Source organism: Dipodomys spectabilis, unplaced genomic scaffold, assembly GCF_019054845.1.
Source record: "Dipodomys spectabilis isolate Male_0828 unplaced genomic scaffold, ASM1905484v1 ptg000017l, whole genome shotgun sequence".
Lineage (NCBI taxonomy): Eukaryota > Metazoa > Chordata > Mammalia > Rodentia > Heteromyidae > Dipodomys > Dipodomys spectabilis.
This window is the reverse complement of record NW_024870694.1, coordinates 18843162-18914188: the sequence shown is the minus strand read 5'-3', so window position 1 is coordinate 18914188 and position 71027 is coordinate 18843162. Positions and strand designations below refer to the sequence as shown.

General features: G+C 40.6%; 3 protein-coding genes across 5 annotated transcripts; 1 reads left to right on the top strand and 2 right to left on the bottom strand.

The window, feature by feature from the left end:
• Positions 1-9516: 9516 nt before the first annotated feature.
• Crygs (crystallin gamma S) lies at positions 9517-12721 on the bottom strand. The gene is made up of 3 exons (XM_042667277.1): positions 12679-12721; positions 10033-10301; positions 9517-9903 (listed from the first exon to the last, which is right to left on the bottom strand). The coding sequence occupies exons 1-3, from the start codon at positions 12719-12721 to the stop codon at positions 9631-9633; spliced, it is 585 nt and encodes a 194-aa protein (XP_042523211.1). The 3' UTR covers positions 9517-9630.
• A 4806-nt stretch (positions 12722-17527) lies between these two features.
• Tbccd1 (TBCC domain containing 1) lies at positions 17528-50656 on the bottom strand. Of its 3 annotated transcripts, none has more exons than XM_042667780.1 (8): positions 50487-50656; positions 44941-45319; positions 35398-35553; positions 29803-30169; positions 25752-25938; positions 25128-25622; positions 20778-20928; positions 17528-18147 (listed from the first exon to the last, which is right to left on the bottom strand). In XM_042667780.1, exons 2-7 carry the CDS (start codon positions 45274-45276, stop codon positions 20799-20801), a joined length of 1671 nt encoding a protein of 556 aa, XP_042523714.1. In that variant the 5' UTR covers positions 45277-45319; positions 50487-50656; the 3' UTR covers positions 17528-18147; positions 20778-20798. The 3 variants fall into 3 exon arrangements, with proteins under 3 accessions (XP_042523714.1, XP_042523720.1, XP_042523727.1); XM_042667786.1 differs by lacking the exon at positions 50487-50656 and adding an exon at positions 47478-47550; XM_042667793.1 differs by lacking the exon at positions 50487-50656 and adding an exon at positions 47424-47470.
• Positions 50657-51013: 357 nt separating this feature from the next.
• Dnajb11 (DnaJ heat shock protein family (Hsp40) member B11) lies at positions 51014-67796 on the top strand. The gene is made up of 10 exons (XM_042667806.1): positions 51014-51363; positions 55336-55492; positions 58276-58373; positions 59391-59523; positions 61999-62141; positions 63106-63188; positions 63779-63836; positions 65700-65811; positions 66245-66404; positions 67348-67796. The coding sequence occupies exons 1-10, from the start codon at positions 51296-51298 to the stop codon at positions 67410-67412; spliced, it is 1077 nt and encodes a 358-aa protein (XP_042523740.1). The 5' UTR covers positions 51014-51295; the 3' UTR covers positions 67413-67796.
• The last annotated feature ends 3231 nt before the right edge of the window (positions 67797-71027 follow it).

Genomic DNA, 71027 nt, shown 5'->3' with positions numbered 1-71027 from the left:
CTCAAATAACCTATGTTCCTTGCAAACTCCTCTGCTCCCCTGATGTGATTAGCAATTTAGTCATAGGGGGAAAGCCAAACTTGTGTCCACAGAAGACTCTGGTGGACAATTTGCATTTGTTTCTGTGTGGAAGTTCACACTTCTCGGTTTCCACAGTTACAATTTCTTAATCATAATGACAATGATTCTGGAGTAACATTAACATTCCCACTGGAAATAGAAATGCCAAGTTGCTAATAGCACCCCTGGGGGATTGCACCTCACTGTACTATCTGCCTCTGATGATTTGGGTTTTTTAATCATATTTAAGTTCATTAAAATATCAATCTTTTTGTTATTGTTGTTGTTAAAACAACGGGAGCCAGATCATGCCTGTAATGCTAGCTACTCAGTCCAGACAGGAAAGTCTGTAAGATTCTTATCTCCAATTAAGTAACAAAAGGCTGATAGTGAAGCTGTGGCTCTAGGTAGAGTGCCATCCTTAGGTGACAAAACTAAAGGAAAGCACCCAAGCCAAGGGTTCAAGTCCCAATGCCCCCCCCCACCTCCCTCCACACACAACTAGGAATAAGCCTGCCCACTGGAGTACTAACTCCAGTGAACTAGTAGGCATATCTGAAGGATTTAGATTTTTCTGGCTGTCCATGGAAGGCTTCCACAATGAAGATGACTCACCTAAGCTGGAAATTTATAATCATGCTAAGAACAGAGACCTTGAGATTTTAGGAACAGCTACTGCCATGCTACTTAGAAGCAGAAGCAGATGGACCTAAAAAAAACAAAACAAAAAAAAAAAACAAGAAAGAAAAGAAAAAAAATAACCAAGCCTTACGGTTGAAGGCATAGCTTAGTTGATAGAGTACCAGCCAATGAGCAAAGTGTCAGCTACCCAGTTTGAGTTCTAGTTTTGCAACAAAGAAAGAAAAAAAAAAAGAAGCAGAGGCAGAAAAACATGGACCCAGGAAGGGGTTAGAAGATTAGGTCTCTGCCAGTCCTGATAGTGCTCACTCCTGCCATGGGGGTGAAACTCAAAGGTACTGACCAAGGCTTCTCACAGCCTAGGGAGGTGGGACTTTGTTCCACAGGCACTCAGGACCTCCAAGGGTAGAAGTATTGAAGCCAAGAAGGCAACACAATCACAGTGTGTTTTAGGAAGAGTGCTCTACTTATGGTGAGGCTGGTGATTGGTGAGGAGGCTGGGTGGCTTCATGAAGACAGAGCCAAGACTCAATCAGAGGTACAAAGCAGGGAGGCAAATTGAATGGAGGATGCCTTTGAGAAATCCTCAGAGGGTAGGACAGGGTTTTGTAATTCACTGGGTATAGGAGAGCAGAGGATGAGTACAGGATGGTAGCAAGATCTCTGAGGATAGAGCCATAGAGTCATATATATATATGGAGGAACAGAGGGAGAGCGGGAGAGGAGGAAGATTGAATCCAGAGAGGGAGGAATGTGAAGAAACTAAGAACCCTGCTACCTCAGAGAAGGGAAGAAAGGGCTGAGGAGGAAGCAGATCAAACACTGGCCCCACTGGCTCCCGGTCTTCTCTTTTCTGCTAAGTAGGAGGTGATGGTATTTGGGGAGACCAGGCCATGTGGTGGGGGTTGGAGGGGGCGTTGATGAGGAAACAGCTGCTTGAGGGAGTGGGTGAGGGAGTTGATGTGGGACACAGAGAAGGACTGCCAAGCTCAGTTTGTTTTCTCCTGCCTTGACGGCTGCCATCAGTCAGGGGACCAGATGGAGAAATGAGGTAAGATTCTCCCAGAAACTACACGCTGGGAACCAAGCAGGTACTTCTGGATACAGAATTTATTCCTCCGCCCCAGCACAGGGCTATTGGAAGCTGATGGAGTGATTTGCCCGTGGATCATGAGAAGAAGCTCTACCACCTTTCCTATTACACACAGGGCAGAGCCCTTTTATTTGCAGACTTGGGGAAAGAGTACAGGTGGAGACCCCTAACTTGAGAACCTAAATAGTGAAATTATTTTTATTGCCAGCCTGTATTCCCAGTCTTACTATCCCTCCCACGACTACTCCCTTTGGCTGGCCATACCTTGGGTTCTAAGACACAATACAGGAAGGGAGGAGGAAAATGTGAGTCCCTTACACCTGCTAGGACCCCTGGCCTTTAGGGGCTTTCCCCAAAGCTTGCCAATGTCTTTGGTTTATCATCAACCAGCAGGCTGCTGTTCACCCCACTCTTCTCTTCCTTCATCTATTTCCTGATCACAGAAAAGCAGTGTGGAGGGTTTTCTCCCTGTCCTGGAGCACTACCCTGGCCAGGGTCCACATGCTTACTGTGAGCTGGGGCAATCCATCCAGTGTATACTGAGAAACTGTGAAGGTCAGCACCACAGCCAGAACCCAGCGTTGTTCTGGTCGATGGTTCAGTGCACAGGCTAATGTGGCCCATCCAGGGACTGGGGTGGGAACAATAGAAACAGATCTTTGTTTGTGCTGTGCACTTTGCTCCCTAGAGACAAAGTGCTGGCAGGACTTGCCCCTGAAAGCTAATCAATTCCAGAACCACTCAACCGGGATGCTGAGTCCTTATGGTTGCTGACTCACAAAGGGGGCACACTAGGGCTGGGGAAAAATGAGAGCAAAATGGAAAGGAACTGAAATTGGTTAGGTGAGATCAGAGATCAAGGGGGAAACACAGGGCCTGGCAGAATAGAGGGAGATGAATTATGCTCTCTATGTAAGCACCTCCGGCCCTCACCTGCCTGGAGCTCTCCAACCTCTCTTTCTTTCTTGAGCTTTCTTCCATCTGTTCTCCAGAAAGGACCTCCTAAAGTCATTTGCAGATATCCAAGCCATTGATGATTAAAGCAGGGAGAGGCTGAAGAGACAGCTTGCCCACTGATTGCTAGTATTTCGCCACCATGGACTTCCTTTAGGCCTATTCTTGCAGGAATCCCTATTCTGAAGATTCTTTTAAAGCTGTCTTTGTTTGATACCCATTCCTTTGAGTCATTCAGTAGGCTAAAATGTTTTCCTACCTGTTATCATCAAAACTACTTGGAAGTAGATATAGTTATCTCGACTTTACACATGAGAAAACTAAGACTAAACAGAGGTATGTTGGCCTCAGCTACCATCAGAAAGTAAAAGCTGGAATTAGACCTAGACCTGTGTTGCTGAAGTGCCACTTGCTGCTAGTATTTAAAAAGTAATAGCTGGCCAGGCATAGGTGGCTCACACCTGGAATCCTAGCTACTCAGGAGATCTGAGGATCCTAGTTCAAAGCCAGTCAGGGAAGAAAAATCTCTATGAGACTCTTACCTCCAATTAACCACTCAAAAACTGGAAGTGGCATTGTGACTCAAAGGGGTAGAGTACTAGACTTGAGTGAAAGCACTCAGGGACAGTGCCCAGGCCCTGAATTCAAGCCCTATGACCAACTGGAAAAAAAAAAAGTAATAGCTCACATGTCAGAAATTGGTCTTAGATATTATACCTAAAAGAAATGAAAATGTATGTCCACATAAAACTTATGCATGAATATTTATGACAGCCTTAGCAATTTATAAGCTCAAATGTCCATCAACAGATGAATGGAAATTTCCTTCCACTGGAAGGAAATTTGGCCCTACAAAGGAATAAAGTAATGCCACATGCCACAACAGTGATGGACCTTGAAAACATTTTGAAGAGAAACTTCTTAGTGAGACGGCATTTTATATGATATGGAAAGTTCAGAACAGGCAAGTACATACAGAAAGTCAAATTTGTAGTTGTTTAAGGTTGGGGGAGGGGAAATGAGGAACTAGATAAGAGTGTGATCTTTGGAGGGTGCACAGTTGCTATTAGAGGTGATGAAAATGTTCTAAAATTGCTTGTGGTGATTGCTGCACATAAGTGTGAATGTACTAAAAATAACCCACTGAACTGAACACTTTAAATGAGTACACTGTGTGACATGTGAATTAGAGGTCCATGAAGTTATTTAAAAAGAACTATTTGACACTGTGACTGACAAGGTACTGTGAGTCTGTCTCTTGAAGACTGAAAAGAATGATATGATATGATGTAAAGAATGTGGGTTTTGAAACCAGCCACCGTGGACAAGTTACTTAGCTTTTTAAAGCTCCAACTCCTCATCTGTAAAACTGAGGTAAAGTCTTATTGCCCTAAGTTATTATTGTATATGGGAGACACCCTAGCCCCTCCCATTTTGGAATAGTTTGATTTGCTTTAAGGCACAAATGAAGAGGCAGCAGTGGATAGATTCTTTCACACTGAAGTTATATCCACAAGGGGTTCTTTTCTGTGAGTGCCAGATGCTGCCCAGCCACAAAGAGAACTTGGCTGTTAGCTGTGAGACCCCAACCAAGAAGGGCTTAGAATATAAGTCTGATTTGTTACTTCTAGAGACAACCTTACTGGCTTTGGGAATGGCTGGGAGCTTGGACCAGAGGAGAGACTTTGCAGAGAGTTTGGAAGAGAAGGCCAGAATCCTGTGACAATTAAAAACATGGCCCTTTTGGAAGGATGGTTATATAATTCTGATGTATTTTTTCCCCAAACACCTATCATTTGCCAAAAAATGAAGATGCATTTCTGAAAACAACTGGCAGACATAAATTAAAAACAAAAAACAAAAAAACAGCTAACCAAGTTAAGGAAAAATACAAGAGTTGGGTGCTGGTGGCTCATGCCTATAATCCTAGCTACTCAGGAGGCTGAGATCTGAGGATCACGGTTCAAAGCCAGCCCGGGCAGGAAAGTTCATGAGACTCTTATCTCCAATAAACCACTCAGAAAACTAGAAGTGGCACTGTGGCTCAAGTGATAGAGTTCTAGACTTGAGCTGAAGCGCTGAGGGGCAGTGCCCAGAGTTCAAGCCTCACAACCGACAAGAAAAAAAAAATCAACCAAGAACAAACTTGAACTCTTTTTTTCCCAGTCCTGGGACTTGAACTCAGGGCCTGGGCATTGTCTCTGAGCTTTTTTTGCACAAGGCATGCACTTGAGCCATGGTGCCACTTCCGTTTTTTCTGTGTATGTGGTACTGAGAAATGGAACCCAGGGCTTCATGAATGCTAGGCAAGCCCTCTACCACTAAGCCACATTCTCAATCTACAAACTTGAACTCAGAAATAATGTAACATAGGAACCGTGGCAGTAAAGTCTGGTTGATTCGTGCTGTGCTGGACCTTGCATTGGTGAATTCCCCTACTCATGAAGGTTGATTTGCAGTCCCAAATCACACCTGTCACCCAGTACCACACGATACACAAGTGTGCTGGGTTCTTGCTCCCTGACATGACAGAAATATATGTCAGCAGCAGAAAGCACAGTTATAAAGAGTTTATTTAACAAAGGGAAAATAAAGGACGCTCAGAAGAGTGAGCAGGAGGACCTGGAAACAGTTGTCCACCTCCTGGTCCTGGGCAGTTACTTTAGGTGGCCCCTTCCCACCCCCACCCTCCTCTCCCCTCCTTTCAGGCAACCTGTCAGCTCGTGATTGGTGTGTTTGAAAGAGGCCAAACCCTCTCCTGGCTGGTGGCCTGAGATTGGTGGGTTTGGATTGAGACAAGGTAGAACCCAAGGCCCTCCCCTGCATGGTGGCTACCAGCTGGGGAGTGGACAAGCTGGCCTAACTGGTTCACTGATGTTTACCTTCAGTGCTTTCATGGCAGTTCATTATCCAGAAAGCATGTTCCCAGCTGGGGTGAAACAAATCCTCTGCCTTCCTTTCAGCTCTCACACTAAACCAGTGTCCCATCCCAAGTTCTCTGCACCGTTTTACTTTTGGTTTGTTCCTCTGTATCAAATGGCCCTAAAGCATAATGTTGACAGGCTGTGTAATGTTCCTAAGCAGGAGAATGCTGCAATATTCCTTAACAGAGAAAGTGTGTGTGTGCTAGCTTCCCCTCAGGCATGAGTTATAGTGCGGTTGGCTGAGTTCCATGTTAATAAACCAACAATATATTTCAAGTGTCTTTAAACAGAAGCATGCAACAATGACTACAGCAACAACAAAGGCTGTGTGCATTGCCTGGCTGATGAAAATGCTTGACCAGGAATCTCACATCTGATTTCCTCTGTGAGCAGCAGTTCAGTGTTTGCTGTTCAGTGCTTATGGTTATCTTTGTAACTACTGAAAATAAGGAGGAACTGAGAAGCGACTACGTGCTATGTCCTTTTCACACATAATCTCATTTTAATGCCCACATCATAGGTATTATGAGGAAATGGGGGTTATTTATGTTAGATGATGTGATTCAGAACTGACATACAGAAGTAGCAGGACTTGAACTGATGGGGGCTCTCATAGTGGGGTTGGTAGAAGGAAAGGGGGAGAAACAGCTTTACTTAAGAACAGTGTGCTTCTGAGAAAGTAGGAAGGAAGAACTAGATACAGCTCTCCAGATGATGTGGCCACTGGTCAGGTGACAGCTAACACACCAGGAAAGAGATAAATTACAATGGGAACAGAAGCCAGACATCAGGATGGAGAAGAGACTGGAAGTTAGCACATCAAGAGAACAGTGAAATAGTAATTGTTCAACCTGGAAGAAAAGAGAAGGATTTGTTTTTTAAACCAGTCCTGGGGCTTGAACTTAGCACCTGGGTACTATTCCTGGGCTTTTTTTTTTTGCTCAAGGTAGCACTTTACACTTGAGTCACAGCTCTACTTCTGCCTTTTTTTTTTTTTAAGTGCATGGGCTTTCCTGCTGGGGCTGGCTTTGAACCTCGATCCTCAGATTTCAACCTCCTGAGCAGCTAGGATTAAGGTACCCAGCAAGATGAAGAATCTTTAAGTGTCTGAAGAACTTTCTTGTGGATGAAAGGCGCAGTTGGAAAGCAGATCTCAAGCTGTAGATTTACAAGTACAGAGGCATAGACTCATTGGATGTAAGGCATAGTTCTTCTACAAACCAAGACTGGAAACTGGTTCACAGGGCATATCCAACTTCAGACACATTTCATTGGCTGTGTTGCTTTTGTCTTTAAATGCAGGTAAATGTCTTTCTGTGGGGCATGTGCTCATTTCCACAGCCTGCACTGCTCCCATGTAAGTCATGTGTAACTTGCCTTGTTTTTTTTTTTTTTGTGGTAGGTTGGCCAGATTTAGCAAATGTGAATGCAGGATATAATTACATTTGAATCCCAGGCAAACAATACTTCCTAAGTGTGTTCCCTGCAAAATTTAGGAGGTGCTCACACAAAATTTAGATTTATGACTCCATAATTGGGATTTTCTCATACTGTCCCGTACTTAAACTGGCAGTTCCATTCTGGCCGCTTTCAATGAGAGCCCTTGACATCGCATTTTGAGGAAGTCTATAGGATCCATTTTGGGGAGTTTTGAAAGGGGTGCTTAGTGGGAACAGGCTAAAATGTACCTTGACTGTCTTGTCTTGAGATCCTACATTTCAGAGCAACAAAACTGTAACATTAGAGGAATTTAACTCAGAACACTAACCTAGGTGCTGAGTGTGGTTGGTAGATGGGACACCAGCTTTTTCCTCTAACAGGAGAGCTGAGAGTAATGGAGAAGGACATAAATATGTTTTCTAATATTGTTGGCTAGTAAAAAAATCGCCTGCAAGTGAAAGCTCATTGGTGTGTCAGTAGCTAAAGCAGGAAATGAACTAAGAGGCACACAACACCCAAAAATGAGCGCTGTTTTTGTCAAAAGCCAGCTTCTGTTTCTCAGAGAGTGTGGTTCATCATTCTGATGTTTGGTTTCCTGTCCCGCTGAGTTTTTCCCCCCTGCTCTAGTTGTTTTGAACAGACTGTGACAGACTTCCAAGAAACATGGCAACGATGGACAGCAGAGAAGAGACGGCTACTAATTCTGTCCTTCTTCAAGAACAGCAGAATCTGTGATGAAACACCACCTCTAAAAACATGTTAGTAGGTCACAACTAGTCTTGGCGGGGGAGGGGAGTATCATTTCTGGTCCCCAGAGAATTAGAGTGTGTTTGATGGGTTGTTGTTTTGAAGAGGAGGAAATGGTAGCTTCACAGTAGGGTGAGGTGTAGAGAGGACAGCTGCACGTTAGCTCTCTAGCGGGTGAGCAAACAGCTCCTTATGCTTTCTCCTCAGCTCATCCCGAATCCCTGCCTTACTCTTCTCAGTGTCCCTCACTGGAAGCCCACAAATTGACAAAGAGCAAGGGAAACTGAAACAAAGAATAAAAGGGTTTGGGGGAGGTATTCAGTATACCTTGGGGTCCCTATAAAGGGAGTTTAGCAGTTCTCCTTTGTCTTGCTGGAGAAAAGATCCTATAAGACATGGCCTTGTCCAACTCTTTTTTTTTTTTTGTCTGTTGTGGGACCTGAACTCTGGGCCTGGGTGCTGTCCCTCAGCTCTTCAGCTCAAGGCTAGCGCTCTACCATTTGAGCCACAGCGCCACTTCTGGCTTTTTTTTTTCTGCTTATGTGGTGCTGAGGAATCGAACCCAGGGCCTCATGCATGCAAGGCAAGCACTCTACCATTGAGCCACCTTCCCAGCCTCGCACCAACTCTTTTAAAAGCAGATGCATTCAGCATCTTCCTAGGTTTACCCAAAATACAAGTGATGCTGTTTTCTTTATCATTCACTTCTTTATTGGAAGTAAATAGAGAAAGCTTCAGGGCTTACTTTAAAGGAAGCAAATGTGTGTAAGTTCCATCTCAGTGATTATAGCACAGGAACAAATTGTTGAGCATGCCCTTTCTTCTCACAGAGAACCTGACCTTACAGTTGGGAAGTGACTGGCACAGGACTTAGCATGAGGTGACTTGTTTTCAGTTATAACCCCATACACTGATTGCTCTCACTAGGCATTGCTCTCACCAGTTTCCTCAATGGGACCTCCAGGAAGGTGTGTTCTTCTGACCTTGTAAACATGTATGCTTACGCATACACTATGCACACAGATATCCCGCTAGGAGGTGTTCAATGAATGTGCTGGGAATCAAAACAAAAGAACGGTGGTCTTGAAAGCATAGCTATCCAGAAAAAAAAGAATCCTAGCACTTCCACTCACCAGCTGGTGAATTGGGGCAAGTTTTTGATTTCTGTAAGTTTCAGTTTCATGTTAAAAGTCACTTTAGGGGCTGGGAATGTGGCTTAGTGGTAGAGTGCTTGCCTAGCATGCATGAAGCCCTGGGTTCAATTCCTCAGTACCACAGACACAGAAAAAGCCAGAAGTGGCGCTGCGGCTCAAGTGGTAGAGTTCTAGCCTTGAGCGAAAGAAGCTAAGGACAGTGCCCAGGCCCAGATTTCAAGCCCCAGGGCTGAAAAAAAATTCAGTTAGCTACTTCTCTTACATGGTGGGTTTTTAAAGGGGACAGGGTAAGGGTAGGAGATAATGAGCCCCATTATTTTGTGCTTTTTTGGGGGGAGTAATACATCATAAAAACGAGCAGAATGGGTTTCTAATCTTTTAATGCAGTTATATTTCGCTTGACACAAAGATCTAGATTGGTAATTTGGTGAGTGCACTGGTGTATGACTATCTCCAGTAGTGGGTCCTACCTTGCTGGTTCCTAAAAAGCATTCAAGGCGACACATGATAAGTCAGCAGTGGGATGCATGCCAATTGTTTTATTTATGATGCCTACTTGAACCACAAGGCCAGCCAGCCTGGAGCCCTCAGGAAGAAATCTACAGCTCCATTCATGTCATTACTCAATAATGCGGCGGAAGGACTGGACAGCCGGGGAGGCTGCACCCCAGTCGATGGGCTTCCGGTACTCCTTCTTGTCCAGGAGGTACTGTCGGCCACGGTAGTTGGGTAGCTCGTAGAAAATCCAGACACCCTCCAGCACCTTAGAGGAGTGGATCTCACGCATGTGAAACTGCTCCATGACAGAAGGGCAGTCTTCCGTAGTTTCAAACATCTGGCCATTAAAATCCCCTTTCTCAAAAATCTGAATCTTATACTGGCCTCCGCTAGACTGAAAAACAAACACAACACACAGAAAGAAATAAACAGCCACCCTTATGGAAGTCACTGGTCCAGCACTCAGATAATAGCATGAACTGACCTAAGAAAGCAAGACAAGGGAAGTGGTCCCCAGACTTACCAGGTGAATAGCTCTACAGGAGCCCAGGCGGTCATTGAGGCCCATCCAGCGCTGGTATTCAGGGTACTCGCCCTGAGGTAAGATGTACAAGTGCCCTGCAAAGTTGGGCCTTTCGTACACAGCCCAGGTACCTCCTTCTACTCTAATGGAGTTGCAGCGACTTAGGTACGAGTGGAAATCGGAACAGTCGCAATCACAGTCATAGCGGCGGCCTTGAAAATTTTTATCTTCATAAAAAGTAATCTGAAGCACAGAGTAAAATAGAAGAACTTAGGTGTTTTGAGTGGCTTTATTTAGAGATAAAAGAGCTCATTGCCCGCTTCAGAAATTCATGTTCTCTTCAGTTTTGAAGACAAAAATACATAGTTCGACCTCACCTCAGAGCACTTGGTTTCTGGCAGACAACTTTAGTTGGTTACAATAGAAATGGTACTTTGTGAAGGTTTAAAATGTAAGCAAAACAAGAGGGCCAGTAGTTTCAGACACAAGCTCATAGTTTTCTCCTTTAATTCATAGAACTTTCTATGCTTACATTATCTTATAAACTATCCATTTATGTCTGTTCCTTCCACTCGACTCCTAACCGAATTTCTTCCAAGGTTAAGCCAGTTTAAGCTATGGCTCCTCTGTGCCTGTTTGATGAAGATGAGTAAGTTCCATATGCAAGACACTGTAGAACATGTACAGAGAGAAATAAAACTAGCTTCAGATATTTTTAGACAGACATACAGCATACACACATCAAAACATATTATGGTCAGGTGCCAGTGGCTCATGGCCATCATCTTAACTACCTGGGAGATTAAGATTTGAGGATTAGTGTTCAAAACTAGCCCTGGAGGAAAAAAAGCCAAAAAAGCAGAAAAAAAGCCAAGAGTTAAGGTGTGGCTCAAGTGGTAGAGCACTATCCTTGAGTGAAAAAGCGAACTATGAGCACAAGGCCCTGAGTTTGAGCCCAAGTGCTGGCGCACGCGCGCGCGCGCGCGCGCACACACACACACACACACACACACACACACACACACACACACACACACTGTTCTCCATTAATTTATAAACAGGGTCACTGTAAAACAAAATGGCACAGCAGATTGTTCTTTGCTTAAAATTCTTATGTGTCTACTGTAATACCTGAGGTAGGCCTCTGGTAGCACTGAAAAAAGTACAGAGCCTAAGCTGCAGTTTCCTATTTACCGAACAAAATGACCAGTAAACTGGAATCCCTGCCTACAAAAGCTTTTCAGGTTGAGATAGGAAAGAGTTTTGAGCAACTCCTAGTGATCCAAGCAATAGTTTCTGAAAACTACTGTGAGAAATGGACTACAGTTTTCCTTTGGGCTCAATAACTTCATAATCCCTTAGGTGAACCAGCTGAAACCACAGGTGTCTTGCTTGATGTGGCTAATTTCCTGGTGCTATGCCGCCACCTGGTGGCTCATTTTCTGTACTGACTTAAAAGGGCAAAAGCCCAAGAGCCGGGAAAGAACCCGGGCAGGTAGTCTTGTCTTAAGCTGAGGAGTAAAGGGTAGGCAGGTGTTTTCCAGAGATAGCCCAAAAGAATGAAAGAGGAAAAGAACAAGGCCCATTATATAAACAAGAGGTAGTTCATTCACTGCATGTGTCAAAGGAAAAAGCCACACACTGGGATTAGAATCCCCTAATGGGAGCTATGAGTTGGTGGGTTGATGCTTGGTAACAGATGGTTGTTAGGAACTGAGTGAGAGATTCAACCAAAAATAACTCCAGTGAGAAAAGGCAAATGGATTGGGAAGAGTGCTTGCTTCGCATGTATGAAACCCTGGGTTCAATTCCTGAGTACCACATAAACAGAAAAAGCCAGAAGTGGCACTGTGGCTTAAGTGATTGAGTGCTAGCCTTAAGCAAAAGAAGCTCAGGGACAGTAGTGCTCAGGCCTTGAGTTCAAGCCCCAGAACTGAAAAAAACAAAAACAACACACACACACACACACACACATACACACACACATACACAAATCAGTCAAAAGAAATATAGGATGTGATCACTAATTAGATGAAGAGAATCTTTTGTTAAAGAGAAGAAAATGATTCACAAAGGCACATCTCACTTTCTCACTTTTTCTTTTACCCTGGGTGGCTCTTCCTAGTTAATACTATTAACTGTTTTCTTTCTCTTAGTCTCCCATTCCCTCCCCAGTTCACTCAATTCTATTTCCTGTTCCCTAAAAGCTTTCCTTTTTCATTTCCCATCTACTAAGAAAATTAGCTATTTCATCTCCTCTTTGAATTTGTTTTTGCTTCTTTTTCAATTTTAGTATAGCAGTTAGATATACAGTACATGTTTGTGGCTGAAGGAAACAAAATTCCAGCATCACTTACCAGCTTTGTGATCATTTTCAAGACCAGTTAGTCATGTTTTGAGGTTTTGAGGGTTGAACACTTACTTAAGCTTAATCCTATTTGTGATTTTCTTCTTAGCAGTCCCCCGCCCCTCCATCCCCGAGCTGAGGACTGAACTCAGGGCCTTGCGTTCCTTCCACTGAGCTAAATCTGCAACCCCAATATTTGGATTTTTCTTGGTGGTACTGGGGTGAAATCAGGTTCTCCTTTTCACTTTTTAGTGTTTTTCTTGAGGGTTTTGTGTTTTGCCAAGGCTACAATCTCCTACCTTTGCCACTGGAGTGGCTGATATTACAGGCATGCATCACCATGCTTGGCTAGTTTTATATGTGATCCAACCGGCAAGTAGTTTTTTCTACAGCTATTAACAGATGAAGTGACTTACCTAGGTCACTAGCTAGTTACAATCTAGTGCAGCAAAGTAATAGACACACAAAGCTCCTGCTTGGTAATGTTGCTTATTTTTTGTTTATAGTCTTCCTACCTACAAAGCTGTTTTACATGGCAGCATTTACTCTTTCAGATTCTGAAAAGACTGTTCCAGAGCCGTGAGGCTTTTCTGTGACCTGTAAGGAGATCTTTAGGAAAATCAAGTAACATTTCTAAGAATAGTAATGTTCTAAATGCCATAATTTGTCCATTCAATTTGCCTCTGGGTTTTGACAAGAAGGAGGGGGAGGAGGAGGAGGAAGAGGAAGAGGAGGAGCAGGAGGAAGAGGAGGAGGAGGAGGAAGAGGAGGAAGGGAAGGAAAGGAAAGGGAAAGGAGAGGAGGAAGTAAGAAAGGAAGGGAAAGAAAAAAAGAAAAGTGTTTGCAGCCAGGTGGTGGTGGCTCACACCTGTAATCCTAGTTACTCTGGAGACAAAGATCTGAAGATCACAATTCAAAGCCAGCCCAGTCTCAAAAATCCTTACTCTCCAATTAACCACCAGAAAACTGGAAGCAGAGCTGTGGCTCAAGCTGTGATAGAGTGCTAGCCTTGAGCAAAAGCGCTCAGGGACCGCGCCCAGGCCTTGAGTTTAAGCCCACAAGCCACAAGGATTTGCAAGAGATATGTTATGGGAAACACAGTTATTATGTATTTTGCTTTACTATTTCTCATACTTAACAACCTTCTACACATTTGCCTGACTTCTACTAGTATCTGAGAAGAGATTCACATGGTGATTACCATGCTGTTTATCTTCCCAGCAGACCAGCCAAGGTTGAAACAAGTATTTATTGTTTTGCTATGGAGTAAATACTGAGCTCCAGGTGCAAGCTTCTCTTTCAATGAGAGCACTTTAAATCTCAACCAGAGACTGTTACTCTGGTACTCGATTTCTATTTGTAAAATAAACATGAAATCTACCCGCTCTATTGCAATTTGGGGAGATTCTGACCCTTGGGAGAAAAGAATATTTTTAAAAAAGGGTTAAAAAAATGTGTAGGGTTTCCTTGAAATCACTACACAATTCCTATTGTTTTCATGTTTGTAAAAAAAAAAATAGTTCCACAATCTAATATAGCAGGAAAAAAATGCCTTGTGAATCTCAGAGGGAAGAATGACATTTAATAAAATCCATTTCTTTTGCCAAGCCCATAATTCCTGAGTACATTGCTTCCAGACAATGGGAAAAGAAGAAACAATGTTAAAGAATAAGAATTTATCATCTCTTTTGGTTTGGCAAAGAAGCTATTTTATCTAATAAATGCACCCAGCTATGAGCTAGAGCACAGCATAACTACTCTGGAAATCTTTGACGCAGGCATACATGTGTGTGTGTGCCTGTGTGTGTGCCTGTGTGTGTGTGTGCGTGTGTATCTACATGAGGCTGTTATGGAACAGCCTTCCCTCAGGGAACATGGAACTCCCTTTAAGGACTTTAAATTGTTAGTGGGATTTGCACAAATGTTAGGGCACTAAAAGACACTGCCTTCCTCCCTCCCCAAACTTCCGGACTAATTCCGTAATTGGCGCTTAACAGGCACCTCCTAACCAATAATGCACTTGCAAGTACACAATGTTGCTTACATAGTTCTCTTGCCAAAGATGTTTAGTGTGAATCTAAACATGAGGAAATAATCAAATCTAGATGTGGGGCTTTCTATAAGACATCTGGCCTGATTTGGGGGAAAAAAAAAACAAACATAAATTGCTCAAAATAGAGAAGCCCTTCCTTCCCACAGCCCTTCCCACATGAATTTCCAACTCAGGAAATGGAAGTCAAATATTTTAGAGGTGATTTTGAGAAAGCCTAATAAGAATCACTGCCAGAATGAAGGAGGTGGAGGATTCAGTTTGCGTGACTCACCCCTCCTTTACTTTGGCCTTTTGGAACATCAATGGCTGAAGCTAAATTTCCCAAAACACAATTTTAATTGATTACTAAAAGCTCTCTATGTGATTATCATCAGCACATTCTACTCCTATAAAGATTCATTCAGTATTCACTGCTGGCAAAAATCATCATGATATTTATGTATTATTTACCTGTATGACATGGCATATGGTAGGAAATAGTAAGCATTTCGTAACCTTCTCTTCCAATCCTTGCCCTCTTGCCACTTTCGTACTCACCTCTAGGCAAGAAGCAAAAGCTTTTCTCCATACTCCTTTCAATGTCTCAGTAGGTAAAAAGTGGGCAGGCTAAAATTCAGTATGACTACTGACTTACCTTGGTTCCAGTTTTAGACATTTTTAGTGCATGGGTTGATATCCCCAGTGCTGAAGGAAATCCAGGAATAGCTAGAGTTAGAAGCACACAGACATTTATACTGGGCTGGTTTCAAATCAAACATTTGCTTGGTCATGAGAATAGGATCCAAAAATTGAGTCAGTCATTTAGAGTCTATTGACGGTTTCTAGAAAAACAATTGGGATTACAAAATAAAGGAGAGCTTCAGTAGCCTCTTTAATGCTTACCAAGCCCTGCTGTATTATAGACTTTGCTGAGTCAAGACACCAAAACCAGGTCAAAGTTTTAAAAATTAAAAACGAAAATTCTCTCTTCCTTGTGCCATTTTTGTTTTCAGCAAGCAACTTCTTTGAAATCCCTTAATGTCTTTCTTTTCTTCTTTTTTTTTTTTGTTAGTATCTTTAACAAGGTTGTAGAAGGTAAGTCCAAAGACTAATTTCTGGACAAAAGTGACATTGCTGGTAACAAATTATAGACAACCAAAGGCAATGGATGGTCTTGCGTTTGGAGGGAAATGTAACTACAAAAATCATTCTTGGAACAATTTAAAATTTTTAATATGGATAGTATTATAGAGGCTATTGTACAAATGTTTAACTTTTTTTTTTTTTTTTTGCCAGTCCTAGGATTTGAACTCTGGGCTTGGGTGCTGTCCTTTATCTCCTTTTACTCCAGGCTAGTGCTCTACTACTTGAGCCATAGTTCCACTTCTGGCTTTTTTTGTAATTAACTAGTCTCACAGATTTTCCTGCTCAGCTAGGATTAAAAGTACTGGCCACTGGCATCTCGCTAATGTTTAACTTTAAATTTAATCATCACGGTATGACTATGTAAGCGAATGTCTTTGTTTAGTGGGAAAACACATTTATGTATTTAGAATAACTAATATGTTTGCAATCTATTTTCCAACTATTCAGTAAAAAAAAAAAAAGTACTATATAAAAAGTAATAAAGTAGATGGAGAAAAATGTTTCCAACTGGTGAGTGAACACAAAGGGCATGCATGGATTCTCTTCAAGTTTGAATTATTTTTAAAACGTAAGTTGTAGCTGGGTGCCGGTGGCTCATGCCTATAATCCTAGTTACTCAGGAGACTGAGATCTGAGGATCTCAGTTCAAAGCCAGCCCAGGCAGGAAAGTCCATAATTTATTTCCAATAAACCACCAGAAAACTAGAAGTGGCGCTGTGTCTCAAGTGGTAGAGTGCTCGCCTTGAGCTGAAGAGCTGAGGGACAGTGCCCAAGCCCAGAGTTCAGACCCCACAACTGACAAAAAAAAATAAGAAAAAAAAAAGAGTTGTAATCCACAAGAACCATGCCACAGTACACAAGGAACTGACAGCTACAATGAGACTCAAAAAATGGCCCCATTTCTCTCTGCCCACAATATTACATTGGGACCTCTTCAGACAGCATTTTTTGGCCCTTAATATACCTCTTATTTTAGAAATGACAAAATACTTTATGGAAACTCAAAGACACAATAAATCATTGCCTCGGGCTGGGAAGGTGGCTCAGTGGTAGAGCGCTTGCCTTGCATGCATGAGGCCCTCGGTTCGATTCCTCAGCACCACATAAGCAGAAAAAGCCGAAAGTGGGGCTGAGGCTCAAGAGGTAGAGCGCTAGTCTACAGCTGAAGAGCTGAGGGGCAGGGCCCAGGCCCAGAGTTCAGGCTCCACAACTGACAAAAACAAAAAAAAATCATCACCTCCTTTAATTTTCTAGGTCAAGTATATTCTTCTTTAAAGTCCAACTTCCTCATCTTTCTGCTAACAAAGCTATCCAACAAATATTTTTATAATGAGACTCCAAAGGATGTATTATGGTCAGTTTAGAAAATGGCCACCATGCCTCAATATGGTTACTGAGAAGTAAATATTGTTAAATGCTTAGAATTCTGAATTTTAAAGAAAGTATCTGATTAATACTGTTAAGTCCATTAACAATATCTAAAACACATTTCTCTTACTCCAGGTTTTTTTGTTTTTGTTTGGTTTTTTGTTGGTCATGGGCCTGAACTCTTGGGCCTGGGCATTGTCCCTCAGCTCTTCAGCTCAAGGCTTGTGCTCTACCACTTGAGCCACAGTGCCATTTCCAGCTTTTTCTAGTTATGTGGTGCTGAGGAATTGAACCCAGGGCCTCATGCATGCAAGGCAAGCACTCTACCACTGAGATACCTTCCCAGCCCCTCAAGTGGTTTTTTAATTGATAATTTTAATGGGTAATTTTCTGCTTGCTTGAATTTTATCTTAAAAGTAAAAACTATGGAAGTTCAATGAGGATTAGCAAATATTCAGAAGATTTTTTTCCTTCAGAAATATATAAGCAGCCTTTCAAAAAGGCCAGATTCATATAAAAAATTTGAAATTATTTTCCTTTATCTTGAAGAATAGGGTTCTCCCAACCAAATGTCAACTTTACTTTGATATAATTTCACAGAATGATATTGGAAATCTTTTTTTATTAATTAAAAGTAAAGCTTTATCTTTTTAGTAAAAGGAGAAAATACTTTTTAGAGTTTATTGGAAATCTTAGGCAAACAAAAAATAAACATTTTTACATAATTTCACTAAGTTTCACACTTTACAATCTAAAATATCTTTGTATAAAAACTATCTCTGCTTCATTTATACATTAACAAACTATACTTTCCTTTCAATTACTTTTAAAAAGGAGTAGTAATTTCCTCTTAAATAGTTACAAAGAACTACAGAACTGTTTTTAACTCCAGAAAGGATGAAATCTTTTCACCATACAAATTAAAATATGAAATAAAATCTCTATCTTATCACTTAAATATTAACGTAGACATAGTAGGACTGCCTTCATCAACTTTTCCTTTTGGCATCACCGTTTTCTGATGTTCATTAAACAATATGTTTATATCAAAGTCAGAAGCTTAGGTAAATTTTAACCTCAGCAGTGACAAATGAGCATTGGATAGAAATGAAGTAAAGGTCTTAAATAAAAAGAAGAGCCCAAAGTCTTTTAGCAGCAAGAGTATCCAGGACCATTTTTGAAGAGGCAGCACTATCCTCTGCTTAGTCTCATGTTCAGAGTCCTGGAGATAACAAATGAAAAGCTAATATTAACAACAATTTTCTTTTTTTTTTTGGGTCCGGTCGTGGAGCCTGAACTCTGGGCCTGGGCGCTGTCCCTCAGCTCTTCAGCTCAAGGCTAGCGCTCTACCACTTGAGCCACAGCGCCACTTCCGGCTTTTTTCTTTTTGCTTATGTGGTGCTAAGGAATCAAACCCAGGGCCTCAGGAATGCGAGGCAAGCGCTCTACCACTGAACCACCTTCCCAGCCCGTCTGTGAGACTTTTAACTCACATTAACGAGCAAAAAACCAGAAGCATGTGGTAGAGTGCCAGACTTGAGCTGAATTAAAGCTCTAGTACAAAACAAAATCAAATGCTGAAAACTTATTCATAATAGCTGAAAAGTCGAAACAACCTTTATGCTGCCATAAAAAGGAACAAAGTACTGATTAATGTGACATGGACGAAGCTTGGAAACATTATGTCACAGGAAACTGGATTGGTGCCATTTATAGGCAGTGTCCAGAATATGCCAAAGTAGATTAATGGTAGTGAGGGTCTGGGGTAAGAGGAGACGCAGGGATGTGGAGAGACTGCCAATTACAATGGGCTTAATTTTTATTTGTGAGGACAATATTCCAGATTTGAAAATGATGATGGTTGCACAAAGCTGAGAGAGTACATTAAAAGTCACTGAATTCTTCAGTTTAGCAAGATGAGTTTTATGTTGTATGAACTGTACCTCACTAAAAATAAAGAGTAAGTTTTCCTGGATGCCCATCTTGTCTCATTCTTCAAAGACATACATTGTTCACATTTTTTAAAAAAATGTCTTTTCAGAAATTTTCCAGGCTAATAATTAGCTTGTTTGTAGAAATCCTACCCATGCCCACTTTTTTCAAACATACAACATTTAAATTTTTCCCAAGTTCTAGATCAATTCACTTTTGTATGTTTAGACTAACTTCATTCTTTTAAAGATAAATTCCATGACATGGATGAATAAGTTCATTGGCATCAAGCCCTTTTCTAAGCAGCATTTGAGATGTTTCCAGCCCATCGTTATTTCAAGCATGCTGCAGTGAGCAGCTTTTTAATGTAGATTTTTACAGGTTACAAATATTCAATTAGGAATAAATTTAGAGCAGTAGACGAGGACCATAATTAGTAACTTTTTGTTTTGGTTTTGGTTTTTTGGTGGTGGAGGTACTGGGATCTGAACTCAAGGTCGTATGCTTGCTAGGTAAGTGCTCTACCACTTGGGCCACTCCACTAGCCCACATACTACATTCTTGAAAAATGTTAGGGATTTTAAGTGTTCTCATCATAAAAATGGTAACTCTGTGAGATAATTATGTATTAATTATATATAATATATAAACTATATTAATTAGCTTTAGTCATTCCACAATGTGTATATATTTTTAAAAATTATATACAACCTGATAAATGAATTAACAGGACAAAAAATTAAATAGGTTTTTTGTTGTTGTTGTTCATTGTGAGGCTTGAACTCTGGGCCTCGGCACTGTCCCTGAACTTTTCAGCTCAAGTGCTCTCCTTCTTGAGCCACATGCCACTTCCGGTTTTCTGGTGGTTAACTGGAGATAGGAGTCTCATGGACTTTCCTGCCTGGGCTGGCTTTGAACCACAATCCTCAGCTCTCAGCTTCCCAATTAACTAGGATTACAGGCGTGAGCCACTGGCATCTGGCTTAAATAGGTTTTAAGATATGTGAGTTTATCTGCAAGTAATTTCAAGCAATAAAATTGCTAAGCAGTGTTTGTATTTTTAATTTTGATGTTGTCAAACCGCCCCCCAAAATGTCAAGAATTAAAAGGTTCTGGACTTGGGAGCATCTGGGCCTTTCAGATTAGGATGCTCAACTGGTAAAATTTATGTAAAATCTGAAACACTTCTTGTTTCAAGTATTTTAGTCAAGAGTTACTCCTCCCATAAGTTACGTTTCTTTATTTTTAAGTGAACATCCTTTCTCTATAATATTTTTCTATGAACTGCCTATTTGTGTCCTTTATTTTTCCATTGTTGGTCTTTTAAAATGCTTTACTGAGTTTCACAAAAAAGTAACACTATAAACATTTTTATTTTAAAATGCTACATATTTGGATTAAATAATTTCCTATAAATTTGTCTAAATTCATGTTCTCTTATAGGATAAATCTGTGACTGTGTTCTAGGGTTCAGTTGTCAGCTCTTCATTTGGATTAGTTTTGATATAGTTCTCACATGTGTGATTAACCACGATTGGCTAGTTTTATCAATTGGGTTGGAGGAGGATGGGACAAAGGAAAAGTATCTCAAAGAGAGAATAAAACTCAAAACTATGAGTAGAGACAAGTGGGATTGGTAGACAGCTGCGCCAAGCAAAGAACAAAAAAGCTAAAACTTGACTCTTATATTTGCTCAAAATTCTGTAGGCGCCCCTTGAATATTTTGGTTGGCTTCTGGTGGTAAACATGGATAAATATGCTGATGTGAATGGTGGAAAATTTTTTGAAGAGGTTCACCATGCTATGTGCTTAGTGGGGGGGGGGGGGGGGGGGGGCGGGGGGAGGGGGAGGGTATGCTTGGAAGATTTTACTCCAAAGAGTTTCTTTTAAAAGATCAAGTACTGTATTGTAAACGCCTACCTGAGATATGATGTCTGAGTTCTATCCTGCTGCTTGCTTGGAGCCTGCTGTAGGGGGTACAAGGCTGTCCAACTGTTGGCGATGTCCTGTATTAACCAACCATTCATAAAACTTGTTCTCCACAAGTATCTGGAACTGCTTCCTTTGCTCCCTAAAGTCGCAATTAAAAGTAAAAATATGAGAATCCTAATCCTAATAGAACAATACTCATAAAGACTTTTTAAAGGGGGGATTAGATAACTATGTCCTTTGTAAATACATACTATCAATTATTTATTGAGGATGGAATGCATATTGGGTACTATGCTGACAGAGGGCATACGTATAAAGAGACAGGGCAAGTCAAGCTACATGACTCTAGAGGGCACCATTTACATATTTAGTCTATGCCCCTGTGGACTGCAGAAAGATAGATAAGAAGGAAAATAAATTCATAGTCTTAAGTAGTTACTTATTGGAAAAAAAAAAAAGAGAGAGAGAGAAGGAACAGAGTACTAGGAATACTCTCTTAAGAAAAAGAAAGGCCTAAGATGATACCTGTACACAGGTCTGCCTAGAGCCATTAAGAAGAAGAAACAGAAATGATAAAGGCCCTAATAACATGTTTATTAGATTCAAGACAATAAAGAGAAGAACAGTGCCTGATAGCCAGCAGCCACCTTCTATCAGTTAGGTTCTTGCCTGCTGTGGTGTTGAACACCAACAATTCCACAGAGCACCAGCGTTAGACAGGCCACATTGCAATAATGACACACCAAAGCAAAGAGAACACTCTACAATTACCTTAATCTAGAAGAAAAATAAATATGGCTTAAGCCACAAAAATGACCAAACATCACCCTTTCCTTTTCTGATTGCTGCTTTACAATTATAACTTTAGTTCCACTTCATCTCCCCCTCCCTGCCTTACAAATAAAAAATATTAAGCTACCAATCATAAAATTGTTCTCAGTCTCAAATCGCATCTAATCCACAACAAAGCCATGCTTATTTGAATTCTCCCCCAAATCATAGAACATGAGCCAGAAGCCAATGGCAAGCTATTCTAAACCACTTTTGTGAAATAAAGCACAGTTCTCTTTCTCCTTTTCCTTTTATCAGATGGTATAGTACCAAAATGGCTTTGAATTCTTCTGCATTCACCTCTCAAGTGCTGGGATTACGGATGAGTCACCTCACGAGGTCCTCACTCTATATGTTACAACTAAGATCAAGAGAGGAAACATGACACATTCCAAGTGTTACATAGTTGGTGACATGGTAATACAAAGAATAACACCTTAAAATCTAATCCACCTAAGAGATCTAATAAAAATACGCATTTCATTCATTATGAAATAGCTGCTCATCAGAAAATAGAGTATTTTTAAATGGCTGCTATTTTCTAAGATAATGACAACCAGAAAGAAAAAAAATACAAAAAAGGAGCCCAATTTTTAAAGAGTTTTTGTAAGCTGTATTAGAAACTGAATAAAGAAAGTATAAAGAGGAGCTGGGAAGGTGGCTCAGTGGTAGAGTGCTTACCTTGCATGCATGAGGCCCTGGGTTCGATTCCTCAGTACCACATAAGAAAAAAGAAAAAAGCTGGAAGTGGTACTGTGACTCAAGTGGTAGAGCGCTAGCCTTGAGCTGAAGAGCTGAGGGACAGCGCCCAGGCCCAGAGTTCAGGCCCCATGACAGGACACCCCCCCCCCAAAAAAAAGTATAAAGAAATGTATATAGATTCCCAAAACAATTTTGAACTCTTAAACTAGATCATCTTTAAATTGGCAAGATTTAAATGCCACCACACTACCATCTTTTAGCACTGAATTTGCTAATGAATAAAATTTGTACACCTACACAATTGTACAAACATCATTCTATTTATTTATTTTCTACAGAACTGGTATTTGAACTGAGGCTTGCTAGGCATGGGCTGTACCACATGAGCTACAATCCGTCCTCCAACATTATTTATTCTGAGAAGCTTCTAATTGTTAAGTTGTAGTTTCTGTGGATGAAATTGATTCAAAGGGGCTGGGAAGGTGGCTCAGTGGTAGAACGCCTGCCTTGCATGCGTGAGGCCCTGGGTTCGATTCCTCAGCACCACATAAGCAAAAAGAAAAAAAGCTGGAAGTGGTGCTGTGGCTCAAGTGGTAGAGTGCTAGCCTTGAGCTGAAGAGCTGAGGGACAGCGCCCAGGCCCAGAGTTCAGGCTCCATGACCGGACCCAGAAAAAAAATTGATTCAAAAAAATTTTCTGACAGGTACTGTTGCACATGCATATAAACCTAGCACTCAGGAAGTAGAGAAAAGGATCACAAGTTCAAACCCAGGATGGGCTATACAACAAGACACTGTCTCAAGCATCCAAAAATAACAACAACAAAATTTCTAAGTGGGCTTCAATTTTTAGGATTTATTTTTGTCTTGTTCACAAACTTTCGCACTGAGCTCTGCCTCTTACCAAAGTAAAAGCATCTCTATCTTTCTTCTTTACACTCTAGTCCAGTTCACTGAAAGTCCAGACATAACATTTACTTTTCTTTCCCAAATCTCTTCAGTCTTCATGTGCCAACCACATTGCTTTATACATTTTCACGCTGCCACAGCACCTAAAAGTGGTTTGCGTCTTGTAGACATTCTATAAATATTACTGAATAAATGAAATGAATGTCTCTACCATTTTAAACATCTTTTCATGACTTTTCTTACTTAATTCTATTTATGTCTAACTTTCACTGCCTAGTTTTCAAGATGTGACACAACCTGGCTCAATGTCCCCGTTAAGTTTAAATTGCCAGGGGCTGGGAAGATGGCTCAGTGGTAGAGTGCACTTGCCTTGCATGCCTGAGGCCCTGGGTTCGATTCCCAGCACCACATAAGCAAAAAGAAAAAAGCCGGAAGTGGCACTGTGGCTCAAGTGGTAGAGCGCTACCCTTGAGCTGAAGAGCTGAGGGACAGTACCCAGGCCCAGAGTTCAGGCCCCACGACCGGACCCAAAAAAAAAAAAAGTTTAAATTGCCAGTATTTCATACCTAAAATCCTGTCTTAGCTACTGATTCCCAGAAAACACAAGCTTCTGCTCCCACAACTGCTTCTTGACAGCTACAATGAAGTATTTATCTCAGTCTCTTCACCTGTGCAAACTTCTTGTACTTCAAGGCCCATTACAAATCCTATTTCCTCCACAAGGCTTCTATACTGATACCTTCTGAGAAAATCTCTACAAGCCATGATGTATCCCTGGCCTCTGGAGGTCAAAGACAAATACCCTTGAAATAAAATCCTGATATGAAAATATTCACAGCCATCTATAATCCTAAGCATGTAACTAAAACCAAGGTATTTTAGCACTCCTAAAGTAGAATGAGATCAGTAACTAATTACTGAGTAAATTTAGATTTAAAACCACTATACTTTTTTATATTTTGCCAATGATTATGGAAAATTTTGACAAAAACTAGCCTTAGTCCCTGGACGAATTTGGGACAGCCTTGGATAGCTTTGTGGTGTGGTAAAACCAGGAAATCTGTGTTTTTAACAAGCCCCTGGGAAGATTCCCATGCATAGCCACATTTGAGAACTAATATATTAACAACTAAAATAAACTCACTTAAGATCGTATTATGTGGCATAATTTTTTCTTTTTGATGGCACTAGGGTTTGAACTCAAAGCCTTGCATTTGTAGGGCATGCATTCTACCACTTAAACTATGCCCCAAATTCTTTTTGCTGTATTTATTTTTGACTAGGTCCTTGCATTTATGTCCAGGCCAGCCTTGATCATAATCTACCTATGTGTGTTTCCCATGCAGCTGGGATGAAAGGCACATCACCAGGTAGACACAGGGTCTCAAGAACTTTCTGCCCCCACTAGCTTCAGAATGAAGATCCTCCCAATCTCTGTCTCCCAAGTAGCTAGGTATATAGGTATGAGCCACTGCACCTGGCCTTATGTGGCATATTCTACATAAGACTTAATTCATGTAAGTCTCCTATCTGCCAACTAAACTCAGGCTTTCATTTTTTTGGTTTTTTAAGACAGGATCTTGTTATGTAGTGCAAGGTGGCCTCAAATTTGCTGTGCAATCCAGGATGACCTTGAACTCATGTTCCTCCTGCTTAACTTCTTAACTGCATGTACTACTATGCCCAGAAAAACTTAAATATTTTTCTTAAAACAATACCTGAATACCTCCCAAATTCTCATTCTCCATAGTGCCTGAAATACTGCTTGAAACCAAAGTTGTAGCAAAAGATATACTGTATTTTATTAGTTACTTTGGCATAGATTATAAAAATGTAGCTTAATTAGTCCTCTCATGAAGTTTCATGTAAATACAAATATCACCTTCAGAAAACTTACTTTGTCAAACGAGCCTCCTTCACAGTTTTCTGCCAGATCTGTATCTTCTGTTCTCTTTGAGCCAGTGCTTTCTGATAGGCAGGTGGAAGACTTCCAGGTATCTCTGTTGTATCCCCTTCCATTTCAAAGGGGATAATAAATACATAGAATTCACAAGGTGGTAAGAGTTGGAAGACATTGTTGCTGTTCTCTCTGCACACAACCATTGGATTATCCCAATAGTTAGGCACTGTAGCAAGACCAGTCCTGGCCATGTGGTCCTCCAGCATTGGGTAATGAGTATGAAACGGTGCAAAAGTTACTCTCTGGTTTCCAGAGAGAATAAGTGGGCGTGAAGGTGTCAAAAGATGAAAGACACAATCTGTTGTCAAAGAGACGGACAAACGATGGCAAACTGCAATGACTTTAACATTGTCACAGCCATGGAGGTGAAGAGCAGTCTCTACAGGGCCCAAGACAAAGGTGCTATTCCTGCACTTCTCAATTGTCACAGATCTGAAATCAATTTTAAATGAGGTTAATTCCTCTGAATAAGGAATAAAAAAAAGTCCTGATGAAAAAAAGGATTAATTCTATTTTAAAAGAAGTATCAAAATGTCAGAATTTGAAGAGGACTATGCTTACCGTAAGGGAGACAGCAGATATATAAAAGATTCATTGCACCGATGAATCCTGACATGTGCTCCTACCAGAGTATCAGAACTCTTTGCCAATGTCTGCTTGTAAACCTGGCTCATTACCACCATGCGGTGCCTTTTAGGGGCCACATGAGAATTGCAAGCAATCTTGGCTCTTTTGGTCATACCTTCAACTATTTAAAAAACAAAAACAAAAAACCCATAAGCAAAACAGTTTTGAATCAAAGTGAAGTACCACACAAGGTTACACAAATCCTTGTTTACACTTAGATAACGTGAGAAAAAAAGCATATCTGAGTACTAGATAAAATGGTGTTAACTATACTACTTTCTCTATATTTGTAGTTGTTCATGATCTGTTATACATTATTTTTATTTTATTGTAAAGGTGCTGTACAGAGGGGTTACAGTTACATAATTAAGGGAATGAGTACATTTCTTTTCCTTTTCTTTTTTTTTTGGGGGGGGGGGGGTTGGTTGTGGGGCTTGAACTCTGGGCCTGGGCGCTGTCCCTCAGCTCTTCAGCTCAAGGCGAGCGCTCTACTGCTTGAGCCACAGCACCACTTCTGATTTTCTAGTGGTTTATTGGAGAGAAGAGTCTCACAGCCTTTCCTGCCCCGGCTGGCTTTGAACTGTGGTCCTCAGATCTCAGCCTCCTGAGTAGCTAGGATTATGGGCAAATAAGTACATTTCTTGTCAAACATTGTTACCTACTCCTTTGTTTTTCTCCCACTGTGCTTTCCTCCCCACCTCCCCCTGAAGTTGTAAAGTTCATTTCCAACAAACATAGTGTCTTGTGAGTATCACTGTTGCTTGGGTCATCCTATGTCTTTTTTTTTACCATTGTTATTCCCTTTCCCTCCTCAAGTCAGATAAATGTATATACAAGACACAGGGTACCAGAATCAAAGAGAGTGATTGCCAGGGATAAACCAAAGGGAAAAAGAAAAATGAAATAAAATAAAAAGAAAAAACCTGATACAGTACATTGATAACAAGGTCAATAACCAAAAAAAAAAAAAAAAAAAGACCTGTTGTTTCCATGTCTTGGAGTTTATTTTGATTAGCATCATTTTATATGGTCATATGTACATAGCTACTGAGCTATTGTGATCCTCTGCTAGGACCATCCTAGACATATACTAATTATTACAAATGAAGGAAGTCTATGTTTCCTTGAGTCTCGCTATAAAATTTTAAAATCTATAATCCATTTATTGTGAGACCTAAGCTTTTATCATGTCTTCCTTTTAAGTAATATTTCTACAGTCTCATGGCTAGTGAAGGGGTATGATTGGCCTAACACAAATACTTTCTCATCTTTATTATTATCCCAACCATAGGCAACCTCTCTTAAGTTGCCATAATAGTCATGATAACATAATGATACTGATGGCACCATTTCATGAAGTCAAGCTGAGGTCATGTCTTTACTTCCAAGATTATTACTACCAGATGTTGTCATACCCGGGTATGGGTATGGGTATGACCATTATATACAATGTCTTACCCAAACTGACACCAAAAACATATTTCTGTTCCTCTCCCAATATGGTACCAACATTATGAGCCTTGCTTCTCAGCCTGCACTTGTCTGTAAGCCTTGGGACACCCTTAGTATGTAAGTGAGAATGAAATCAGCTAAATTAAGGGGACAATGGGGTTAGAAGACATAGGGAATGATGAAAGTGGTGACATTGATCAAGATACACTATAGTAAAAATACACTGTAGTGATAAAGTGACATATTGAATTGAAACTTTTGTATAAACTTCTTAAAGATAATCTTTAATTTTTAAAAGTTCAGTTATAATTCACTACTAGAATTATTTTTAAATGATATATGTATCATATAATACACGGTTACTTTAGAAAAATAATTGTAAGAGAAAAATAATTGTAAAAGAAAAAAAATTACATTTGCAATCCTTCTATCGCTGCAAACATTTTAGGGTAATCCTGAGGTTGAATATTCTTTTCTTTTTTTTTCCTTTAGTGTCGACCCAAACATATCTAAGCCTATATTCTTTTATGAACACAAGAATCATATACCTATAGTGCCCTTACATCATCTGAGTCTGAGTTTATAGAGAATAGTTTGGTTGGATATAGAATTCTTGGGTTACAATTTTTTTTTTTTTTTTAGTACTACAGTTTGAACTAGTCCATTGTGTTGTCTAGACAGGCCCTCTACTGCTTGAGCTATCCCTCCAGCCCTTTTTGCTCTGAATAATTTTTTTGATAGAATCTTACTCTTTCTCAACGTGGCCCAGAGGTGATAAGATATGCACCACCAGGCCTAGCTTTTCTTGTTGAGATGGCAAGCTCATAACTTTTTCTTTTGGCCTGAGTTAGCATGGACCTGAAATCATTCCAATTGATTGTGATCCTCTGCTAGGACCATCCTAGACATATACTAATTATTACAAATGAAGGAAACCATGGATATGCCAGCACACACAGGGATTTGAGATGGTGCTTCATAAATATTTTGCCTGGGTTGGCCTCAAAAAGCCATTCTCTGATCTCATCCTCTGGAGTAGCTAGGATCATTAGTATGAATCTGGCTGGATTACAATCTTTCTGTTCTAGATTTGTATGTAGTATTCAATTGTTTTCTATTTTTAGTGTTATAACATTTTTACATATTCTGGGGTGTGTACCTTGGTAGTTCTAAAATGTTAACCTTGATAGGAGGATTATAAAATGAGTTTTGTTTTCTATCTTTACAGTCATTTTCTATAATAACCACACATTTGGTTGTATACTTGGCATGCCTGAAAACGAGTTCAATCCCACATACCCTTCAAAACAACCCTGAGTTCAATCCCACATACCCTTCAAAACAAACTGTCACAAAACTCATATTAAAAAATGTATGTATATATAGGACTGGAAATGTGGTTCAGTGGTAGAGTGCTTGCCTCGCATGCATGAAGCCCTGGGTTCAATTCCTCAGTGCCACATACACAGAAAAAGCTGGAAGTGGCACTGTGGCTCAAGTGGTAGAGCACTAGCCTTGAGCAAAAGAAGCTGAGGGACAGTGCCCAGGCCCTGAATTCAAGCCTGAAGACAGGCAAAAAAAAAAAAAAAATATATATATATATATATATATATGTATATATATATATATATAATTTATATGGAAGCTATTTTTTCTTTGTCTTTGAAATTCAGAGATAGCAGTACGATCTAGTGCAAGCTTTTTTCTCCGTTGATTTTTGTCAGTTACTTGCTTCAGTAGTACCAAATTCTTCTCTTAAAACTTATGCATATGCTTGATAAGAAATGTGCCAGGAATAACACTTGATGAAATCAATGCCAGATACTCTCGTTACTAACATATTTTCCAATTTAGAAACATCCCCTTGTGTGTGTGGACTAAGAAAAGACTTTTTCTCTTCACCAACTCTCTCTGGGGCTGTTGCAATTGGATGCCCAAATTCCATTGTATAGAAAACTAAAAAGTCTCAAGCAAGTGAACAAGAGAAAGAGAGAGAGACAGAGAGAAAGACAGAGACAGAGAGAGACAGAGACAGAGAGACAGACAGACAGAGAAGCACAACAAAGAGAGGACTATCTGTAGGTAGAATCGTGTCAACAATAAGCAAAAGGGCCCTAACTAATATACTAGTTCTTTGAGACTACTGTTGTTGAAGACACTAATCTTTTTCTTTCTTATAATAATACTGGGGAAAAAAAATTCTAGATGGGTGCTGGTAGCTCACACCTCTATTCCTAGCTACAGAAGGCTGAGATCTGAGGATTGCAGTTCAAAGCCAGTTTCAGACAGGAAAGTCCATGAGACTCATCTCCAATTAACTATCAGAAAAACAGAAGTGGAGCTATGGCTCAAAGTGCTATAGGACTAGCCTTGAGCAAAAGAGCTCGGGAACAGTGCCTAGGCCCTGAGTTCAAGCTCCAGGACTGACAAAAATGAAGAATTTTAGATCCTCTACAAAAAATATGTAACATTAATATACCAGGAAACAATGGACTGTCATTCAATTCAATATTGGCCAAAATATAAAAAATACCTTGGTGAGCCCAAGCCAATTTTTTTCCAGATTTGAGACAAGCAGATGTACCAAATGGATTCCCAGTCAAACAGGCTCTCAACCAGGCTTGCAGCTTGTAGAAAGAGAAAGTCTTAGAGATCTTTGAGAAGCCACTTTCTGCATGTAGTGGTTGCCACAGGGCAAGTTCATGTAGAGGATAAACCTTCTTGGCTCTACTCACTGTGCCTTCAATAAGAAAGCTAAGGGCCACAACAGCTTCTCGAGAAACTAGACTATTATGGGTTGAATGAAAAGATGCTGTGAGTTGTTCTGGATCTAACAGCAATTCAAGGAGATCTGACAGATGATCATAGACAAAAGCCTGGTGACTGTAATCATTCCAATTCTGAAAAAAATAATAAAAAGCAATTATTATTAACAAAGAGATTCTGTAAAATATAGATTTTACATTTAATTATCCTGCATTTACATGCCACCTCATTCCCCAAGACTCAATTAAATGACTATACAGAAAACCCTTTTTGTGTGGATGAGTAAAAGCAAATTCTACTTCCATGTTAACTAATTCAAAAGAATATTCTTTGTCTGAAAGGTCCTGGAATGGGAAGTGTTAGGGATTTTGGAAATTTTCATTACTTGAGGGATTTTGCATTTATACAGGAGGCATCTTGAAGATGGGACCAAACCTATACATGAAATTAGTTTATGTTTCATGTACTTTATACATACAACCTAGTGGGAATTTTACTTTTAACGTACTCATATTCTGACTACTGTCATCTGAAGTCAGCTATGGAATTTTCTTTTTATGATAACATATTAGTACTCAAAAAGTTTCAGACTGTGGAGCATTTCCGTTTCTAATTTTTTTTTTCTTGGTGGGTCGCGGGACTTGAACTCTGGGCCTGGGCGCTGTCCCTGCACTCTTAAGCTCAAGCGCTCTACTGCTTGAGCTATAGTACCACTTCCGGTTTTCTGGTGGTTTATTGGAGGTAAGAGTCTCACAGACTTTCCTGCCCGGGCTGACTGAACCGTGATCCTCAGATCTCAGCCTCCTGAGTAGCTAGGATTACAGGTGTGAGTCACCAGCACCCAGCTCTAATTTTTTTATTAAGGATATGAACCTGTACTAATAATTAGCCACTAGTGTGTGCTAAGCATTGTTATACAAACTTTTAAATTCTAACAATCCTAAAGTAGATGCCATTATCACATCCATTTTAGAAATGAAGAAATGAAGACACAGATAGGTTAAGGTACTTGTCCAAAGTCACACAGCTGGTAAATTGCAGAATACATATAAACAAAATAGGCATTCAATGAAGCACCAGGTTTCCATCTCAAATTATAGAAAGAATTGCAAATTCTATTGGATGAAATGGTGTTACTAAAGTGACTAAAGAGAGACTATAACCTAGGAATAGCTTTCTTTTTTTTTTGGTTGTGGGGCTTGAACTCAGGGCTTGGGTGCTGTCCCTGCGCTCTTCAGCTCAAGGGGAGTGCTCTGCCACTTGAGCCACAGTGCCACTTCCGGTTTTCTAGGGGTTTATTGGAGTCTCGTGGAATTTCCTGCCTGGGCTGGCTCTGAACCAGATCCTCAGATCTCAGCCTCCTTAGTAGCTAGGATTACAGGCATGAACCACCAGCGTTTGGCTGATGTCCTAGTGATTTGGGCTCATTTATTTGCAAGATTCTTTGTGAGCATCTCTTAGCAAGCATAATATTAAACAATGAATCTTGAGTAAGACATAGCTCCTGGCTTCAAGGAACTCGAGTCTATACATGTGAAGATAATATAAATATATAAGCACAGCACACAGAGTTAGGATCTACCTGCTGAGAGATCTGTAAATACTTTCTATGAGCATGAGAGAAACTACTAACCACACCTGGGAGAAAAATTTATGGCAGTGTTGTTTGAATATTCCTGATTGATGTTGGCAGTTAAAAGCAAACAGATAAAGGGGGAAAGTCACTCAGGACACAGGAAAAAGCATATGCCGAGGTCTATAGAAGTAAAAGTACTGCTTTGTTCAGAGAACTGGAAGTTCTGGGTGGAGTAGGTAGCATGCTTGTAGGTGTCAACTGAATGATAGGCAGGGACCAATCATAAAAGGCCTGTGTAAATACTTAACACCTAGGCTCTGTTTGGTGTGCAGGGACTTTCAAACTATGTTCTATATAGTTATACTTTCTCTTCTTTTCTCTTATTCTCTTTTTGTAGTATTGTAGCTTATACTTGTTAGGCAGGTGCTCTACCTCTGAAGCCACCCTTCTAGCCCTATGCTTTTTTAAATAATAAATTCTCATTTGAATACCAAAGAAAATAGATAAAAGCTGTCTTCAGTTAAATCTGCTCTTCCTCCTTACTGCACTGCCTCTCGGCTCCTCAAAGTAGTAGTCCTTGATGTGGCTCTGTGAAAGCAACAATGGTAATGATTCATTCACCTACAGAGTTTAGGCAGAAGATGAATATACTGTGTCTGCACTGTATAAAGTCCAGTGTGCTTGGAATCAATTATGACCTCTTGAAATAAAAAGCAAAAGGGGGGGGGGGAATGTCTGATAAAAAAAAAAAAGCCTAGATAAAAATACAGCAGAGAAAAAAAAATTTACAGCAGAGGAGCCCATCAGTTATACTGGACATTGATGAAAGTGAACTAAGCAACTCAAGGGCAGTGATGGGAGGGAGGGGAGAAGAGGGAACCGCTATACTAAGCCAAAGGAAAGAAATGTACATATCACCCGATTTATAAAAAAAATTGTTGTGTTGTTAAAGGTCATAAACAATGTAGTTTAAAATAATGATGACTATCATTGTGAAGATTAAAAGGTGTTTGTGGGGGGAAAAAGCCTAGATGTGAGAAAAGAGACAGATTAAAGACAGTCTGAAGCAGAAATGGAAAGATCTGACAATTACAGAGAGATAGTATAGGTAGGCTGGTGATAATTTTCACTGGTATAGACAGTACATGATGCTAACTCAAGTAAAAGTAGAGTTTAGTATAGGGTTATAATTATCTCACAAACTAGAAGCAAGCCTCATAGAACTGGAAAGTCATCTGTAATCTTCTCTTTCAGAATGGCTTTTTGCATATGTCTTTTTTCTGATAAGCAGCATTCTGTGCTTCACTGATTATTTCAGAGTCTCTCATCTCTCATAACTAGGTTACTCATTAGTATGGTGGCTAATCTAATAGATCCCAATGCCTCAGGAATTTTTACCTCAAGTACACATTACCAACTGCTAATTTCTTCAGTCTCTAAAGAGGACTGATGGCCCCATATCATCATTTTAAATTGGACCAATTTCAAATATATAGCAATGAGAATTAGGTATATTAAACACTCTGAAATTGGAGGATTGTCTGAGACCTGTTTGAGCAATGCAGTGAGACTCCATCTAAAAAGCAAACATAAGAAGTAGAATATAAGCCAGGAGCCGGTGGCTCATGCCTGTAATCCTAGCTACTCTGGAGGCTGAGATCTGAGGATTGCAGTTCAAAGCCAGCTCAGGCAGGAAAGTCTGTGAGACTCTTATCTCCAATAAACACTCAGAAAAACTGGAAGTGGAGTTGTAGCTCAAGTGGTAGAGTTCTCGCCTTGAGCTGAAGAGCTGAGGGACAGCACTCAGGCCCAGAGTTCAAGCCCCACGACCAACAACAACAACAAAAAGAAGTAGAGGGCCTAGGAAGGTGGCTCAGTGGTAGAGTGCTTGCCCTGCATGCCTGAGGCCCTGGGTTCAATTCCTCATCATAGAAGCAGAAAAAGCCAGAAGTGGCAGTGTGGCTCAAGTGATAGAGCGCTTGCCTTGAGCTGAAGAGTTGAGGGTGCCAGGACCAGTGGCCAGTGTTCAGGCTCCATGACCGACATTAAAAAAAAAAAAAAGAAGTAGAATATAAAGCAATGGATGAGCTACTCGATTCACTTGCCCATTCCCAGCCTAATCAATTACTTGAATAGGTCATGCCATAGCACAAAGCAGAACCACCTTTTGTTGGTGCTTATTATGCAACAAATCCTGTGCCAATGTAACTTTCTGAATTCAGAAAGAAGTCAGAAAGAGGCATTCTTTTCCTATTTGGAGAAGGGAAGCCAAGGCCTAGAAAAGTTAACATGCCTAAAATCATGTAATTTTTAGTAGTAAAGCCAGACTTGAATGCAGTCTATTTTGACTAAAAACATTATCTCTTAATGTACTCATTTAGCAGGAGCTTCATCTGGAGAGAGCACCCAATGACTGTATGTCAATACATTTAGACTGAGATAGCCTAAACTTAAAGCATAGCTTTAACTGAAGAGGTAAATATAGAGCAAGAGCTCTAGTGTGGATGCTAACCCAGTAGTCACCAAGCTATATGAAGTCCTAAGAGCAGAGGTGATTCCAACAAATGTTTATCTTAAGAAGAGAAAACACAGACTCTTGGAAACTTGTAAGGTACAGAAGAGAGGAACTCATTTACAAAGTGAGAACGATTAATAGCAGAACCAAGAGGGTATAGCATCATGAAATATATGAGAAACATTTAAAATATTACAGAAAGGTGAAAATCATGTAAACATTTTTGCAAAAATAGAAAGAAAAAGCAGTAAGATATTTTCCAAGAAAACTCCCGTTTGACAGTTAAAATCTAAGTTGTCAGAGCACATTCAATTATTCATACGTGACTAAACAACATAAGAAGATATTTTTATAGAAATCTTTTCAGTAGATTCTAATAGATTTTGTAGACCTGACATCTCATTTACCCTTTCCAAATCCATGAGCATTTGCAAAAATGGGAGAACTGTGAGAATACAGTGAATAACTTGTCCAAATACCATGTAAGTGACTTTTATACCAGTTAAGGAACTGAATCACTACTCTCTTTTGATTTAGTACATGCACTGATTTTGTTTTATTATAAGAAAAAAACTAAAAGGAAATAATAAGCAATTAATTCACTGGCCTATATAAGGCATTTTTTTTTTAAGACAGGATCTTGCTATAGTCTAGATTGGTGTTGAATTCTCCATCCTTCTCCCTTAGCCTCCCAAGTGCTGAGATCATAGGTATGTACCACCATATCCATCTTCATTCTAACAAAATTATTTTTTGTGTGCCAGTTCTTGGGGCTTGAACCCACTCAGGGCCTGGGTGCTGTCTCTGAGCTTTTTTGCTTAAGACCAGCATTCTACCACTTGAGCCACAGTTCCATAGTTCCACAGTCCAGTTTGGTGGTTAATTGGAGTTAAGAGTCTTGTGGACTTTCCTGCCCAGGCTAGCTTCAAACCACCATTCTCAGATCTCCGCCTACTGAGTAGTTACGATTACAGGTGTGAGCCACTGGCATCTAGCTATTCTAACATAATTTTTAATTAAGGTAATTTTTTTTTCCAGTTGTGGGGCCTGAACTCTGGGCCTGGGCACTGTCCCTCAGCAATTCAACTCAAGACCAGTGCTCTACCACTTAAGCCATAGCTTTACTTCTGGCTTTTTCTGCTTACGTGGTACTAAAGAATCAAACCCAGGGCTTCATGCATGCAAGGCAAGCATTCTACCACTGAGCCACCTTCCCAGTCCAAGGTGAATCATCTTTAAAATGGCCTCTTTCTCCAAAATATAAACAGTACCTTATTATGATAGCTGGATTTTTCAGTCAGGTCAGGAGACTGAGATCTGTTTCTGGGACTAGGCCACTCTTCTCCAATCAAAGATGTTCGTAGAGAAACCTTGTTTAATTGTTGTATGTATAAGAAGAGCAGAAACTGTAGGGTGTCCACTGAAAGCTATTCAAGAAGAAAACAAGATAAATGTATCTTTAAACACCACCAATTATGAGTTTACAACTAACATAGCACAGTAAACTGAATTCACAGTTGCTGATACTAAATAAACAAATTCAGAAACAATGATAATGTCCTCCCCCGTGTGTGTGTGTGTGTGTGTGTGTGTGTGTGTGTGTGTGTGTGTGTGGTCCAGATGGAAGAATTGTGTGTGTGTGTGTGTGGTCCAGATGGAAGAAGTGTGTGTGTGTGTGTGTGTGTGTGTGTGTGTGTGTGTGTGTGTGTGTGTGTGTGTGTGTGTGTGTGTGTGTGTGTGTGTGTGTGTGTGTGTGTGTGTGTGTGTGTGTGTGTGTGTGTGTGTGTGTGTTCCAGATGGAAGAATTTCTAAAGCCTTGAAAATTTTCTCCCAGGGTTAATGAAGAGGAAAGGATTAAGTACATACTTTTACATATTTCAGAAGTGTAGTTTAAAAAAAAAAAAAAGAAAGAAAGAAAGAAAAAGAAAAAGAAAACCCAAGGAATCTGAATAAATGAATAGATGGAAACAAAAAACAAAAAGTAAATCTGGTCAACACAAAAAGGTTTAGCCCAAGGCTGACATATTAACCAAGAAAGTTTAGTATTATCAGTATAGTATATGAAACTTTATGTAATTTCTTGGTTGTAGGTAAACAGGACGCAGGCTTTCACAAAATTCCTAGGAAGTTGTTTAAGGAAAGGAAAGAAATAGGCATGGGGATGCTTGAAATAACAGCATTTGGGAGACTGAAGCAGGAGGATTGTGAGGTTTGGCTGTTTGTTATGTTTTGTTTTATTTTGGTGGTCATGGAACTTGAACCCTGGGCCTGGGCGCTGTCCCTCGGCTCTTCAGCTCAAGGCTAGCTCTACCACTTAAGCCACAGCGCCTCTTCCAGTTTTCTGGTGATTAACTGAAGATAGAGTCTCATGGACTGGACTGTATTGCCTGGGCTGGCTTCGAACCATGATCCTCAGATCTCAGCCTCCTGAGTAGCTAGGATTGCAGGAGTGAGCCACTGGCGCCCGGCTAAGATTTTGATTTTATCACTACTAAGCTAGACTCTATCTTTACAGCAACAAAAAGTAAACAAAAAACACTACTGGCCTTATAGACATGTAAACTTATTTTTTATGTGAGGAACGGTATGATTTGAAGCTCATGATTATCCTCATATACTCTGTCCCCACACAAACACAGGAAAGGTAAAACATTATAATCCCCCTGATTCCAAACTACCACTATCTGAACTGAAAAATACAGACTCGATGGCTCACATTTATTCAATCAACTGTCAATGTAGAGACCCACAAATGCTTGCATTATGTAAATTTGTATTTTCTTAAAGTTTGATAGATTTACATGCAGGTGTACAAATATCCCATATACTCTTTATCTAGTTTCTCATTTTCTAAGGCTATAGTACAATACCATAATTAGGATGCTGACATTTAAATAGTCAAGATACAAAACATTGGGATCAACACAGATATGTCTTATGTTGCCCTTTACAGACCCATTCACTTCCTTGCTAATCCTTTCTCTTTTCTCTTATATCTGTAATTTCTGTCATTTTGAAATTATTATATACATGGACTCATACAGCCTGCCACCTTTGGGGACAGGGTTTTTTTTTTGTTTTCACTTTGCAACTCCTTGATTTTCTGCACATTTCCATTTTAATAATTATTTGTTAAAACATTTCTTCAGTATCCACATGAGATTATAATGTTCTATTTTTTTTTTGGGGGGGGGGGGGGACCCGGTCGTGGGGCCTGAACTCTGGGCCTGGGCGCTGTCCCTCAGCTCTTCAGCTCAAGGCTAGCACGCTACCACTTGAGCCATGGGACCACTTCCGGCTTTTTTTTTTCTGCTTATGTGGTGCTGAGGAATTGGACCCAGGGCCTCATGCATGCAAGGCAAGTGCTCTACCACTGAGCCATCTTCTCAGCCCTGTAATGTTCTATTTTTGTAGACAATCTAACTAATAAAAAATATGGTACACAAGCACTCATTTCCCTAGTGCAAGTCACCCCTACATAACCTAGGATAATACAGGTACTCACTAAATACTTGATTAATGAATACTACAATGACCTTCCCTTCTTGGTTTTATGTCAAGTCTCTTCAATTTCTAAAAACCTAGTTTAGATACAATCCTATAGGTAGATGCTAACCACTTTTTCTCCTTTTTCAGTGTAATTAGATAGCATTTCCTAGCCTCCCTTACAATTAGATATAGTACAAATGAATTATAATCAACTGAATGTAGGTGAATTTATACTTCTAAGCCTGACTCAAAAATTCTCTCAAAAGAAATGAAAGTAAAATGAGAGAAGATACTGAGTCAGCAAGCTGTAATCTTATAAAATTGTTTTTAGTTAAAATGTTGGGGAGAAAAAAATAAAGAGCCTTTTTCCCTAAAGTATCATGTATGAACCCATGACATTCTGACCTCTTTCTATCCTCAACTGTATGAATAACCTAAGATCACCTCTTTGAACTAGTTTTAACCTTTAGTTACTGTGGCTACACTGCCACTTGTATATATACATACAAACATATATACATACACACACATATATGTATATATAGCCATGAATTCTTAAGAGTTTAGTCCCTGTTTATAGTATGAATAAATAAGTCGGTGACCTACACAAAGCAAGACACAACTTCTTAATCTCTCAATAGACATCACCTCTTGTGGTGTAAACCTGTGTAGCTCTCTAAAAAGTCATTCTGTAGCCAAACAATTGTATAGTTTACTTGTCAGTTGTGGGGCTTGAACTCAGGGCTTGGACATTGTCCCTGAGCTCTTTTGCTCAAGGCTAGTGCTCTACTACTTTGAGCCACCTCCACTTTCAGTTTTCTCCTGGCTAACTGGAGATAAGAATCTCACAGACTTTCCTGCCTGAGGCTGGCTTTGAACCTTGATCCTCAGATCTCAGCCAGCTGAGTAGCTAGGATTATAGGTGTGAGCCACCGTTGCTCAGCTTTGTATAGTCCTCCCCACCCACTGCAACCCCTGCCTGTTTTGTTTTGTTTTTCTAATTGAGGTATGAAAAAGTTCTAGGTTCAGTTGAAGTTCTTGATGAAGAAGCACAATGGAGACTTCTTTTCAGCGATAAAATCTGCGTATTTGTATTTCAACAATGTAACTAAAAGTTGATATAAATTCTTTTTCTTTTTTGGCTTAATGAGTATCACTTATTAGTATGAAATCTTTATATTGTGTTAAGAATAAATACACACTAAATCTTGGTTTTAAAAAAAGGAAGAAAAAAATGGAAATAGCTCTGAAACCTAATTGTCAGGGCTATGGCTGTGTTAACATTCACAACTGTTCATCTCCTATCTTTTCAGAGCTGTTTGTATTCTTGTCCATGGTCATGGGATTTCCCTTATCTCCTGTGACACAGTTTGCCTTCCCACTTCAATGACTTTAGATTTGGCCATGGGACAAAGTTTTAGCCAATGGGATAAAAGTATGGTTTATACTACACCTGAGCAAAAGTTTTTTTGTTTTGTTTTTGTCAGTTGTGGGGCTTGAACTCTGGGCCTGAGCACTGTCCCTCAGCTCTTCAGCTCAAGGCTAGCATGCTATCACTTGAGCTACAATGCCACTTCCAGTTTTTCTGAATGTTTACTGGAGATAAGAGTCTCAGGGACTTTCCTGCCTGGGCTGATTTTGAACCGTGATCCTCAGATCTCTGCCTCCTGAGTAGCTAGGATTACAGGTGTGAGCCACCAGTGCTCAGCTGAGCAAAAGTTTTAAGCAGATCATAGAAGTATGGGACCTTGCATCATATATGCAATATAACGACATATATGCAAAGGCCTATGTAGCTTTTGCCATATATAATCAATTCAAAAGGATTGATGAAAGATTTTATGATGTGTAACAGTAAAACTCATAGAAGAAAAAGTTTTTTTAAAAAAGTCCATGATATTGGGTTTAGAAGTGACTTATTACACCCAAAACACAAATAGTAAAATAAAAAATAAATGAAGCCGGGCGCTGGTGGCTCATGCCTGTAATCCTAGCTACTCAGGAGGCTGAGATCTGAGGATCGTGGTTCAAAGCCAGCCCAGGCAAGAAAGACCGTGAGACTCCTATCTCCAATAAACCACCAGAAAACCGGAAGTGGCACTGTAGCTCAAGTGGTAGAGCGCTGGCCTTGAGCTGAAGAGCTGAGGGACAGTGCCCAGGCCCAGAGTTCAAGCCCCACGACCGACAAAAAAAAAAAAACAAATAAATGAGTGGAATTAGATCAATCTAAAACACATCTACAGGACAAAGAAAGCCAATCAACAAAATGAAAAGGAAACTATGAAATGGTAGTAGTTCACGTATCTGGTAACTTAGTAGACAAAATATATAAATGAACACCTTCAACTCAATAGCAAAAAAATACCCAAATAGCCTCATTAAAAAGATCTGAATGGAGCTGGGTGCCAGTGGCTCACACCTGTAATCCTAGCTACTGAGGAGGCTGAGATCTGAGGATCACGGTTCAAAGCCAGCCCGGGCAGAAAAGTACATGGGACTTTTATCTCCAATAAATCACTAGAAAACCGGAAGTGGCGCTGTGGCTCAAGCAGTAGAGCACTAGCCTTGAGCTGAATGGGCATTTCTTCAAAGACAAATGGCAAAAAGTACATAAAAAGGTGTTCTATATCACTAATAATTAGGAAATACAAATCAAAATGAGGCCAAGGGCCAGTGGCTCATGCCCATGATCTTCTGATCCTAGCTACTCAGAAGACTGAGACTGGGAGGATAGCAATTTTAGGCCCATCAGGGGTGGGAGTTTCTAAGACCCTTTTTTTTTTTTTTTTTGTCGGTCGTAGGGCTTGAACTCTGGGCTTGGGTGCTGTCCCTCAGCTCTTCAGCTCAAGGCGAGCACTCTATTGCTTCAGCCACAGTGCCACTTCTGGTTTTCTAGTGGTTTATTGGAGATAAGAGTCTGACAGACTTTCCTGCCCGGGCTGGCTTTGAACCGCGATCCTCAAATCTCAATCTCCTGAGTAGCTAGGATTACAGGTGTGAGCCACCTGCGCCCGGCTCTAAGACCTTATCTTAACCGAAGAAGCTGAGCAGAATGGGATATGCCAGTCATCACAGCTACAGGAGGAAGCATAAATAGGAGACTCACAGTCCAAGCTGGCCAGGGGAAAGAAAAAGCAAGACTCTATCTCAAAAAGAACTTGAGCAAAACAGCCTGAAGGCATGGCTCTCGTTGTAGTGCCCAGGTGAAGTACAGAGGTCAAATGTCTGTACAAGAACAAATAAAACAACAAACAAACAAAAGTCAAACAAAAATAACCTTACAGTATATTACTTCATATATTAGGATGACTACTATTAACAAATTAAAACAATCATTGGCAAAGAACCCTGGTATACAGTGGGGGGAAATGCACACTGATTCAACAGTGATGGAACAGTATGAAGGTTCCTCAAAAATCTGACCTACTATATGATCTAGCAATCCCACTTTTGGGCCTTTATCTAAAGGAATTAAACTTAGGATCTTTCATACCTGTACTTTCACGTTTGCTGCAGCACTAATGACAATAGTCAAGATATGGAAACAAAACATCCATCAAAAGATAAATGGATAAAGAAAATATGGTATATAGGTAGATAATTACTCAGCATTAAAAAGAAGGAAACTGTCATTTTCAACAACATAGCTGGACCTGAAGGACATTATACTAAGTGAAACAGACCAGGACAACTATTGTATGGCCTTACTTGTAAGTTCTACTAGTCCATTTTTTGTTACTATAGTGACTTATCTGAGGCAGGCTGAGAGTTTATTTTGGCTCACAGTTCTAATGATGCAAGGTAAAAAGCCCATATCTAGAGATAGCCTTCTTAATGGTCCACAGTATCAGATGGCAAGAGATATATGGGTATTTTCTCTTTCCTTCTTCTCATAAAGCCAATGGTATTCAATTATGGGGTTGGGGTAAGGGGCTATACTAATAACCTTATCACTTTCCAAAGGCCCCACTTTAATCACCATAATCACCCTTTTAAATTTTTCATAATGGGTATTAAAATTTCACCACATGAAGCCTTGGGGATACTGCAGTCATATCCAAACCATAGCATAAATGAAACTTAAAATAGTAAAACTCACAGAAGCAAAGTAGAATGGTCACTGTTAAGGGCTGGAAGGTAGAAGTGGAGAGACAGTAGTCAATGGCTACAGTTAAGCAAGATAATTTAGTCCTGTACCTCTACAATACAGCATAGTGCCAACATTTAATGGTACTGTACTGCATTTTCTAAAAGAATAGACCTATGCTAAGTATGCCTACCATATACACATTCATAATGTGGGTTGGGGAGATTTGGGGAGGTGATAGATGTCTCTGTGGCCTTGACAGCAGTAATGACTTCACAGTATATAGTCATCTTTAAAGTTGTCAAATTGTATATATTTTAAAAAAAGACATCATGAATCCCCTCCCACTCTGTTGCTCTTCCCATCTGTATGTAGGTATGACCTACAGAGAAGCTCTTTCTTCAGCTTATAAAGTTAAGAAGATGCATAATGCCAACTACAGCCTGGAAACATGCCACAGCTAAAGTGCAACCTACATGTAAAATGAACAAGAAATAAACTTTTCTTTTCTTTTTTTGTCAGTTGTGGGGCTTGAACCTCTGGGCCTGGGTGCTGTCCCTCAGCTCTCCAGCTCAAGGAGAATGTCTACCACTTGAGCCACAGCGCCACTTCTGGTTTTCTGGTAGTTAATTGAGATAATAGTCTCATGGATGATATTTGCCGGGGCTGGCTTTGAACTGTGATCCTCAGATCTCAGCCTCCTGAGTAGCTAAGATTACAGGCATAAGCCACTGGCACCTGGCAGAAAAAAGCTTTTCTAACCTAAGCCAATGAATTTTCACTATTTTCTTTTTTCTGTAGCAGAGCTAGTTAATACTAATAGTGACTTCAAAAAACAGAAGCATGGATCCTTGCATTATGGCTTGGACAAAAGCCTACAAATTCACCCTTCCAGGTTTACTTGTACAGGACTGCTGGATAAATGAGAACAGTTACTGTTGTTCTAAGCCACTGAGTTACTGGGATTATTATAATTGACCTCATCACACCACTGCACTGAACTAGGTCTATTCCCTAGAGTTTTATGGCAGGGTGAGAAAATATCTTAACAACAAAGCATTCAAGCTGTTGCTTGGTTATTTTTAACTGTAGAATGGTATGACCTAAAAATTGAATGTGTCATTGAAGGGAAAAATAAAAGATCTGAAAATTTCACAGCATGGCCAGGGAAAACACAAAGAAAAATCATGTAGGGCTTGTGGTCAAGCAACCTATTGCTAAAATGATCAGAATGAAAAAATGAGGTCAGATGCATCAGGACTTATTAAGAAAGAGGCCTGGAGAGTATCTCAGAAACCTTAGGCTGCTTCTACCTACCATCACAGGCCCAGAAGCCTAGAATGACAGATGTATTTCAAGGAATACACTCAAGATACTTTCCAAAGGTTTACCTGCCCAGGGGTACCTTGGGATTCTTCAGAGCCCCTGATGCTAAAGCAGGCACAGGTATAGCTCTTAACACAGCTCCAAAGGTGCTAAGTATTAGACCTTGGTGTACAAGTGCTAATTCTGTAGACATGCAGAATGTAAGAGTTACAAGTTTATGGCAGTTTCCACCAAGCCTCCAAAGCAGAGCCTAGAGGTTGAAGCAGAAGCCTACTTCAGAGGCAGAGCTGTTGCAGAGAAGGGCCACTGGCACAGTACCTGGTCAAGCTGTAGGAGGGGGGCCACCACCAAGATTCCAGATTTGTAAAGCTACCACTCTGCAATGATAGCCTGAGACCCCAAACTGAGAACTGAAGTAGAGGCTGAGCCCAGTAAAGCTAAAAAGGCAGGGCTGCTTGAGGTCTTGAAGCCTAACCCCATTTGCACAGGATGTAAAAACTCAGATCTTTTAATATTTCATGTCTGCTCTGCTGGATTTTGTACTTGGACTTTTTACTTGCCTACTCCTTTAGAAACAAGAATGTATAGCATCCAGTGCCTGCCTAACATTGTATACTAGAAGTAGACAACTTGTGTAGATTTTATAAGCTCACAGCTGAAAAGTTTACTTTGAATCTCAAATGAAACTTTTTGATTCACATTAGATCAAATTAAGATTTTTGAGACTATTTGGATGGTATTGTTCTGTATGTAAGAAATACATGCTGTACAGAAGAATGAGCAGAGACAGAATCTTTTTTTTTTTTTTGGTCAGTCACGGGGCTTGAAATCTGGGCCTGGGCGCTGTCCTTGCGCTCTTCAGCTCAAGGTGAGCACTCTACCACTTGAGCCACAGCACCACTTTTGGTTTTCTAGTGGTTTATTGGAGATAAGAGTCTCACGGACTTTTCTGCCCGGCCCGGGCTGGCTTTGAACCATGATCCTCAGATCTCAGCCTCCTGAGAAGCTAGGATTACAGGCGTGAGCCACCAGTGCTCAGCTCCGAGGCAGAATTTTATGGTTGGAATATTGTTTGTCCACTCTGAAAACTCATGTTCAAATTCAATTTCAATTGTGAGGCATTGAGAGGGTGGAAACATAATCTGAATATGGCATTTAGAAATGATATCCCTCAGACATTCCTTGTCTGTTAGTTTGAGATAGCCCGCCTCCTTGAGTTCAGGGCTCTGACAGCCGGAAAATCATATATATGACCTCTGAGCCTTGAAACTTCAGAATCATGAGCCAAAATGAATCTCTTTAAAATTGAACCAGTCTGTGATATGGTCTTATTAGCAACAGAAAATGGATGAATACATACTCCTAATCATCTCTGAACCCCAGCAGATGTTCATTTAAATAATCAGCTGCAGCCATACACTGGTGTTGTTGTTCAAAGCCAACTCAGGCAGGAAAAGTCTACAAGACTACTCACAAAAGCTGGAAGTGGCACTGTATGTAGCTCATGTTCTAGAACAGTAGCCTTGAGCACAGAGGCACAGGGACAGCACTTAGGCCCTGAGTTCAAGGCCCAGGACTAGCACCAAAAAAAAAAAAAAAAAAAAAAGTCAGCTGCATTTGAACCACATCAATGATATACTACCCCCAAATTATTTTTAAAGTCAATGAAAATATTTCACACTTTCACAGTTCTATAGTATTACCACTCTACAAGTGGGAAAATTATTGGTAAGTATTTGATGGAAAACATAAAATACTAAAAACATCAAATACTGCCAAATCAGAACCGCTAGAACTTAAATGGCACTTGGGGATCATAGTGGCCATTAAGCTAAACCTTTAGACTATACTGTTAGTACAAATACTTAGAATGGCTTATTTCCCAAATAATTATACACACATTAACCCATACCTGATTCCTCTGCTTTTCAACTTCATCTTCAGACGTGCAGTTGGACAAAATCTCAGACCATTCCAGGCTCTCCTCAGGTGTCCTCACCGAAAGACTATCGAATATTTCGAAGTAAAGCCATGCTATATCCTTAGCGAGTTGCAGCTTCCCACATGCAATGTGTCTCCATGTAGACCAGTATATACGTGGGTAAGCTCCCTCTGTGGCCCGTGTTCGAACATAGGTGGATATCTTCTTGAGATAATGAAGACTGAATTTGGACGGAGGGGGGATTTGCAAGGCACCCACTATAAAGGGCTCTGCTTTTACCCAGAGGAGAACTCCGGACTCATCCATAGTATCACTGAGGACATCTGGATGAAAAGGCTTCTCTGCATACCTAGGAAACAGAGTTTCTTCAGACTTTAAACAAATCTGTTATACATATTTTGATTTTCTCTTGTTTGTTTGCTTCCCTCGTCAGTCCTGGGGCCTGAGCTCAGGGTCAGGGCACTGTCCCTGAGCTTTTCTTTGCTTTGCTCAAGACTAGTGCACTACCACTTGAACCAGAGCTCTTCTTCTGACTTTTTGGTGACTCATTAGAGGTGAGAGTCTCTGCCTGGCTAGCTTCAGACAAGATCCTCAGATCTCAGCTTCTTAGCTATCTAGGTTCACAGGCTTGAGCCACTGATGCCAGGCTGTCCTTAACTCGTTTTTAAATGTACTAAATCCTCAATTTAAAAGCAGCTCTAGTTTAACAACTTAAAATAGATTTGAGGCCAGATTCTGTCACAATCTATTTGAGGAAAATACCTTATTTGATTTCTTAGCAATGGTTGTTTTAGAAGAATGTGAAAAGGCATAAAATCTGGGTTGGATCTTCCCTCAGGGCAGAAAGAAAAGGAATGGTGTGAAGAGGAAGTCATCTGGTTACTTGAAACTAGGCTTTACATGGAGGAGAACACTTTGGTAAAAACAAGTGGAGAAAAATTTCACAGAGTTAAATAACTTACCTAAAGAGGACAGTAGCTAAATACTTGGTATTGTAGCCTGTGCAGACAAGAATGGTAATGTAAACACAGTCTGAAAATACACATCAAGGAAAGTTACAGCATCTTTACTCTTTTTAACAGTATATTCCATTGTGCTTGGTTTCTTATGTGTTTTCATACATAACATATATGATTTATGAAATACTTCCATAACATCTAATACGGAAGTGTATTAACTCATCATCCCTAAATGATGAGTTAATATTTCATTGTAATTCCTTACCTTCTCTACAGTTTGTTTTTTAGTTTGTTTCTGAATTTGCACCTGTAACATTACATACAATTCTGTATTATTTTCAGAGCTTTCTAAATGTACTCCAATTTCAGGCAGCAACTTTTTTATAAGAACAAGATAGGTAAAATACTAATCGCTGATGATAAGTGAAGAGCACAAGCCTCTCCCATTTACATACTCTGCTTCGTGTACCTTAAAAACTTCCATTATAAAAAGTCCAAATGTTTTCACTTCTATATATTGTAGCTTGATTGCCATCTTTTAGGATATTTTATAGATTAAAGATCATCTTCCCAGCCACTTTCAGATGAGCATTGGTCAAATGAAGCAACTAACATTTCTGAAGCTCCTGACAGACACACATTCCCATTGCTTTTCAAAATAACTGTCAAAATAGCATCATCATTTGATCCAGATACCCACTTCATGAGCACTTAACTTCAGCTTAACATCACTTGAAAAAAATCTTTCCTTATGACTCATGAAGAAATGCTTGATTATATTTTGCATTCGTTGGTAAAAAGCTGTGTTTTTAAAAAAAAAAAAAAAACTTAAACTAATTGGCATCGAGTGTTTACTAATGTGCCAGGCAACATACTAAATATATCTTCTATACGCACAACCACCTGATTTATTCCCCCTATTTTCAGATAAGAAAAAGAAAGAAGAAAGAGGTTTAGCGAAGTGAAGGGACTCACTCATAGACTTAGCTAGCACAGCTCTACCTGAAGATTCTGATCGAGCTGTGAACCGTATGGGAAGGATTTCTGAAAAAGGAGCGGGTCCACACGAGACTGAAAAACTTTGGACACGAGGCCATTCAAGGGCCCGGGGAAGGGAGGCGGGAAGGTCGGGAGCTGATGGGTAAATGACCACTGCTTTCCAGTCCGTGAAGGGCTGGGCGATCTGGTACTGCCAAGACCACGAACCGAAGTGGTTTGCTGGTCAGGTCTGAGGCAGGCAAGACCCTGGAAACGCGAGTCCAAAGCAGATCCCCAGGGGGACAGGAACCGCACGGTAGAATGAACGCGGCTTCCTCGGGAGGGCGCTGGGGCTGGAGTGGGGGGTGGGCCGAGGGGGCCCCCACCTCGACGCCATCTCCACCGGGGTCCCAGGGCCCGGACCTCGGGAACCCCACGCCCCAGGGTCGGACAGCGAGTGGATAGCGGATCTGACTGTGACCCAGCCAGCCCCCACGCAGCCTCCTCGGTCCTCACCTGAAGCCTGAGCGGCCCACCCGGACCTCCAGAGCATCCGCCCCACACGGTTACCTGAGAAAGCCGCCGCCGCCCCACAGCCCCGGCGCCACAAGAGCCGCGCGTCTCGCCAGCCCGGCCCGGTCCGCTCCGCCCTCCGCTAACGCCGCCGCCCGCGGCGCAGGCGCAAACCTCACGCACTATAGAGGACTGGAGGACCGTGCTGCTAGAGCGGCAGGTTGCTGCTGCTCCAACGTCTCGGATAAACTTGGTTGAGGAACAGAGTCCTGAATGCTGAGAACCCCAGCCAGATCTGCCGTTGCTGGTGTCCTTGCCTTTCAACACAGTGGAGTAGGCCTTTTTTTTTTTTTTTTTTAAATTGCTCCACAGAACTATGCAGCCCTTAGCTGCTGGTAAGATTAGCACGCTTTGATCCGCAGTAATAATGATGTCAATTTTCATTTCTGGATCGCTTACTACAACCTGGGCACCGTGTAAAGGACCTTGATTATTGTATTACCTTGGCCTTCTCAAGAGCTTTTTTAAGTTGAACACATTTAATGTTTTACTAAAAACATTTCGTGTTTTTAATAAGGAAACTAGGTATGGAAAAGTGAACGTAGTTACTAAGTTAGTTACCCAGCAAGAAACTGAAGCAAAATTCAAACATGAAGGATGGACTAACATCTGCCAGGCCATGTCCTTCCAGCATTAGTTCTTTAACTCTGTTAGCTTTCTAACCCTGGTTACAGTCTTCAGATAGCTTTTAACATTTTTATTATTCCATCCAAAACATACCACTCTTGCCTTTAAACTTCCACTTCTGGATCTCCAAACGTTTCTGCTTGCTTAATTTCTTTAAAGCCATTACTAGGTGTAGAAAAGTAAAGTAGATCCTAAAATGCAACAGCTCCTTTGAGAGAAGTGGCCTCCACTATTAAGGCATCTTTCTGACAACAGTGACTTCATGTGTAAACAGACCTAGGTTAGGATCTACCCTGCATCACATACTAGCTCAGTGACGTTTATCTGTCTGTTCATGAATTGATAGGGATTGAAGCCAGGGGCATGTTTAGCAAATGTGAGTCACCCTACACACACACACATGGTGGTTTTGGTTTCCAACAAAAGCAGTTACTACTAGAGTACCATGACTTGTCTAGTACAGTGCTAGGTAGGCATTAAAGTTTACAGGCATGAACAAAAGAGATAAAGTCCTTGCTTTCTTGGAGTGTATAATTTAATAGAAACAATAAATACATATTTAGAAATAGGATAACTTCAGACAGTAATACTAATGAAGAAGAAATGGAGTCAGTAAAGGCATTTTAAACGTTAAATTTGAGCTGGTGCCTGAAGAATAAGAAATCTGGTACATGAAGATCACTTCCAAAGAAGCCTCTGCTCAACAATATTTGAACATGATTCCAGGTACTGTTCTAAGGTGCTGTTCTATACAGCTACTGTTAGAGTAAATTAGATTTTGCCAGAAAACCATGCAGACATCCAGGTACAAAGAATAAAGAAAAGGTTTACTGCCGGTAAAGGGACCAGCAAGACCCCTTCCCACAAGAGAGGAGTGAGAAGAAGGGCCCACTATTGTCTGAGGTGACCTATATAACCTACTAAGGCTAGGAAGGGCTAGAAGGGGGTAGGAGGTGGAGACCCTGATGTGAGTTAGAGCACCAGGGGCTTCATCATGGCAGACTAGGATTTATGGCTGCTGCCCAAGTAATAGATAAGGGACCCTGAAGCTGCCCAAAACTTAAGGTCACTCTAAGGGGCTCTTGCTGCTCCAAAGGAGTGCCATCTCAAGGCAAAGGAGGGTTGGAGGCTGATTATTTACTGCCTTTACTAAATGGGCCTAGTGTTGCCTAGGAAGGAAGCATGCTAAGCTGTGGAGAGGGGAAGGAGCATGCTAAGCTATGGGAAGGGAGATATTGGGCTAACAGCTACTAACAACAATCCAGATGTACAGTTTCACAAAACTGGCATTTCCTGGTAGTGTGGAGCCAGGTGAAAATAAGATTCCAAACGGGGTTAATTTTGACTGGTTGGTCAGAAAGTCTTCTCCACAGTGATATTTAAGCTGATGTCCAAGTTAAATAAAAGAGTCACCCAAGCTCTGGTGCAAAGACTATTTCAGGCAGAAGGAACAGGAAAGAAGGAACATGGTGTATACAAAAAAGAGAGGGATTATCTGAAACATAGTAAGGGGTATAATGGAAAAGGGCACATAGATAAGGCTTAGTAATTATAACTCTCAACATAGTCTTGGTATTTTAGTTTAAGTGCAATGAAAAGTTATTTGAGGCTTTTAAGGCAGGCAGTTACATGATTTGACATGTTCTTTTAAAAAACATACAAGGGGGCATATTAAAATGTATTAAGATATTTAAAATGGAGCCGGACACCACTGTCTCAAACCAGTAATCCTATAACTACTCAGGTAGCTGAGATCTGAGGGTTGCAGTGCAAAGCAAGCCCGGGTAGGTAAAGTTCGTGAGACTCTTATCTCCCAACTAACCAGCAAAAAGCCGGAAGTGGAGTAGCTTATGTGGTACAGTGCCAGCCTTGAGTGAAAAAGCTCAGAGGCAATGCCCAGGTCTTGAATTCAATCCCCAGTACGGCAAAAACAAAAAAAGAAATTAAGAACAGAGAGAAGGAAGGAGGGAAGAAAGGGAGAAAATAATAATAATAGAGTCAGAGACCAGTTATATCCTTGCCAGTTAAGAGATGACATGACTTGGCCCAGAGACCAATGTATAGTGGAGAGATTTAAATGGTAATCCATAGGTAAAGATTTGGATAGGTTATGCAGGAATGCAATCCAGGAAGAGATCTAGAGTTTTGGCCTAAATAACTAGGTGGAGCGTTAACTACTGTGAACGAAACTGGGAAAAGAGAGAGATTGAAAGTTCTCGTAGCTGTAGCAACAATTTGAGTTTACTGTGTGCCACCGTGACGGACAATTTCCAGAACTTTTTCCATTAAAAATTCATGGCACTGCCAGTAGATGCTTTACCTAAGTTTTGTTAAAAAAAAAAAAAGACTCGGGAGTTTTGGGGGTCGGGGATGTCTCACCGCTACGTGCTGGAAGCCGAATCTGAACTTAAGTCGGTCTGTCCCACGATCGCGTCTAAGACATCAGGCTTCCTGTCTATGAGACCGAGACAAATTTTCCTGTAGGAATGTTAAGGTATTATAATACAAGATCTCTGAAGCAAAGCGTCCGACGTTCTCTTAGCGCGGAGTTAATAGCCACTCCTCTCCCCGCCCCAGATGGAGACCACGAATCCCCAAGCCCGCTCATCCCGCTAGCGTATCACTGAATTTCCAAGCTTGTAACCAACACTCCCCTCCTGCAATTGGTTGGTGTTGGCAGAGGTGTATTGTTATTGGTTGGAAATTCCAAAGGGGCGGGCAAAGAGGTGGGGCTTGGTGCGTCTTTCCCGCGCTTGGCGCGCCCCTCTACGTTTTACGTAGTTTTCTGGGACTTGGCTGGAGCCGCGGTTGAGAGGCTTTCTGCGGCCGCGCTATTTTCTGACGTCTCCTTTTCTCATTGGCCAGAAGCTGTGGCTACAGTTCGGCAGCCTTACTGGCTGCCTGCGCCGCCTAGGAGGTGAAGTGTACCGCGCTGATTGGTTCCCCGGTGCCGGCCGCGTGTGATGTCCGGAGCAGCAATTGGCCCTCGCTTGCTCGGGGCTTCTCTCACGGGGACCGGGGACTCCCGGGAAGTGGACCGGCAGAGGAGTGGGCAGTCGAGCTCTCTCTGCGGGCTAAGAAGACCCCCCGGCGTGAGGCGGCCTCTTTGGGCCGGGTGGGCTGGCGAGCCGACGCGGCGGCGGAGGAAACTGTGAGGCGCGTGCGGGACCGCGGCCGGCAGAGGAACCATGGCCCCGCAGAATCTGAGCACCTTCTGCCTGTTGCTGCTGTACCTCATTGGGGCCGTGATCGCCGGGTGAGGAGGAGGCACCGGCGGGCAGGGCGCCGGAGGTCTTTGCTGGGAAGGAGGCAGGCGGTCGTGGATGAGGGAGGGGGAAGTTGGGGACGCGGCTTGGCCGGACTGAGGGGCGTGGAAAAGAACGGAAGAGTGGGTAGTGTGGACTGGGCTGGCGGCGTGTGACACTTCAGACCCAGAAGAGTGCTAAACACGACATTTGGAAGGAGTTTAGGAACAAGAAGGTGGTTGTGAGCGGAAGGAGTGTCACGTAATTCTGGGGAAGGAACGTTGGGGGCAACTCAGTGCCAGGCCAAGGATGAGGCTACGGTCACATTTTTGATTGAAGGAGGTGGGTCTCTGTCCTGAGGAGCTTGGAGAAGAGGGACAGTGCATCCCTGACCCTGTGACGAGCCATCGAGGGGCTAACATTAAAATGGGTGGGTTATAGGGTCAAACTAAACGAGGAAAACCGGTGGGGAAGCCAGGCTGGGACTAAGAGATTGGGACTGAGGGAACAACATAACCTGTTAGAAAACCCATGTGCTAACCAGTTCCTTGTTTTGGTTTTTATTTTGGGTCCGGTCGTGGGCCTGAACTCTGAGCCTGGGTGCTGCCCCTCAGCTCTTCAGCTCAAGGCTAGTGCTCTACCACCTTCCGGCTTGTTTTTTTGCTTATGGGTGCTGAGGAATCGAACCCAGGGCCTCAAGCATGCAAGGCAAGCGCTTTACCACCGAGCCACCTTCTCAGCCCCTAACCAGTTCCTTGTACTGTTGACCCTAACGGTAGTCCTGCTTCACTGTCTCTCTCCATGGTACTTTCTGGAAAAGCAGAATGGTTGGACTGAGAAGAGCAGTACACCAACAGGTAGTGAACTAAGATTCTGGCCTCCACCTTCCCACCCCATTTATTGACCCATATAAATTCTCATCCTTAATATGGGCATAATATTGTGCCACCTTTATTCGGGGAGTGGAAACAAATCAACTCTTGAGGATTCTGCCGTACTATAAATTCATGATCTTTTTTATATATATATATATATTTTTTTTTTTATATATTTTTTTTAAATGTTCTTTTTTTTGTTGTTAGTGGTTGTGGTGGAGGTCATGGGGCCTGAACTCTGGGCTTGGGTGCTGTCCCTCAGCTCTTCAGCTCAAGGCTAACACCCTACCACTTGAGCCACAGCTCCACTTCTGGCTTTTTCTGCTTATGTAGTGCTAAGGAATCAAACCCAGGGCCTCATGCATGCAGGCAAGCACTCTGCCACTGAGCCAACTTCCCAGCCCCTAAATTCATGTTCTTATCATACTGATCACCTAGGATGAGATATGGTAGGCTTGTGCTTTTGGATACAAGAAATAGCAGTTCTCAGTTTCTGACAATTCATGGGTTCTAAATAGGCAAGGTACTCCTGGTATAATTTTAAAATGTTAAGAACTTGAAAGGATTTTTTTTTTTGGCTTTTGCAAATAGCTTAAAGTTGTCCCTTTTTCCATATAAATTTCTAAATAGTTAACATCTTCTAGATAATTTCTTTTTTCTATTATGTTTTGTAGCAATACACTTTCAGCACAAGTACTCTAAGGCATTTAATAAAACATCAATATAAATATTTTAATACTGGGGCTGGGAAGGTGGCTCAGTGGTAGAGCGCTCGCCTTGCATGCTTAAGGCCCTGGGTTCGATTCCTCAGCACCGCATAAGCAGAAAAAAAGCCGGAAGTGGCGCTGTGGCTCAAGTGGTAGAGTGCTAGCCTTGAGCTGAAGAGCTGAGGGACAGCACCCAGGCCAAGAGTTCAGGCCACACGACCGGACCCCCCCTCCCAAAAAAAAAAAATTTAATACTGTTGCTTTAGATTTCATAATACTCATAAATGAGTACTTTGGGGACAGTAACAGTGATGATGAGCTATGCCAGCCATATTTTTCCTATATTTTTCTGAGCTGTTGCTTAGCTACTTTTGCGTCTTAAGCCTCACTCTGCATAGTTGGTCTGTTTGTTATTTAGTTCCTATCTAAAGAATATCTAGACTTTATAGAATTTTTAAAATAATTTTTAAGCCTTATCCATGAAATAATTGAACAATTTTTTTCTCCTAAAGTCTGACTAAAAGCTTATAAAATAGATTTTCAAATATTCTGCCATATAACACTTCAGTCTTGGTACCTTAGTGCATCATATTTCCCAGTCCATTTTAAAAAGTATAATTTTATTATCAAGGTGTTGTAAAGACGAGATACTATTTCATAAGTCAGGTAATGAGTACAATCCTTTTTGGACTATGTCACTCCATCCTTTGCTTTTCCCCAGTTTCCCACTCCTGTCCTTGCCCACAAGTTACATAGTTTATTTTCCACGATGAATACTGAATGGCATGATAACATGTGTTCACCCTTCCTCCTTTCCTCCTTTGTCCCCCCAAAAAAAAAAAAAAAAAAAACTACCCAATACATTTTTAAATTACCATTGCTACTAAATGAATGCCTCTATTGTGTAACTTTCCATTTCTCAGTTCTGAAAGTATTTTCAGAAAAAAAAATCAGACAGCTAAAATTACTCTGGCAAAGGAATAGTTTTTATTTGTTTTTTTTTTGTTTTGTTTTATTGAGGGGGAGGAGATTGTTGATACTGGAGCTTGAACACAGAACTTGGGTCCTGTCCTCAGTTTTTGTTTTTTTCTTTTTTTAAATTTTTTATTGTTATTATAAAGGTAATGTAAAGAGGGGTTACAGTTACTTAAGTCAGGTAAAGATATCCTCAGTTTTTTTTGATAGAGGCTGGCACCCTGCCAGTCTATCCACAATTCTACGATGGCTTTTTGTTGGTTAATTGTAGATCAGATTCTCATAAACTTTCCTGCTCAGGCTGGCTTTGAACTGAGATCCTAAGATCTCTGTTTTCTGAGTATATTACAGGTATGAACCACCACCTCCTAGCAGGGATTTTTTTTTTAAATGAATGTTCTTACTTGTGAATTTCATTTAGTATTTGTTCTCTTCAATGGTTAGATATGGTCCCTGTCCTGAAATTTTATTATAGTCTTATTCTGTTTTCCCACTGCTATTTCTTGCAGAGATCCACGTTATGATTAGTTTTATTCCAGCATTGTCTCTGGCAAAGGGGGTCAGTGGACCTTTGTCTCCCAGTTTGTTCCTGTGCATATTTATAGCTACTGAGACAGACCAGTTCCTGCATGTGGGTTTAAGAAGCTATCTATAGTAAAAACTTGATCTAGATAAACTAGTCTACTGGAAGTGAATGCAAGATTGATACTTTCCCTTCTCTTTCAGAAACAATCACCACCACAATCCATTCATCCAAGCATATGTTACTCTCTTTCAGTAATTGCTTGAACTTCACTTAACCATTCATTTTTAACCTCTGAAGTTAACTTCAGTCACTTCATCTTTAATATTCCAAAAGTTCTACTTTTAGGACATTTATGGGACATAATCCTTTTGAATAAAGGAAATTACCATTTGAGATTGTTACTTGACCTTTGGAAACAGTCAAAAGTCATTTGGAGCCAGTACAGAAAAAAGAGGGAGTGTGAGTGGATTATATGGTTATTGCTTGAAAGTAACAAATAACATGTGACCATAAAGTAAGAAAAATTTTTTTTAACAGTACTTAGGGTTTAAACTCAAGGTTTTGAGCTTGTTAGGCAAGCAGTCTACCACTTGAGTCATGTCCTGGCCCAGGAATGGTTTCTTGGCTGAAGATATTCTAGAAGAATGCCACACTATTTAGAATTACTCAATGTAAGGAATATATATGCTCTTACTCTGAATTCTTCAACATATAACAAAATCTGTATGTTCGCTTTTTTAGTCTTTTTTTTTTTTTTTTTTTTTGGTATGTGCTTGAATGTGTCACACCATTTTTGTATTTCTTTGCTCAGGCATAGACTTAAATATAAAAGGGGGAAATTACCTTTCACTTTTAAAACTGTGAAGTACAACTCTAATTGAGGCTTTTTCCCATTCCTAGACGAGATTTCTATAAGATCTTGGGGGTCCCTCGCAGTGCCTCCATTAAAGATATCAAAAAGGCCTACAGAAAATTAGCCCTGCAGCTTCACCCTGACCGGAACCCTGATGACCCACAAGCCCAAGAGAAATTCCAGGATTTAGGTGCTGCTTATGAGGTAAGTCAAGGAAAGGAAAAAAGTACAGCCAAGGCACCTGGATACAGAAAAAAGCATACAGTGCACACACTTCTTTCAGATCACTTTTATTAAAAGAAGACAGTTGATAAAAGTACCAATAATTCTTGCTGCTTATAGTACTAGATACTACATTCATGTCAGAAGTAATGTTGAAAACTGACGAATGGAATTAAGATTGTTAGAATACTAAGTAGATGAACTACTGATCTATCACTTCAAGAATTTGGTATATATAGCCAAAAACATGACGAAAACTTAAATGAGCATTGTACACTTACATGCCCATATTATTCAGACAAGTAACAGGCAGAAGTATAAAGTAAAAAGTTGACGGTATGCATCCTGCTGCCTTATTGAAAATCAATAGGGCTTGATGAAGACTGACAAATTTTGTATTTCTTGACTTATTTCAAGGGAGCAGATGTTTTTCAACCCCAGCTCCTTTTTGTTATCACCAAATGCAAACCCCCTTTTGCCCAATTATTTTTTTCAAGAGAAGTTTAAAGTGTAGGTTTACTGGAGAGATTGTATGTGGCAGGAGAATCAGTTGAGGCCAGCCTGAGCAAGACCTCGTCTCAAAAACAAAAATGAGAAGTTAAATAAAATAAAATAGCCAAGTGCTGATAGCTCAGGCCTGTAATCCTAGCTACTCAGAAGGCTGAGATCTGAGGATTGTGGTTCAAAGCCAGCTTGAGCAGGAAAGTCTGAGACTCTCAATCTCCAATTAAGCACCAAAAGCCAGAAGTGGAGCTGTAGCTCAGGTGGTAGAGTGCTTACCTTAAACACAAAAGCTCAGGGATAGGACCCAAGCTCTGAATTCCAGCCCCAGGACGAGCACACATAATACAGAATACTCATTCCCTTGTACATTCAGTTTCTATGTATCTATGTAAACACATCGGAAATGTTAGCAATTTTTTATTGTTGTGACCCTTCCCTTACACATCAACAGGCCCTGAGACAAAAGTATGTTCTGTTTAAATATGCTGGTGAGGGTCACTTGCCTCCCCCCTACACTTCATTTTCCTAAGTCAATCAATAAGCCTCATCCGCTTTTAGCCTTTCTTTAGACCATTGTGAATACAAGCATAAAATAACTTTCAGTCTCACCTAATTAGGAATGTGAGTACATCAAAGGAAGATGTTAAAGTCATTTAATTGTCAAAGATATATATGTGCATATACTTCCAATGGCTGTAAATAAAGGGAGAACCTTTTGGCTGATTGTTTCTGCATGTGGAAGGGAAATTTTAAAGAACACAAAAGCTAATTTTGTCTTTAGATTCTTTGTTATCAGACAGGATGGCTTTAATAAGCCATGGCATATAGCCATGATTATGTTTTATAAAAACGTTAAAACTGTGCCAGGCCCGTAATCCTACTACTACTCAGGAGGCTGAAATCTGAGGATCATGGTTCAAAGCCAGCCTGGGCAGGAAAGTCCATCATGAAACTCTTTTTTTTTTTTTTTTGGCGGGGGCGGGGGGGGGGGTGGTGTCTGGTCGTGGGGCCTGAACTCTGCAGAGGCTTGGGCGCTGTCCCTCAGCTCTTCAGCTCAAGGCTAGCGCTCCACCACTTGAGCCACAGCACCACTTCCGGCTTTTTTCTTTTTGCTTATGTGGTGCTGAGGAATCGAACCCAAGGCCTCATGCATGCAAGGCAAGCTCTCTACCACTGAGCCACCTTCCCAGCCCTGAGACTCTTATCTCCAATAAACCACTCGAAAACCTGAAGTGGCGCTGTGGCTCAAGTGGTGGAGCACTCACCTTGAGCTGAAGAGCACAGGAACAGCTCCCAAGCCCAGAGTTCAAGCCCCGCGACCGACAGAAAAAATAAAATAAAAATAAAAACAAAAATGTTAAAACTTCAAAAAAATTTTTATATCAGTGAAGTTGACCTTGAGCAAGCGTCATAGTCTTGTCCCTTGTGCTGTCTTATCTCTCTATAATTTGAACTCAGGACATCACATACCTCAAAAAATACTCAGACAGGCAGCATTCTTCTACAAATGAATTTCTACATATACCAAAATGGTATTCATCTTATTGGTGGTCCTGTCATCCTATCCCCTTTACCTGCCAGTCTCCGAGCCTATGTATGGGGGGCAAGAAATGAGATGAACATGTGTGACCAACTTTTTTTTTTTTTTTGCCAGTCCTGAGACCTGAATTCAGGGCCTGGGCACTGCCCCTGAGCTGCTTTTGCTCAAGGCTAGCACTCTACCACTTGAGCCACAGCACCACTTCTAGCTTTTTCTGTTCTTGTGGTACTGAGGAGTCAAATCCAGGACTTCATTCATGCTAAGCAAGCACTCTACTAAGCCATGTTCCCAGCCCATGACCAACTGTTTTTAAGCTATCATATTAGTGACCTAATTTATAGTAGAGACACCAGATAGCCCTATCACTGGAGTTAAAGGCCTAAAAGGTAAACCTGAGCAATCAATACCACCTCTTTCTTGGGACCTCCCAACCTTCAAATATTATTTTTAAATTAATAAGTGAAAATTGATCGTTTTAAGTTAATTAAGCAATGTGGAAGAGGCACTGCACCAGATAATTTAGTCTCCTAAGTCTGTTAAATAAAACTTGATAAACCTTCCTTAATACCACACATAATGAAAACTGTTCATCCTGAAATCTTAGACACAGTATCAGAATAGGGGGAAAAACCCAATAACCTCTTAATACACATAAATATGAATAAGCCTTATCCAAATTGCTACCAAGAATGACCTTCCTCTGTTTTTTTTTTCCCCCCAGGTTCTATCAGATAGTGAAAAACGAAAACAATATGACACTTATGGTGAAGAAGGACTAAAAGATGGCCATCAGAGCTCCCATGGAGACATTTTTTCACAGTAAGGAATTTACATATCTGAAAAGTATTATTGTCTGCAAATGGACTGCTTAGTGACTTCGAGCAAAATTATTTTTTGTAAGCAAAGAGAAATTCCTACTCCTTCATACCCTTTTATCCTATTAACCAGAGTGATGATTTTTTTTTTAATTTTTTTTGTCAGTCGTGGGGTTTGAACTCTGGGCCTGGGTTCTGTCCCTCAGCTCTTTAGCTCAAGACTAGCGCTCTACCACTTGAGCCACAGTACCACTTCTGGTTTTCTGGTGGTTTATTAGAGATAAGGGTCTCACGGACTGGCTTTAAATTGTGATCCTCAGATCTCAGCTTCCTAGGATTTCAGGTGTGAGCCACCAGCAAGCGGCCAGAGGGATGATAATTACCACTGGGGAAGGAGTTAGGGTAGAGCCTTTCTATCTCCTGTTGTCTATAGCTTTCCTGAGTGCTTGATAGTGGAATAATAAACACCTCTCACCCCTCTTTGTTGATATTTGAAGATTGTTTTGATATTTGAAGGGGTGGATGGTGTTGGAGAGAATGATGCAAGAGGTGATCAAATGCATGATACACATAAGTTAACGTTTATTGGAAACCCCCCTTTACAGTTACTTAAAGGTAATTTTGAAAATGATAAAAATTCAAATTGTATATGATATCTGACTCCATACTATTAAAAATATCTTTCAAGCCAGGCACATGTGGCTCACACCTGTAATCCTAGTTACTCAGGAGGCTGAGATCTGAGGATTGTGGTTTGAAGCCAGCCTGGCAGAAAAGTCTCTTACCTCCAGTCACAGAAAAAAAGCCAGAAATTTTGCTGTGATTCAAATGGTAGAGTACTAGCCTTGAGCAAAAGGAGCTCAAGGACAGGACCCAAGCCCCAGGACTGGCAAAAAAAAATAAAATGTCTTTCAGTTTTGCACAATTTGTTGATAGGAATCAATATTTTTATTAATGAAGTAATATCAGAACTAAATAACTGCGAGATATAAACTCAATTATTTTCCTGATGAATTTATAGCTTCTTTGGAGATTTTGGTTTCATGTTTGGAGGAACTCCGCGTCAGCAAGACAGAAATATTCCAAGAGGAAGTGATATTATTGTAGATCTAGAAGTTACTTTGGAAGAAGTATATGCAGGAAATTTTGTGGAAGTAAGTTCATATTGATTTTCAGAACTTATACTTTTGACTAAAAATTAAATGTTTGTAGTATTTCTTTTCTGTCTTTCAGAGGAAAAGCAGGAGTGGCTACTGTATAGAATTGAATTAATCGTAGTCTTTCCCCTGCCTCTTGTCAGACATGACTTTTACCAGAATTTATATTTATTATTATTTTTTTGCCATTTTGTTCATTTTATTGCATATATGTGAATACCTGAATGCTATTTATCTGTATTGTTTTTGAGTTTGTGAAAATAGTGTATTATTTATTATCTCTTTGGACTTGTTTTTGTCATTCACTATTGGTAGTAATAATTCTGCTAGATAAAATTTTCATTGTGATTGTTATTCATCAGAGGGCATTCAGATTTACTTTGGATTTTTATAAAAATTCCAGTCTTGCCCATAAACATTCTTGTACCTATTGTCAGTATACATGAGCAAGAGTATCTCTTGAATGGATACTTACGAGTAGAATTTTTTGGAATATGAACCAGTGTTTTACAAGATAATACTATATTGTTTTTCATATTGATTGTACTAACACTTCTTCCAATCATTTATTAGACTAGATTTGCTACTTATATGGTTTGGGGGATTTTTAGACTTCTCAATGTTTGCTCATCAGATAGGTATAAAATGTTATTTTCTTGTAGTCTGTGTTTTTTACCAGTTAAGATAAGCATCTTTTCATTTTTATTGGCTGTGTTTCCTCTTAATGAATATCCATTCATGTCTTTTGTCCTTATTGAATTTCTAAGAATACTTCTAATTCTTGTTGAAAAATAATACAAACATATCCACTAGCTTATATCTTGACTTTTCACTGTATGTAAAATTTATTTCAATACACAAAAATACTAGCTTTTTTTTCTTTTAATACTGGAGTTTGAACTCAGTGCCTTGTATTTGCTGGGCAGGCATCCACCACTTGAGCCACATCCCTGCCCTTTTTGCCATTATTTTTCAGAGGCCCTCCATCTCTGCTTGGTCTGGGTTGCAATCCTCCTATTTTTATGTTTCCTACTGCAAGGCTGGAATGACAGGTACATGACACCTTACCCAGTTTTTACTGGTTGAGATAGGATCTCGCAAATACTTTACTTGGGCTATAATCTTCCTGATCTAGTAGTTAGGATTATAGGTATGTGTAAGCCACAATACCCAGCTAGAAGTATGTTTTAATGTTACCAAATCTATGTTATTTACAGTTTTTGTGTCTTATTTATAATAAATTCTGCTGTAAGATGAGAAAACTAGTTGATATTTTGTAATAAAAATTTCAACTATTTTAAGGTGAAATTATTCATTCTTTTTTGGGGGGGAGGGGGGCCTGAACTCTGGGCCTGGGCGCTGTCCCTCAGCTCTTCAGCTCAAGGCTAGCGCTCTACCACTTGAGCCACAGCGCCACTTCCGGCTTTTTTTTTCCTGCTTATGTGGTGCTGAGGAATCAAACCCAGGGCCTCATGCATGCAAGGCAAGCGCTGTACCACTGAGCCACTTTCCCAGACCAGAAATTCATTCTTGAATGGACTTTATTGCTAGATTGCCTACTTTTGAATCTTCTCTGCCAGGATTATCTGTCATTTTATTATTATCATCATCATAAACTACTCCTCATTTTACCTAATCTTTACATACTGCTGCTACTTCAGCTGTAAAAAGCTATAAGACCTACTTCATAAGGTTGTGTGGATTACACAAATATGTAAATATATGTAAATGTATAAAGGTGTTTAGAGCATTGCTTGGCAGGTAGTAAGTAGTAGAAAGTATTTGCTCTAATTGCAGTATTATTATTGCTGCAATTTATTTTGTTGGCCTGGGCTTTCATTTATTGGAAGGCTGTAAGGAACTTTTCCCCAATCATTTGTGTTGTTCTGCTATATAAACTTGTTTTTCTACAAGGCAAAAACAGGAATCCATTTCTTCATACATACTGATTTCACATACTTAGTGGAATCAGAGGTTTGATTGCAATCAGCTACAAAGTGATGCTCATTGTGACTGCCTATATATAAAAGTGTTGAATGGCGGTATCCCTGAAAAGTAGTCCCAGACTGAGTTGCCTAAAACAGGGAGGCATTTTCCTTAGATTAATCATGGGATTAAATGGCAACCACACAGCAGATTTTGAACACCCATTTTTGAATACGCATTTGTTAAGGGATAGTAATTCCAAGAACTATTTTAACTCAATAGCACTTAGTTGTAGGTTGGAAATGCTGATAGCACGTGATTTTCTCATTTCTCATCCTCTTTTCACTTTGCCAACTTTGGAATTGGACTCACTGAAGTTTGTGATTGCTTCATTCCTGATTGTGGAATGATTTGTATTCTTCAAAGCATCATGTCTGCTTCAGGTTTTCCTAAGAAACAGCTTTCCAGAGGGAAGTTCCTGACCAGGCAAGTGTGCAAAGCCCTAATTGGTTGAGGACACTAACAGCTGTTTTATGCACTTCTTAGGTAGTTAGAAACAAGCCTGTTGCCAGGCAGGCTCCTGGAAAACGGAAATGTAACTGTCGGCAGGAGATGCGGACCACACAGCTAGGCCCAGGGCGCTTCCAAATGACCCAGGAAGTGGTCTGCGATGAGTGCCCTAATGTTAAGTAAGTAAAAGCCAGCCCCTTGAGGATCTACCAAGAAACACTGAATGTCTCATTTGTCTAACACAATTCTAGTCCCTCTTCCCACCCACACTAGCTCTTCTTCCCCACCATGGTCTTAAGGAAAGAGCAAAAGCATGAAATTTTAAGTTTTTTTCCTAAAGTTGTCCTTAATAAAAATTCTCCTTTTATGTTTCTAAACTGACTATCAGTACCTTTTATCTCTGAATGTAACTAACAAATGTTAAGGTTTTTTTCTTTTTCCTTAGACTATTTCAGCAATCTTACATGGCTGTTTTTTGGGGTTTTTTGGCCAGTCCTGAGGCTTGAACTTTGGGCCTGGGTACTGTCCTAAGCTCCTTTTTCTCAAGGCTAGCACTCTACCACTTGAGCCACGGCGCCATTTCCAGCTTTTTCTGTGATTCAATTGTAGATTAGAGTCTCACAGACTTTCCTGCCTGGGCTGGCTTTGAACTATGATCCTTAGATCTCAGCCTGAGTAGCTGACTCAATCCTGAGTAGCTAGGATTATAGGCATGAGCCAGGTGCAACTGGCTGATCATACATGTTTTTATGTCTTTATGTTTCGGTGTACAGAAGATATAAACAACTCAAATTGCCTTGTCAAATCAAAGCATTCCATAGTCTTCTAAGAAAAAAACTCAGATAAAATAAAACTTTTTATCTAGGGTATAATTTGGTTTTTTGTTTGTTTGTTTTCTTAAACTGATCTTAAACTCAAGGCCTCAAACTCACTCAGTCTTCTTGCTCACAGGTGGTGCTCTACCACTAGAGCTACACTTCCAGCCCAGCTTTTCGGTGGTTAATTGGTGGAGTCTCACAGACTTTTTTGCACAGTCTGGCTTCAAACAATAATCCTCCAAATCTCGGCCTCTTATGCAGCTAGGACTATAGGTGTCTGGCTTAGATTTTATTAAATTTTTTTCTTTAATTCTCTTTGTTTTAGACTGGTGAATGAAGAACGAACGTTGGAAGTAGAAATAGAACCTGGAGTGAGAGATGGCATGGAGTATCCCTTTATTGGAGAAGGTGAAATATTGATGGTTTTGTTATCGTAGCTCTGTTTTCTGCTTGCTCCTCTCATATTTTAAAGACCACATAATAAATTAGTAATTTCTAAAACCCTTTAGCCTAAAACCCTTTTAGAGTACAGAAAGCCTTTATGAACAGTATGGTTAACCACCTGGTTCATTAGCATTGCTGTTCATCTTTTTAATATCATGGCCAAAAGTATACAGTAGCATAAGTTTTACCAAAATTTAGGATATTAGGACCTTTCACTCAGCAATGAAAACATTTAACTCTACTTATGGGCACTATAAAAATGTTCTCAGACCTTACCTTTTGACTTAAATCTAAAACTCTAAAAGAAAATAAACATTAAGACTTGAGATTCTTGAAATCAGTGAAGCATTCTTTGTCTGAGAAGTAGGTCACATTTTTAATTTTTGTATCTGGAGCACAGGTTATCTTTGCTAATAATCTGAAACTTGATAAAAGCAGACAGGGACTCTGCCCTTACAAACAGACTTAACAGTGTCTGGTTTTAAAAGAATTATCTCAACTGAAGAGTATATTTAACTGATGTGGCTTCATATTCTATAATGTTACCTGATCAGGTGAGCCTCACGTGGATGGAGAGCCTGGAGACTTACGGTTTCGAATCAAGGTGGTCAAGTAAGTAAGCAAATTTTAGAGGCAGTCTCCTTAGCCCTGCTTTTCAGATGAGTCAGAGTATAGAGATAATGCATCCATCATGAATCCTGAATCCTTTTCCCCTGTTTTCATGTGCTTAATGTCATAAGCTATTATTTTTTTAACTCGGCAACAATACTGAGAGTTTGAGTTTCTAGAATTGAGCCCCAGTTATTTATTTCTTAGGACTTGGGAATTTAAAATATTAGAAGGAGAGAATCAGTAAATGAAAGAAGCTGGAAAAGAGGGGCAATTGCAATTTTAGCTAATTATGGCAGTTTTCAGGTACAGTGTTTCCATTTATAGGCTTCCCATTGGCATTCAGGTGCTGCTCAGAGGTAACTTTGCCCTGGGATCAGTTGTCTTATTTGTTATTTTCTCCAATTAGAAACCAGTGGCACTTCTGTATGTAAGGAATCACTGAAACTAGATCATGGAATAGTAGAGCATTGAAGGCATGGCTCAGGTGGTAGAGCTTCATCCAGTGAGCAAAAGCATCAGATACTAAGTTTGAGAAGTGGACTTTGTCTAGGACTTGCCCCTCATTGTACTCTCTATGCTCTATGATCTTCTCCCCATCATAGATATAGATAGATAGATAGATAGATAGATAGATAGATAGATAGATAGATAGATAGATAGATAGATAGATAGAGCTATTTTCAGATGTATCTATTTCTATATATGTATCTTTACCAGGGAAAAGGTATGCATAGACATATATATGTATGTACACACATATACATACATGGGAAGATTTTATTACTGCATTTCTGCATATGTTTCCAATGCATTCCTGTCAATCTCACCATCTCTTTCACTCTCCCTGCCTCTTTATCCCCTCCTCAAAACAGTTTTAAAGTTCTTTTCTTGAGGGGGGGGAGGGGGGGGGTCAGGTCGTGGGGCCTGAACTCTGGGCCTGGGCGCTGTCCCTCAGCTCTTCAGCTCAAGGCTAGCGCTCTACCACTTGAGCCACAGCACCACTTCCGGCTTTTTTCTTTTTGCTTATGTGGTGCTGAGGAATCGAACCCAGGGCCTCAAGCATGCAAGGCAAGCGCTCTACCACTGAGCCACCTTCCCAGCCCACAGTTTTAAAGTTCTGTTTTCATAGTTGTAGATAACTTATTTAGACAGTATTCAACTTCCTTCATCCTCCTTGTTAGCCCACCTTGCTCCCCAGCTTTTCTTACTATGTCTCCTCATCACTTCCCTGAGAAGCTAGAACATGTTCTGGTCCCCAAGTAACCTAGTATCTCCTTAAGGCCTTGTCTGCCAAGATTTGCTGTCATGGGGCTGGGATTGTTGGCTCTTTCCACAGAGGAGGGTTGGTGCCCTGTGCATAAAGCTGTGCCTTGCCCTGTCCTTGTGCAGTCCTGGATCGCTCCCGTTTGGGGGGGGGGGGGGGAAGCGGGGGAGGAGGAGGATTATTAAGACATACACAAGTTTATGGTCTCATTTAATGCTATACACTATATCTTGTCTTATAAATGCTTATTGTATAAGCAAGTGTGTGTGTGTGTGTGTGTGTGGCTGTTGTTTTGGAACTCAGGGCCTGGGTGCTGTCCCTTAGCTTTTTTAAGGTTAGTACTCTACCACTTGAGCCACACTTCCGCTTCCAGCTGTTTGCTGTTTTATTGAAAATAAGAGGTCCGCAGGCTTTTCTGCTTGGGCTGGCATTAAACCTCCATCATCAGATCTCGATCTTCTGAGTGGTTAGGATTTCAAGTGTGAACCACCAGTGCCCAGCTTGGTATTTATGGATTTCCAGGGTTTTTTTCCTAACAGCTTTGAACTCTTCCTGAAGAAAAATGGAAGTTACTAATTTATACCTTGTTCTGTTTTTAGACACCGAATATTTGAAAGGAGAGGAGATGATTTGTACACAAATGTGACAATCTCACTAGTTGAGTCTCTGGTTGGCTTTGAGATGGATATTACGCATTTGGATGGTCACAAGGTAAACAAACCAATTTTCCTCCTTTGAAAAGCCTTCATGTGAGTGGTTTCAGATGATTTCTGCCTCTGGAATCCTTTAGAACCAGAAGGACTCCTTTCCTCACCTCCTTCTGCCTTCTCTCCTCACTCTGAAGCAGCCTGCAGTCACACCGCACTGTGTCAGCTATGCAGAGCTGATCACACAGCCTTTTACAATCTTGTTCTGTTTCCATTGGCAAAGATTGCTTTTTAGAAATGTGTTTGTGTTTGGTTTTTCCTTGTATTTTCTAAAATCTCTTCTTTCTTTGATTCTGATACTAATGCTGTTTCCCTTGCCCTTCACCTTCTCTTCTTTGCTGTGCTCCAGCCTTGGTGTCATGTACCAGTGCTCACTAGAAGCTGAGGTGGACTCAGCTTTCATTTCTTCTCTAGCACTTTTCTCTTTTACTTTTCAGGTTCATATTTCCCGGGATAAGATTACCAGGCCAGGGGCCAAGCTATGGAAGAAAGGGGAAGGGCTCCCCAATTTTGACAACAACAACATCAAGGGCTCTTTAATAATCACTTTTGATGTGGATTTTCCAAAAGAACAGTTGACAGAGGAGGCAAGAGAAGGTATGGGGTGTTGTGAGAGGAGAGCATGCATGTGTCTGTCTGTATTTGTATTGTGTGTGAGTGCAAAACGGCAGTTAAAAACAGATCCCCTCCATTGACACCAAACACTAAGCACTGGTAGAACCCAGCAACAGGAACAGAGTGTCTTTCTCTGTAAGGGCAGTAATAAAAATCCTGCTGTCCTGTGTTCAAAAAAGGCTAGGCAAGGGCTGGGAAGGTGGCTCAGTGGTAGAGCGCTTGCCTTGCATGCCTGAGGCCCTGGGTTCGATTCCTCAGCACCACATAAGCAAAAAGAAAAAAGCCGGAAGTGGCACTGTGGCTCAAGTGGTAGAGCGCTAGCCTTGAGCTGAAGAGCTGAGGGACAGCACCCAGGCCCAGAGTTCAGGCCCCACGACCGGACCCCAAAAAAAAAAAAAAAAGGCTAGGCAAGTGGGTCTTTGAAACCTAGGGAGCAATGATTGTATGGAGTAAAATGAATGAGCTGGACTGCACTGTAAAGAGAAAAATGAGTTATTTAGTAGATTAGAGGCTTTGAGGTAGATATCTATGATGATTGGTTGAGAAGAGTTAACCTTTGGAAGTTTTATGTAAAAGCAAGGAAAATGGTAAAAGGGGTAAACTACTGAAAAGAGACCAAAGAAGGAATAAAAAATAGGCTTAGCTGAAACTTTTTCTTTCCCTTTTGATTATCTCTTCCTATTCCCTAGGCTCCAGGGGGTGTGGGGTGTGAGAGTCAGATAGCAAGAGACAAGAAATCACCTAGATGCATTTGTGCATGTGTGGAGGTAATATGTGATGGTGTGGAGCTCCGCAGTTAAGTTGTTTTTAAGTCAGAGCTGTGGTGGTCAGAAGGCCTTCCATTGGCCTCCTGGTGAAACACGCTCCTTAGGACATCTAGGGAGTTCATCATTTGGTTAATGTCATCATTTGTTCATTCTTTCAGGTATCAGACAGCTACTGAAGCAAGGACCCGTGCAGAAGGTGTACAATGGACTGCAAGGATATTGAGTGAATAAAATTGGACTTTGTTGAAAATAAGTGAATCGGCGATATTTATTATCTGCAGGGGTTTTTGTGTGTTTTTGTTTTTATTTTCAATATGCAAGTTTGGCTTAATTTCTTTTTTCCTGATGTTTGTCATGACATAAGTAAGAAGGCTTAAGCATGTGTCCATTCAGACAAGAACGACCAGCAAAAGGTTACCTAATACCTCTCCCCTTGGGGATAAAATGTCTGGTGCTGCTGCCTGATTTTCAAGAATGAAAGCTTCAAGAAGACTTGAGGAGCAAACAAAATAACTTAAATGGTTGGAGTTAATTGTTAGCTATTTCATTCAAAATGCCAACTGGAGAAGTCTGTTTTGAAATACATCTTGTTTTGTTTTTTTTCTTATTCTTGACTCCTGTTTCTTTCCTCCTGTTAGTTGGGCTATTCTCGTCCCATCCAGCAAGGTAGAAAGCATATGAAATAATGAAAAACCCACTGCCTGGGGCCCACTAAACACATGTGATGTCTTCTAGCAAAGCACTAGAAGACATGGAATAGATACAGAAGACAGAATAGAGATGGGACACATGAGTGAAAATTGCACAAAGATCTAATTGTCCTTGAGAAAGAAATATTTACTCTCATTTTCTTTGGAACAATAAATTGTCTGATGGAAATGTAACTGTTTAGAAAGCAGGGTAATCTCAGTTGCCCTCATAATTAGAAAGTCTGGAGTTTATTTTAGGAATTAGGATTACCACTGGCTCTAGGCAATGAATTTTAAAAGAATTGCAAATTAATGCTGGGTGCTGGTGGCTCATGCCTGTTATCCCAGCTACTCAGGAGGCTGAGATCTAAGGATCACAGTTCAAAGCCAACCTGGGCAGGAAAGTCTTGTGAGACTCTTATCTCCAATAAACCACTCAGAAAAGTGGAAGTGGTGCAGTGTCTCAAGTGGTAGAGCACTAGCCTTGAGCTGAAGAGCGCAGGGATGGCACCCAAGCCCAGAGTTCAAGCCCCACAACTGACAAAAAAAAAAAAAAGAATTGCAAATTATATTTGCTTCTTCCAATAGCACCCAGTTCAGATGGTGTGTGACTAGAAAATATTTGTTTTTTGATTCTATTTTTTTTTTTTTTTTTTTTACAATATGTAGTCACTTCACAGAACTTTTGCTTCTCAAGTACATTGGACTTCTTGATTCAGCTAATGGATAATTATTGTTGGGATGTATATAGAGCTAGGGAGGTCCCTAGCATGCATCACTGCCTTTTTCTACAGCCCAGGAATCAAATGAAACTGGAAATTTATACGCAAGTTTAGTGGGCCTTCTGTACATTTTTCATTACAATTGCCTGTTGCAGGGCATACTTTAAAAATGATCACCAACATGTCCCTTCTCTATCTTAGTCCAGCAGAACTCTTGATAATTATTTATACTTGCTAATCTTTTTTTTTTTTTTTTGGCCAGGGTGTATGCAAGCAGAGTGTATGACACCAAGAGCTAGAATGACTAGTCTCAGGGGAAAAGATCCTTCTACTTAATACTTTCCCTGAAAAAAGAATGTTGATGGAGCTTTATCTTTCCTTTTTAATCCATGTCTAGAGTGTCATGATTTAAATAGTTTAGACTACCCTTTCATCATTTGACTCTAAGCATCCATTTCCTTTAAGTACTTTTTACATGAGGCATGTTGTAGTTGGAGAGCTTTGTATCATGGTTCCATAGACCTTACAAAGAAGAACATAAAAGGTTGTAAGAAGTTTCTAGCTTCAAGTAGAACTTGCACTGCAGATTCCAAGTAAAGATCAGTGAAAACTTGTCCATTGTGTAAAAAAGTTTTTTGTTTTTTTGTTTTTGTTTTTTGTTGGTCGTGGGGCCTGAACTCTGGGCTGGGCACTGCCCCCTAGTTCTTTAGCTCAAGATTAGTGCTCTACCACTTGAGCCATGGCACCACTTCCGTTTTTTTCTGCTTATGAGGTGCTGAGGAATCGAACCAAGAGCCTCATGCATGCAAGGCAAACACTCTACCACTGAGCCACCTTCCCAGCCCTAAAAAAAAAAGTCCTTTTTTAAGTGGCTTTATGAGTGAGGTTCAGTTCCAAGTGCTTCATACAGATAAACCCTTAATTGGATGAGGGACACCAAGAAGTATCTGGAAATAGTCCCACATGGTAGCCACATGGGGCTAGTTGAGTTCTGAAGAGGTACTATGACGTATAAAATATGCATTCAATTTTGAAAATTTACTGTAAAGATGTAAAAATACCTTAATTCTGGGGCTAGAGGTATGGTTCAAGTGGTAGAGTGCTAGCCTAGCAACTAGGAGAGACCCTGAAATTAATCCCCAGTACCACACATATACACTCAAAAATCTTAATTTTTAAAGCAATTTAAATTGTATTGACCTCAATTTTTAATATTGACTACATGTTAAGTAATGGTCTTTGGGGCATATATTGGTAAAATATAATATGCTATTAAAATGAATGAAGTGTATTGATTTTTAAAATTCACTCAAGGATTTTTTAAAATTTTACTTTTAATTAATGTACCTCCTAAAAGCATTAGGTTGGTTCACATATTTTTGTTGATAGTGGTGATTTAGAATCGCACCTGGGCTATCCAAGTAAGTCCTCCATGCAGGAGACCTCTGGTACGTGGAGATGAAGGGCTTCACAATCAGCTCTTAAAGAGGACCAGGTGGTCCATTCCACTCTTGGGATTTTCCAATTCAGTTTTGCACATGTCCTGTCCACTTAGAATCTCAGCATGGTATTGGCTGTGACAAAAATTTCCAACCCACACTTTATACATTGTTGATAGGATTGGAGCCACTAAAATTCTCTGTATTAGGGTTTACATCAGAGTGAAGTCATATCTCCCTCAGTGAAAATAACTAGTAGCTAGGATTATATGTATGTACTACTAGTGCCTGGCAGAACCATTATTTGTGTGTGTGTGTGGGGGGGGGGGGGGGGGTTGTTTTGTTTATTTGTTTTGTCAGTCGTGGGGCCTGAACTCTGGGCCTGGGTGCTGTCCCTCAGCAATTCAGCTCAAGGCTAGCGCTCTACCACTTAAGCCACAGCACCACTTCTGTCTTTTTCTGCTTATGTGGTGCTGAGGAATCGAAACAGGGCCTCCTGCATGCAAGGCAAGCACTTTACCACTGAGCCACCTTCCCAGCCCCAGAACCATTATTTATATGCAAGGTAATGCCAAGAAATTTTTTTATTATTAAGTTTTTTTTTTTTTGTGAAAATACCGTACAGAGGGGTTACAATTACATGAGCAAGGTAATGAGTAGATTTTTTTGGGGTCCGGTCGTGGGGCCTGAACTCTGGGCCTGGGCGCTGTCCCTCAGCTCTTCAGCTCAAGGCTAGCGTTCTACCACTTGAGCCACAGCGCTACTTCCGGCTTTTTTTTTTTCTGCTTATTTGGTGCTGAGAAATCGAACCGAGGGCCTCATGCATGCAAGGCAAGCGCTCTACCACTGAGCCACCTTCCCAGCCCCAAGGAATACATTTTTTATCAAGCATTGTTGTCTCCTTTGTTTTTCCCTTACCATTCCTGCCCTCCCATCTCCTCAGCTAGGCTGCACTCCGCCCCGCCACCCCGCCCCCTCCCCCCCCCAT

Excerpts from the sequence above, each read along its gene's own strand:
- Crygs (XM_042667277.1), bottom strand. The coding sequence starts at position 12,721 with ATGGTGATGCATGCCTGTAATATCAGCCACTCCAGTGGCAAAG. Across the intron at positions 10,302-12,678 it reads CAGCCACTCCAGTGGCAAAG|TTCTTCTATTTTACTCTGTG; the intron begins GTAGGAGATTGT and ends AAAACACCTAAG. Across the intron at positions 9,904-10,032 it reads CCTGTAGAGCTATTCACCTG|TCTAGCGGAGGCCAGTATAA; the intron begins GTAAGTCTGGGG and ends TTTGTTTTTCAG.
- Tbccd1 (XM_042667780.1), bottom strand. The coding sequence starts at position 45,276 with ATGGATGAGTCCGGAGTTCTCCTCTGGGTAAAAGCAGAGCCCTTTATA. Across the intron at positions 30,170-35,397 it reads AATCCAGCTATCATAATAAG|AATTGGAATGATTACAGTCA; the intron begins GTACTGTTTATA and ends TATTTTTTTCAG. Across the intron at positions 20,929-25,127 it reads AAGGAGGCTCGTTTGACAAA|GGAGCAAAGGAAGCAGTTCC; the intron begins GTAAGTTTTCTG and ends TTGCGACTTTAG.
- Dnajb11 (XM_042667806.1), top strand. The coding sequence starts at position 51,296 with ATGGCCCCGCAGAATCTGAGCACCTTCTGCCTGTTGCTGCTGTACCTC. Across the intron at positions 55,493-58,275 it reads ATTTAGGTGCTGCTTATGAG|GTTCTATCAGATAGTGAAAA; the intron begins GTAAGTCAAGGA and ends TTTTCCCCCCAG. Across the intron at positions 63,837-65,699 it reads TTTCGAATCAAGGTGGTCAA|ACACCGAATATTTGAAAGGA; the intron begins GTAAGTAAGCAA and ends TTCTGTTTTTAG.